The sequence below is a fragment of the Oncorhynchus nerka genome, linkage group LG28, assembly GCF_034236695.1.
Source record: "Oncorhynchus nerka isolate Pitt River linkage group LG28, Oner_Uvic_2.0, whole genome shotgun sequence".
In the NCBI taxonomy this organism is placed as follows: domain Eukaryota; kingdom Metazoa; phylum Chordata; class Actinopteri; order Salmoniformes; family Salmonidae; genus Oncorhynchus; species Oncorhynchus nerka.
Window position 1 is genome coordinate 51,259,299 of NC_088423.1, and position 60,972 is coordinate 51,320,270.

Genomic DNA, 60,972 nt, shown 5'->3' on the forward strand with positions numbered 1-60,972 from the left:
TCCATGCTTCACGTTGGGAACCACACATGCAGAGATCATCCGCTCACCTACTCCGCGTCTCACAAAAACAAGGCGGTTGGAACCAAAAACCTCAAATTTGGACTCATCAGACGAAACGACAGATTTCCACCGGTGTAATGTCCATTGCTCGTGTTTCTTGACCCAAGAAAGTCTCTTGTTCTTATTGGTGTCCTTCAGTAGTGTTTTCTTTGCAGCAAATCGCCCATGAAGGCCTGATTCACACAGTCTCCTCTGAATAGTTGATGTTGAGATGTGTCTGTTATTTGAACTCTGTGAAGCATTTATTTGAGCTGCAATTTCTGAGGCTGGTAACTCTAATGAATATTTCCAATGCTGCAGAGGTAACTGGGTCTTCCTTTCCTGTGATTGTCCTCGTGAGAGCCAGTTTCATCATAGCGCTTGATGGTTTTTGAGACTGCACTTGAAGTACTTTTCAAAGTTCTTGACATTTTCCGGATTAACTGACCTTCATGTCTTAATAAGTAATGATTGACTGTTGTTTCTCTTTGCTTATTTGAGCTGTTCTTGCCTTAATATAGACTTGGTCTTTTACCAAATAGGGCTATCTTCTGTATACAGTACCAACCCTACCTTGTCCTAACACAACCGACTGGCTCAGAAGAAATTCCACAAATAAACTTTTAGGCACACCTGTTAATTGAAATGCATTCCAGGTAACTACCTCTTGACTGTGTTCCGGAGTTCCAAATTGAGCAGCTGCTGAAAAATGAGCTCCTGTATATATTGAGATTTAAATGTTTTTTTAGAGTGAAGTACATCGAAAAAATCAAGAGAAAACTGCAAGACTCAATAGAAGACAAAACAAGGAACAAACAAAAAGACAGGCTTTTGAAGAAGTAACTATTTTTCATAAAATTGTACAGTTATCTTAGCTAGCTGAATTGCTAGCTGAATTGTTTACTTGTTGCTAAGCAGTTGCTAGGGACTCTCCTGGAAGAAGCTAGCTAGCTTACAAAGAATAACAACAAAAAATATCTAGTTAACAGAAGAAAGGAAGACAAAATAAGGACAGAAGAAAAAGGAAAAGAAAAAGGACAACAAAGTGAAACCTCTAAAGAAACAAGAGACCATAATACAAGAAACAGCACTATAGAGAGATAGAACAACAACAACGCAGCCACTGCCAGCTAGCCTACTTCAGCAGTACTGTATCATTTGAATTATTTTAGTCAATAAGATTCCTGCTACGTAAGCTTAACTTTCTGAACATTCGAGACGTGTAGTCCACTTGTCATTCCAATCTCCTTTGCATTAGCGTAGCCTCTTCTGTAGCCTGTCAACTATGTGTCTGTCTATCCCTGTTCTCTCCTCTCTGCACAGACCATACAAACGCTCCACACCGCGTGGCCGCGGCCACTCTAATCTGGTGGTCCCAGCGCGCACGACCCACGTGGAGTTCCAGGTCTCCGGTAGCCTCTGGAACTGCCGATCTGCGGCCAACAAGGCAGAGTTCATCTCAGCCTATGCCTCCCTCCAGTCCCTCGACTTCTTGGCACTGACGGAAACATGGATCACCACAGATAACACTGCTACTCCTACTGCTCTCTCTTCGTCCGCCCACGTGTTCTCGCACACCCCGAGAGCTTCTGGTCAGCGGGGTGGTGGCACCGGGATCCTCATCTCTCCCAAGTGGTCATTCTCTCTTTCTCCCCTTACCCATCTGTCTATCGCCTCCTTTGAATTCCATTATGTCACAGTTACCAGCCCTTTCAAGCTTAACATCCTTATCATTTATCGCCCTCCAGGTTCCCTCGGAGAGTTCATCAATGAGCTTGATGCCTTGATAAGCTCCTTTCCTGAGGACGGCTCACCTCTCACAGTTCTGGGTGACTTTAACCTCCCCACGTCTACCTTTGACTCATTCCTCTCTGCCTCCTTCTTTCCACTCCTCTCCTCTTTTGACCTCACCCTCTCACCTTCCCCCTTTACTCACAAGACAGGCAATACGCTCGACCTCATCTTTACTAGATGCTGTTCTTCCACTAACCTCACTGCAACTCCCCTCCAAGTCTCCGACCACTACCTTGTATCCTTTTCCCTCTTGCTCTCATCCAACACTTCCCACACTGCCCCTGCTCGGATGGTATCGCGCCGTCCCAATCTTCGCTCTCTCCCCCGCTACTCTCTCCTCTTCCATCCTATCATCTCTTCCCTCTGCTCAAACCTTCTCCAACCTATCTCCTGATTCTGCCTCCTCAACCCTCCTCTCCTCCCTTTCTGCATCCCTTGATTCTCTATGTCCCCTATCCTCCAGGCCGGCTCGGTCCTTCCCTCCTGCTCCGTGGCTCGACGACTCATTGCGAGCTCACAGAACAGGGCTCCGGGCAGCCGAGCGGAAATGGAGGAAAACTCGCCTCCCTGCGGACCTGGCATCCTTTCACTCCCTCCTCTCTACATTTTCCTCTTCTGTCTCTGCTGCTAAAGCCACTTTCTACCACTCTAAAGTCCAAGCATCTGCCTCTAACCCTAGGAAGCTCTTTGCCACCTTCTCCTCCCTCCTGAATCCTCCTCCCCCCCCCCCTCCCTCTCTGCAGATGACTTCGTCAACCATTTTGAAAAGAAGGTCGACGACATCCGATCCTCGTTTGCTAAGTCAAACGACACCGCTGGTTCTGCTCACACTGCCCTACCCTGTGCTCTGACCTCTTTCTCCCCTCTCTCTCCAGATGAAATCTCGCGTCTTGTGACGGCCGGCCGCCCAACAACCTGCCCGCTTGACCCTATTCCCTCCTCTCTTCTCCAGACCATTTCCGGAGACCTTCTCCCTTACCTCACCTCGCTCATCAACTCATCCCTGACCGCTGGCTACGTCCCTTCTGTCTTCAAGAGAGTGAGAGTTGCACCCCTTCTGAAAAAACCTACACTCGATCCCTCCGATGTCAACAACTACAGACCAGTATCCCTTCTTTCTTTTCTCTCCAAAACTCTTGAACGTGCCGTCCCTGGCCAGCTATCCCGCTATCTCTCTCAGAATGACCTTCTTGATCCAAATCAGTCAGGTTTCAAGACTAGTCATTCAACTGAGACTGCTCTTCTCTGTATCACGGAGGCCCTCCGCACTGCTAAAGCTAACTCTCTCTCCTCTGCTCTCATCCTTCTAGACCTATCGGCTGCCTTCGATACTGTGAACCATCAGATCCTCCTCTCCACCCTCTCCGAGTTGGGCATCTCCGGCGCGGCCCACGCTTGGATTGCGTCCTACCTGACAGGTCGCTCCTACCAGGTGGCGTGGCGAGAATCTGTCTCCTCACCACGCGCTCTCACCACTGGCGTCCCCCAGGGCTCTGTTCTAGGCCCTCTCCTATTCTCGCTATACACCAAGTCACTTGGCTCTGTCATAACCTCACATGGTCTCTCCTATCATTGCTATGCAGACGACACACAATTAATCTTCTCCTTTCCCCCTTCTGATGACCAGGTGGCGAATCGCATCTCTGCATGTCTGGCAGACATATCAGTGTGGATGACGGATCACCACCTCAAGCTGAACCTCGGCAAGACGGAGCTGCTCTTCCTCCCGGGGAAGGACTGCCCGTTCCATGATCTCGCCATCACGGTTGACAACTCCATTGTGTCCTCCTCCCAGAGCGCTAAGAACCTTGGCGTGATCCTGGACAACACCCTGTCGTTCTCAACTAACATCAAGGCGGTGGCCCGTTCTTGTAGGTTCATGCTCTACAACATCCGCAGAGTACGACCCTGTCTCACACAGGAAGCAGCGCAGGTCCTAATCCAGGCACTTGTCATCTCCCGTCTGGATTACTGCAACTCGCTGTTGGCTGGGCTCCCTGCCTGTGCCATTAAACCCTACAACTCATCCAGAACGCCGCAGCCCGTCTGGTGTTCAACCTTCCCAAGTTCTCTCACGTCACCCCGCTCCTCCGCTCTCTCCACTGGCTTCCAGTTGAAGCTCGCATCCGCTACAAGACCATGGTGCTTGCCTACGGAGCTGTGAGGGGAACGGCACCTCAGTACCTCCAGGCTCTGATCAGGCCCTACACCCAAACAAGGGCACTGCGTTCATCCACCTCTGGCCTGCTCGCCTCCCTACCACTGAGGAAGTACAGTTCCGCGCAGCCCAGTCAAAACTGTTCGCTGCTCTGGCCCCCAATGGTGGAACAAACTCCCTCACGACGCCAGGACAGCGGAGTCAATCACCACCTTCCGGAGACACCTGAAACCCCACCTCTTTCAGGAATACCTAGGATAGGATAAAGTAATCCTTCTCACCCCCCTTAAAAGATTTAGATGCACTATTGTAAAGTGGCTGTTCCACTGGATGTCTTAAGGTGAACGCACCAATTTGTAAGTCGCTCTGGATAAGAGCGTCTGCTAAATGACTTAAATGTAAATGTAAATGTTGACGCGGGTTGAGAGAATGCCAAGAGTGTGCAAAGCTGTCATTAAGGTGAAGGGTAGCTACTTTGAAGAATCTCAAATATAAAATATATTTTGATTTGTTTAACACTTTTTTTGGTTACTACATGATTCCAAATGTGTTATTTCATTGTTTTGATGTCTTCACTATTATTCTACAATGTAGAACATAGTAAAAATAAAGAAAACCCCTGGAATGAGTAGGTGTGTCCAAACTTTTGACTGGTACTGTACATCTGAAATGTTTATGGATTATGCTTGATATGCCTTGAAATTGACTGAGCTGTAGGCCTACCAAATCAAACTAGGAGTAAGGGCGACTGTGAAAATGAATCATTATGACTGTAAAATCCAAACTTTTGTTGCTTTTGTAACCAAATCCTGCAAATTCAAATAACCAGGAAAAAAAATGCAAATAGATTTAATTGAGTATATTTTTATTGCTAATGATTTGTTATGGAATCAATAGCCTGTACTTCTCTTCGTCTCTAGCAATATGGCCTGGCTTGGTTGTTTACTCTCATGGGAGACTATTTACTATCAAGTTGCTGTAATGGTGTTAGTAAGGCCAGTAGGTGGCATTATTGTTGTTCCTCTTGAACATGGCTCAGATAGGATATCAACGTCAGAGAACAGTGGCAGATAGCCTACATTGGGACGGCACACATTGAAAGGTCATGTAGGCCTCTATAGTGTCATATAAATGCTCCTATCAGGCCAATACTATTCTGGGAATAGTATAACTCCCCATGTTATGAAACCCAGCATAGTTTAACATAACACCAGCAGCAAAAACAATTGATGTGCTGTGAGCATTCCCACAAAATCAATTGGCTACTGCATTATTCCAGCAGGCAGCCGCACATTGGCAGTAAATTAAGTGAATTACTGTGCCCCAGGACAATTGAAAGTCCACAGCTTCCTGCGACAGTTCCCAGCCCAGAGCTCCCGGCGACAGTTCCCAGTCCGGAGCTTCCGGCGACATTTCACAGTCCGGAACCTCCAACGATGGTCCACAGTCCGGAACCTCCTGAGACGGTCCACGGTCCGGAACCTCCTGAGACTGTCCACGGGTCCGGAACCTCCAGAGACGGTCGGTGGTCCGGAGCCTCCAGTCCAGCGAAGGTTCCCGGTCCGGAGCCTCCGGCGACGGTCTGCGGTCCAGAGCCTCCGGCGAAGGTTCCCGGTCCGGAGCCTCCGGCGACGATCTACAGTCCGGAGTCCCCGGCGACGATCTACAGTCCGGAGTCCCCGGCGACGATCGACGGTTCAGAGTCCCCGGCAACGATCTACGATTCGGAGTCCCCGGCGACGATCCACGTTCCGGTGCCTCCAGCGACGATCCATGGGCCGGTGCCTCTGGCGACAATCCATGGTCCGGAGCCCCTGGCGACGATCCCCACACCAGAGCCGCCATTGAAGATGAGGTATTCGCGAGCAGAGTGGGTACTTCGCCCTGCACCGGAGCCGCCCCCGACGGTAGATGCCCACCGGACCCTCCCCTATTGAGTCAGGTTTTGCGGTCGGAGTCCGCACCTTTGGGGGGTCACACCCTGACTGTCACACCCTGACCATAGAGAGCTTTTTATTCTCTATGTTGGTTAGGTCGGGTTGTGACTAGGGTGGGTCATCTAGGTAATTATATTTCTATGTTGGCCTGGTATAGTTCCCAATCAGAGGCAGCTGTTTATCATTGTCTCTGATTGGAGGTCATATTTAGGAAGCCATTTCCCCTTTGTGCTTTGTGGGATCATGTTTTTGTGTAGTTCATGTGAGCACTGCATTTTCGTCACGTTTCGTTTATTGTTTTGCTTTGAGTTTCACATAGCAATAGAAGATGTGAAACCCAGATCACGCTGTGCTTTGGTCCAGTTATTATGACGATCGTGACACCGTAGTGTATGTGTAGGTATGTACAGCAGGACCAAATCTGACAGACAGGTAGGAGCATGCCCATGTAATGCTTTGTAGGTTAGCAGTAAAACTTTGAAATCACCCTAGCCTTAACAGGAAGCCAGTGTAGAGAGGCTAGCACTGGAGTAATATGATCACATTTTTTGGTTCTAGTCAAGATTCTAGCAGCCATGTTTAGCACTAACTGAAGTTTATTTAGTGCTTTATCCGGGTAACCGGAAAGTAGGGCAATGCAGTAGTCTAATCTAGAAGTGACAAAAGCATGGATTAACTTTTCTGCATCATTTTTGGACAGAAGGTTTCTGATTTTTGCAATGTTACAAAGTTTCCTCCTTCATACCGCTTAGGAAGCGGAGAGATGAACATACTTTGGTACGAAAAGTGCAAATTAATCCCAGAACAACTGCAAAGGACCTTGTGAAGATGCTGGAGGAAACAGTCCTATATCAACATAACCTGAAAGGCCGCTCAGCAAGGAAGAAGCCACTGCTCCAAAACCCCCATAAAAAAGCCAGACTGTGGTTTGCAGCTGCACATGGGGACAAAGATTGTACTTTTTGGAGAAATGTCCTCTGGTCTGATGAAACAAAAATAGAACTGTTTGGCCATAATGACCATCGTTATGTTTGGAGGATAAAAGGGGATGCTTGCAAGCCGAAGAACACCATCCCAACTCGTGAAGCACGGGGGTGGCAGCATCATGTTGTGGGGGTGCTTTGCTGCAGGAGGGACTGGTGGACTTCACAAAATAGATGGCAGCATGAGGTAGGAAAATTATAGTGGATATATTGAAGCAACATCTCAAGACATCAGTCAGGAAGTTAAAGCTTGGTCGCAAATGAGTCTTCCAAATGGACAATGACCCCAAGCATACTTCCAAAGTTGTGGCAAAATGGTTTAAGGACAACAAAGTCAAGGTATTGGAGTGTCCATCACAAAGCCCTGACCTCAATCCTATACAAAATTTGTGGGCAGTACTGATAAATCATGTGCGAGCAAGGAGGCCTACAAACCTGACTCAGTTACACCAGCTCTGTCAGGAGGAATGGGCCAAAAATCACACAATGTATTTTGGGAAGCTTGTGGAAGGCTACCCGAAATGTTTGACCCAAGTTAAACAATTTAAAGGCAATGCTAGCAAATACTAATTGAGTGTATGTAAACTTCTGACCCACTGGGAATGTGATGAAAGAAATCAAATCTGAAAGAAATCATTCTCTCTACTATTATTCTGACATTTCACATTCTTAAAATAAAGTGGTGATCCTAACTGAACTAAGACAGGGCATTTTTCCTAGGATTGAATGTCATGAATTGGGAAAAACTGAGTTTAAATGTATTTGGCTAAGGTGTATGTAAACTTCCGACTTCAACTGTATAAAGGGGAGGAAATGATGAAGGTAATGAAGACCAGGTGTGAAACATAATGATTAACAGGTGCACGTAATGATGAGTGCCAGTTATGCATAATGATGAATCCCAGGAACGGTGGATAGTATTCCTGCGACATCTCCCCCAACACATTAGTTGTGTGCCCTCAGGCCCCTATTCTACTACCACATATCTACAACACAAACCATGTGTACGTGTATGCATAGTGCGTATGTTATCGTGTGTTTGTATGCATATGTCTGTACCTATGTTTGTGTTGCTTCACAGTCCCCGCTGTTACATTAAGGTGTATTTTTCTCAGTTTTTGTTCCCTAATTTTATTGCTTGCATGAGTTACTTGATGTGGAATAGATTCCATGTAGTCATGGCTTTATGTAGTACAGTGTTTTGAACATGTACATCAAGTTCTGTTATGATTTGAATAAACGTGTCTGATTTACATGCATTTGTGTGCCAGACTACACCCATGCAAATGTTTATTGGTCAATAGCTGCCATATTGTTGGAGAAGCCAGCCTGGAAAATGTTGCCTTGGTCCATAGATGCTATATATCAAGTTTCCTGCAGATCGGTCATTCAGTGCCAGAGGAGTAGCGTTTTAAGTGTTTTTCACAAAATTAAAAATGTTTGAAACTCCATCATGGCAGACTTTAAAGTCCCTTAGGCAAATATTTTTCATGTGAAGCCTAGACCTATGTACCGAATTTCATGACTCTAGGTCACGCAGGGTGAGTTTGCATTTACAATTGATTGTAATATCACCACCATGTGGCTAATTTGCATGGCATGGGTATTTGGGTATTTAACATCATGCCTAGTTACATCCTCTTAAACGTTACCATCTCAGAGGAATTTGCATGTTAATTTTCCATGATTGAAGAACAGGAACAATAGTAAATATAGCTGCCAGCAGCAATGTTGGGGTTCAAGCTGTGGGCCCACTGTATCACCATCAGGACAAATTGGACACATCGCCCTAGGAGGAGCTACTTCTGTACTCCTTACCAAGTTTGCCAAATATCACAACTCAAAATTAAACAGATCATGCAATATGCGTATTTTGGAAAACATGTTATAACGTTGACTGCTTTAAATATCTTCTTCTCCAGGACCTATCGGCACTACATTTTCCAAGACTCTTGCTCAAGCAATATGGCCACAACATGCAAATGGAATGATTTTTCCTATCCAACAACGCCCCCATGCAGCCAAACTTAACCATATTTTACAGATTAGCTAGAGTCATATCTCTTAGCATGTGAGCCAAATCACTCTGAGTCATACAGATCAAGAGATATAACCATGTTCTCGAAATATGCTTAAATATGTTGAGCCTTTACAGTGTTGGAACATCTGTACCAAGTTTGGTTACAATACAAATATCTGTGTCTGATTTATATGCATTAATGTACCAGACCATGCCCACATGAATGTTTATTGGTCAGTAGCAGCCATGTTGTTTGACATACTAGTCTGGAAGATATTATATTGAGAGACCTTGGACCATAGATGCCATATGTCAATGCTCATCCGGATTGGCCCAGTGGTTCCGGAGATGTCATTTAAAACCTCTACAGGATCGGTGGGTCCCCTGCGGGACGTTTGAGCTAACATAGGCTAATGCGATTAGCATGAGGTTGTAAGTAACAAGAACATTTTCCAGGACATAGACATATCTGATATTGGCAAAAAGCTTAAATTATTGTTAATCTAACTGCACTGTCCAACTTACAGTAGCTATTGCAGTGAAATAATACGATGAGAGTGCATAGTTATGAACTTGAAAATGTATTAATTAACCAATTAGGCACATTTGGGCAGTCTTGATACTAAATTTTGAACAGAAATGCAATGGTTCATTGGATCAGTCTAAAACTTTGCACATACACTGCTGCCCTCTAGTGGCCAACATCTAAATTGTGCCTGGGCTGGAACAATACATTAGGGCCGTTCTCTTGCATTTCAAAGATGATGGTACAATTTGTTTTTATAAATGGATAGTTTTTTCTTTGTATGACCTTTTACCAGATCTAATGTGTTATATTATCCTACATTCATTTGACGTTTCCACAAACTTCAAAGTGTTTCCTTTCAAATGGTATCAAGAATGGGTATATCCTTGCTTCAGGTCCTGAGCTACAGACAGTTAGATTTGGGTATGTCATTTTAAGCGAATCCTTAATTAAGTGTTATTCACAAAATTCTAAATGGTGGAAAATCCAATATGACAGACCTGGGTCCATTAGGCAAATGTATTCCTTGTGAGAAGAGGGACCTATGCGCTGAATTTCAGGACTTTAGGTCATATGGGTTGAGATCTTTCAAAGTTTGCCATTTTGATCATCTTTTATTGCGCCACCTTTTGGCTAATTGGCATGGCATTGCATGAGAGGGTGTGGACTTTCGGCCTTTACCATCATGTCAAGTTCCACCCTCCACGGCCTTACCATCTCACAGGAATTTGCATGTTAATTTTCTTCGCAAGAACTGGTATAATAATAATAATTGAAGCTGCAAACTGCTGGGTTCAGCTGTGTGCCCACTGTGCCACGATCAGGACAAATTGGACACATTGGTCTAGGATGAGCTACTTCTGTACTGTTTACCACGCCTGCCAAATCTCAGAACTCAACATCAAAAAGATACATCAGAACTCAAACTGTTGATGCTCTGGATAAGAGCGTCTGCTAAATGACTTAAATGTAAATGTAAATGTAATATAATATGCGTTTGATGTATGTTGGACCATTTCAATGATGATTAACTACTTCAAACGTCAGCTTCTCCAAAACCGCTGGGCCGATTGGAACAAAATGTGGTATACAGCATCTATGAATCGACATCTTTAAACATGCTATTTTCCAAGATTCTAGCTGAAACAATATGGCTGCTGTGAGCCAATGAGCTTGCATGAATGGTTTTTCCTGTAACGGTTTTCTTGTGGTGAAGGAGAGGAGGACCAAAATGCAGCGTGGTTTCTATTCATGGTAATTTAATAAAGAAAACTATACATTAATAGACTAACAAAACAATAAACGTAAGAAACCCTAAACAGCCCTATCTGGTGCAAACACAGAGACAGGAACAATCACCCACAAACACACAGTGAAACCCAGGCTACCTAAGTATGATTCTCAATCAGAGACAACTAATGACACCTGCCTCTGATTGAGAACCATACTAGGCCGAAACATAGAAATACCCAAATCATAGAAAAACAAACATAGACTGCCCACACCAACTCACGCCCTGACTGTACTAAATAATGACAAAACAAAGGAAATAAAGGTCAGAATGTGACATTTCCTGTCCAACAGCGTCACAATGTAGCCAAACTCAACCATATTTTACAAGTTAGCTTGACTCAAGTTAGCTTCACGCACGTGTGACAAATTGCATCACTCTAAGTCAAATAGATCAAGATATATAAAAATGTGCCCATTATAGCGCCACTATGTAGTTGATATGAATGTGCTTGAGTGTAGAGTATTCACAGTGTTTGGAACATGTATATCAAGTTTTGTTACAATAGAAATATCCATGACTGTTTTAAATGCATGTATGTGACAGACCATGCCCACGTCAATGTTTATTCATCAGTTGCAGCCATGTTGTTTGACATACTAGTAAGGATTATAGTGTGTTTAGAAAACTTGATCATAGATGCTCTATATGAAGTTCTATGAAGATCGGTCATTTGGTGCCAGAGGAGTAGCGTTTTTAAGTATTTTTACAAAGCTCTAATTGCTGGAAAATCCATCATGGCAGACCTTGTGAGTTCTTGAGGCAAATGTGTTCCTTGTGAGGACAGGGACCTATGTACCAAACTTCATGACTCTATATCACACAGGATGAGGGGCATGAGCTTTCAAAGTTGGCAGCACTTGGATACTTTCAAGAAAATGTGATGGAGTCCTGACTGTTATTGAACTCAACCTGCAGGTGGCTAGTTGTAATTGAGAGGGTGTGTCTGTGGTGGCAAGGACACACCCAAGAAAATGCCCACAACAAAACACACCCCCAAGCCAACTCACATTTGGCTTCTGTCATGGCCACCAGTATTTCTTGAGGAGCAAGCCAAAAAACGATGCCAAATCAAGGGGTGCAGTTCCCAAATACAAAAGACAAAATAACGTTTTTTTTTCTTTGTATTATCTTTTACCAGATCTAATGTGTTATATTCTCCTACATTCCTTTCACATTTCCACAAACTTCAAAGTGTTTCCTTTCAAATGGTACCAAGAATATGCATATCGTTGCTTCAGGGCCTGAGCTACAGGAGGTTAGATTTGGGTATGTCATTTCAGGTGACAATTTTAAAAAAGGGTTCAATCCTTAAGAGGTTTTAAGGTGCATTACCACCACCAACTCGACTGGAGTGTGGAACTCAGTTCATCTTTCAATCACCCATGCGGGTATATGCTCCTAAAAACTGTTGAGGAGATAGGATAGGCAGGACAAGCATGTAAGATCCTTCTACTATAAGGATTATTAACGTTAGGCTACTTTAGTCCATTATTGGGTTAGGTAGAGGTTAGCCCAAGATGTACTCTTATGGAGCCTACAGTTACTCCTTAATGTCCAAGGAACTTCTGTGGTCTTTTCAGAGGCAGACTGGTCTAAATCGATTCTCAATTGCGATACGGTTCTAGAAACGTAAAGCCCTTTACTTTCATGTCACATCAAAATAATTTCACAAATGCAAAATATGCACTTTACTCAGTAGCAGTGTGTGGGTAAAATCCCTGGGGAAGCCATTCATATTACAACCTATGTGTTGTGGTATTTGCATTGTTTGCTCTATAACCTGTTAGTCCAATGATATGCCTTGACACCATGATATATAGGCTTAAGGCTGAGACAATAAGAAGACACAGTGGCAGAATAAATTCAACCACACCTTTGTTTCATCACAAATCCGGAGAGCAACATCTGTCTGGTGAAGTCCACAGAACATTTTGCATGTAATAAACCGTTACATGACCTACAGCATGATCAAGAAAGTTAATGTTTCCAACATTTTTAGACTACTAAATCACTATTGATTTATAACAATGGAGAGTTATCACAAGTCGCAAAGAAAACAAGAGCTGCCTCCACTAATCCAGCATCATTTCAACTTCAAAATGTTAACATAATGTAATCACCTATGCATAGTCTGATACAATGACAACAAAAAACATGTCAAAAACGATTTAGTCCAATAAATGTCAGCTAAATATGATGTCGGTGTCCATGGTACTGATTTCTGTATGTGTGTGTATGCACTTGTGTGCGTGCTTGCAAGTAGAAAAAACATGTTGACTCAACCTATTTGTAGAGAATTGCCAATGCCATCCTCTTTCACATTGCTTAAACGGTTTATGACTCTGTCATACAGTACACATTTAAAGTTTTTATTGTCCTAGGCTACCTGCCTAAAATGATTGCTCACTGGCAAATCAAATCAAATCAAATGTATTTATATAGCCCTTCTTACATCAGCTGATATCTCAAAGTGCTGTACAGAAACCCAGCCTAAAACCCCAAACAGCAAGCAATGCAGGTTTAGAAGCACGGTGGCTAGGAAAAACTCCCTAGAAAGGCCAAAACCTAGGAAGAAACCTAGAGAGGAACCAGGCTATGAGGTGTGGCCAGTCCTCTTCTGGCTGTGCCGGGTGGAGATTATAACAGAACATGGCCAAGATGTTCAAATGTTCATAAATGACCATTTTGGTCAAATAATAATAATCACATTAATTGTCGAGGGTGCAGCAAGTCAGCACCTCAGGAGTAAATGTCAGTTGACTTTTCATAGCCGACCATTAAGAGTATCTCTACCGCTCCTGCTGTCTCTAGAGAGTTGAAAACAGCAGGTCTGGGACAGGTAGCATGTCCGGTGAACAGGTCAGGGTTCCATAGCCGCAGGCAGAACAGTTGAAACTGGAGCAGCAGCACGGCCAGGTGGACTGGGGACAGCAATGTGTCATCATGCCAGGTAGTCCTGAGGCATGGTCCTAGGGCTCAGGTCCTCCTCCGAGAGAGAGAGAGATTAGAGAGAGCATACTTAAATTCACACAGGACACTGGATAAGACAGGAGAAGTACTCCAGATATAACAGACTGACCCTAGCCCCCCGACACATAAATTACTGCAGCATAAATACTGGAGGCTGAGACAGGAGGGGTCAGGAGACACTGTGGCCCCATCCGATGATACCCCCGGACAGGGCCAAACAGGCAGGATATAACCCCACCCACTTTGCTAAAGTACAGCCCCCACACCACTAGAGGGATATCTTCAACCACCAACTTCCTCTTCCTTTCATGGGCAATGATGCACCAGGCCAGCTAGTTAATATTAGCCTACTATATCTAGCTACATGTTAAACTTCCTCCCTCTCAGGCCAGGGGCACAATGTATGAATTTATGGAAGGATCAGAATCGCCATTATAACCATTGGTGAGTAAGGTAAATTAAGTAAAACCCAAAGTCCAAATCTCTATCTTCATCCTTGGCTAATTTAGGAAAGGGCCGATCTCAATGCTAATTGGCTATTATTATTATTTATTTTTTTATCAAGGGAGGCCAAATGATCGCTGGCTTCCCTTACATTCAATGCTATACTCTTTTTGACCAGATGATTTTGTATGTTTTTATTTCTCTTCTCCTTCAGGCTTCTTCTTCTTCTTTGGACTTTATATGGCGGTTGGCAACCAACTTTAAGGTGCATTACCACCACCAACTCGACTGAAGTGTGGACCTCAGTTTATCTTTCAATCACCCACGTGGGTATAGGCTCCTAAAAACTGTTGAGGAGCTGGGAGCCACACAGCTCCTGCTGCGGGACAAGCGTCACAAATAGAATCAAGTTCTATTTTAGCGCCTGGCTACGCATACGCTCGTTGACACGCAGGAGCTGTGTGGGTGCAATGATTGAATAACATGTACGTGTACATTTATTTTGCAACGCTCGCGCACGGTGTGGTCAGCATGTTATGTGTAATGGGTTCCTGAGAGGCGCAGCAGTCTAAGGCACTGCATCTCAGTGCAAGAAGCGTCACTACAGTCCCTGGTTCGTAGGGTGGCACACCCAAAGGGTGGCGCACAATTAGCCCAGCGTCGTCCAGGTTTGGCCTGGGTAGGCCATCATTGTAAATAAGAATTTGTTCGTAACTGACTTGCCTAGTTAAATAACGGTTAAATAAAAATTGTTAAATGTTTAAAAAAATGTTTAAATGGAACTGGGTTATTATCAAGGGCTATGTAGAGGTAGACACATTGGTAGACATATTTTCATAATGCATTGTAGTCAACGGCAAGTGATAACTTAGCACAATGTGTCTGCCAATTTTCTCTGTAATGAAACAAAATATTTAAAAAAAAAACGGTTTTAGTGATCAACTACAATCACAGAAGGAGTGAAAATAAGTCTACATATTCCAATTGGTGAACTTCCCCTTTAAGACGGGACACGGTTGTTTCCTTGCTTGCTTGTCGCTTCCTGAATTTAGGTTACGATTGTCTGTGATATAAGTGCCATGTAAATCAGATCCTCGATCACAAAGCACGCTATACAAAGATATTGGAGTGACTTTCGCTACCACTAAAAAGTGCTGACAACAATTTGCTGAAGGCTTGCCTTGACACTAACTATGGACTATTGGGTAAGTAAATAATATACCCAGATGCATGTTCTTTCTCTAAGTAGCCTACATGGTATTGAATACATGTACAATTAACGTTAGCTTGAGCCATGTTGCTACCTCCGTGTGTCAAAAAGAATACGAGCAGTAGGTCTTGCTGACAAATGATTTACATTATAATCATGATGTTTACAGTATTGCTGCAACCTATAGCCTAGTAAAGTGTCTAGAACAGTGGAGTGAGAGAAGTTTGTCTACACAATCATATTGCTTGCCCTGGAGCGCTACAATGTTGCCATTGCTCGCGCATTGTTACAGTGACTATAGCACGTTTTTATTGACTTACTAGTTGAATAACACCCCCGGCATTTTATAATTATTTCGAGGTTGAACCTTTTTCAAGTGTGAGGATAATTTTCTTTAGGGTAGTTTTTATTTTGTATATATTCAGAGAGAATAATGTGGCATAACAACCAATATAAATGAATCTGATATGGAAACCTCAAGCATCTTCCAGAGGTGTTGATTCTTGTGAACAACATTTGGTTTTAACTGCCTCAACAACCATTCATGCTTGTAGGCATAGCCTTCTAGTTGTAGGTTTTATTTGTATTTTATAACCCCTGCGTTTGCAGTATAATGCAGGGTGTTAATTACATTTGTTCAAGTGAATAATTGGCCAAATACATTATAGAAATGGGGCAAAATTGTCATAAAATTCAGTGTTCTTATTATGGAGTATAGCCATCACTAATGCTGTAGCTTGACAGGTTCTGCCCCACAAAACTTGCAGGCAATCTCATTTGCAGTAATTGAAGACAAATGAAGGGAGGTTTACACTGAGATTTCCACACTGAGCCTCATTGTATTGTACTGTACCGTACTACACTGCCTATCATTAGACTTCCTGTTTAGCACCAACATACTATGTGGCTATAGGCTTATATACTGTAATACGGTGGATACAGATATCAGCAGCCACATGTTTGTCTTTGGACATCAGTACCTTCAACACTTTTTTTTTTTTGCTATGGAACTTTGCTTTTTTAAATAATTTAAATCACTTGTACAGCACTGTATTATCTAGGTCATAGTGAATGCAGCCTCCAAACCCAGGCACTAAAGGCAAAGAAATCCCCCCCATTCTGAATTTCATGGATTTGCTCAGTTTTGTAAATTCCCAGAAACCACTCTTCATGTGGTGTGTTGTACTCTACTCTAGGTAAAACCCCGACTGTATTACGGTCATACAATGAATCCAGTCGGCATTAAATGAAAAGAAAAGGAAATGCGCCAAAACCACTAAAGTGAGGTGGTGGAAAAACACGTGTAAATTTAAATGACTAAAATCAGATTAAAAAGATAATGGGCATCTGTATGTTTTTATAATATCATTTTTGAGAACTAACAATCACCAAAATAAAAGCTAGACAGTCGTGGAGAAGAGAACAATTCCAAAAACAATTAATTTAGGAGTATTGATTTTATTATGTTTGAGCAAAAAAACAGCATTTAGCCTTGACAAAATGCATTGATCTGCAAGAAATTGGCTTAAAAATGTCTCTACACCGCCAAGATGGGGGGCCTCTAAAAAATATATCCTAAGTTCAGCCGTGCTTACGGGCCAGCCGCAGACATTTCTGCGCCCACCCCCTAAGCCTCTTTTTGATCCAGGATAAACTCTGAGTGTGTGTATGTTATCACACCATTTTCTCCTTGATGTCTTCCATAGCAGTAGCCTCCTCCTCACACCCAGCACATTCCCAGGAGAAATATGACCTCCCTTTGGACACAACAAAGGTCTCCTTACAGAATACGGCTGGCCTGGGAAACCAGGGGCATGGGTGTTTACGCAACAATAGGGAGAACAAAATAGGCGTGAAGGCCGGGCTACAGCACTGCATTGCTCTCCTAATACAAAGATGGCCGGAACAAATGTTTTGTAACAAGGCAAAGTAGGTTATTTGAAAAATGTCAGAAAGAAATGTGTTGGATAACTTGGAGCATGTACACTGAGTGTACAAAACATTAGGAACACCTTCCTAATATTGAGTTGCACCCCCTTTTGCCCTCGGAAAAGCCTAAATTAATCGGGGCATGGAATCTAAATGGTGTCAAGCGTTCCACTGGGATGCTCGCCCATGTTGACTCCAATGATTCCCACAGTTGTGTCAAGTTGGCTGGATGTCCTGTGGGTGGTGGACCATTCTTGATTCAGATCAGAAACGGTTGAGCATGAAAAACCCTGGCACCTATTACCATACCCCTTTCAAAGGCACTTAAATCTTTTGTCTTGCCCATTCACCCTCTGAATGGCACACATACTCCAATCCATATCTCAATTGTCTCAAGGCTTAAAAGTTATTCTTTAACCTGTCTCCCCTTCATCTACACTGATAGAAGTGGATTTAACAAGTCACATCAATCAGGGATCATAGCTTTCACCTGGATTCACAAGTCTATGTCAAGGAAAGAGCAGGTTTTCCTAATGTTTCGTACACTCCATATATGTGGTGAATGGTTCATGTACCTGTTGCATCAGGACTTGCCTTTTGCCCTTAAGCATGATGACAAAATGTAATCTCTCCAGTTTATGAAAGATGAAAACTGAGATTTGGCACTGGATGCTCAGCTCTGTCGTCTGTACTACAGAAGCACTGAACTCAAAGGGTACTACAGCTTTTGCATACATATTTCAGAGTCCTGAGTGTTCAGAGTCCAAAATGTTTTTTTCATTTTTTTTTTACACTATTTAAGATGGACAGTGAAGCCTAATCTTATGATAAGGCATTCAGATAAGCTGCCCATCTGAAACATAGCTGGTCACATGGTATGGTTCTTTCGTTGCTCTACTTGTCTAACCTTGGCAAACCTGTCGTAGAGCATGTTACACAGACAAGTAGACTGAGTAACTGTCGTCAGGGGGTGTAATTGTCATTGAAAGGCAAAGCTTCTATTCAGGTTCATTCATTGTCGAATTTGGGTTTGTCGTTATGCAAAGACACAAAGGCTCCGTCTGTAAAATGTCAGTACTCTTTATTACGTAAACCTTTTGTTAATGTCATACTGTTGCTATTTTGTTTTCTGTGACTTTACTAGACCTGGAATGATGTGCTTCCACTTAAGCAATGAGTCATGAAGTCAATTAAAGCCTACATTTCAAACAAAGTACCTCAGTGTTTGCATTGCAAACAAATACTTTTGAGTTTAGCATGGTTAGTTTGCATGATGTCATGGGAATGCATCACCAGTACGTTATATATCCCCACCAAAGCATTATGTGATGTTAGTTCCAGTGGTTATGAATAGTGGTTGTGTAAGCTTACGGTCCTATGGACCTTAAGCTTTTCTCTATTTGATTATGTGAACCTTTTTATGGATGCAATCTTTTTTTTGTTGTTATCAAGCAGACAAGCATAGTGTTGTAAAAACCAGTGATCGAGAGAGAAGTGAAGAGAGAATAGATGTGCTCATCTTTACTGCTTCATAAAATTAATGACATTATGCCTATTTCCTGTTTATTTGTCAAATGCAAATATGATGCGAGCAGTTAGTCAATAGTCCACACCTAAAACAGTGTGTTTCTCTTTCATGTTGTGCTTTGTATTTGGAATACATTAGTGACACTTCTTTCAATGTTCACAGATAGCGATGAGCATTTAAGTCGATTGATAACTTTTGCAGTCGCATGTTATTGCACTTTCTCTGTACTATAATTTGTTTGGAGACGAAAGGTTTCTCCTATCCATTGGCTACATATGTTATGTCGAATGGTTGATAGGGGCAGAGTTTAGTCAGCTGACTCTTATTCCTCCTCCTCACCTGGTCCTGGTTCAGGAATATTAGCTATATGTCAGTCCTAGTCACGTGTTCTCTCTCTCTCTCTCTCTCTCTCTCTGACCAAATTTCACAACTGCAATTGTGTCACGTTTCCACAGCAATTGAAATCTAATCAGAAGTAGACTTGTTATTGCTTGTTGGGCATTGTATTCCCACTTTCACAAATGTTTAGTTGACAGATGGTGTGTGGAACTGTATATGATGGAAAGTGTGGTGAACATGTCAATTGATTACAAGGTAGGCAAATTGCATTGTAATATGTGTGTTGTGACTCTTCCATTAACATTTTGTGCATGGGATGTGAAGCTGCTATGAGTACTCATGTGAATAATTGACTATGATGTGCAGGGGACAGTCAGTGTCTCTGATGTCCATGTTGGGACATTACATTTACATTTAAGTCATTTAGCAGACGCTCTTATCCAGAGCGACTTACAAATTGGTGCATTCACCTTATGACATCCAGTGGAGCAGCCACTTTACAATAGTGCATCTAAATCTTTTAAGGGGGGGGGGGTGAGAAGGATTACTTTATCCTATCCTAGGTATTCCTTAAAGAGGTGGGGTTTCAGGTGTCTCCGGAAGGTGGTGATTGACTCCGCTGTCCTGGCGTCGTGAGGGAGTTTGTTCCACCATTGGGGGGCCAGAGCAGCGAACAGTTTTGACTGGGCTGAGCGGGAACTGTACTTCCTCAGTGATAGGGAGGCGAGCAGGCCAGAGGTGGATGAACGCAGTGCCCTTGTTAGTGTGTAGGGCCTGATCAGAGCCTGGAGGTACTGAGGTGCCGTTCCCTTCACAGCTCCGTAGGCAAGCACCATGGTCTTGTAGCGGATGCGAGCTTCAACTGGAAGCCAGTGGAGAGAGCGGAGGAGCGGGGTGACGTGAGAGAACTTGGGAAGGTTGAACACCAGACGGGCTGCGGCGTTCTGGATGAGTTGTAGGGGTTTAATGGCACAGGCAGGGAGCCCAGCCAACAGCGAGTTGCAGTAATCCAGACGGGAGATGACAAGTGCCTGGATTAGGACCTGCGCCGCTTCCTGTGTGAGGCAGGGTCTTACTCTGCGGATGTTGTAGAGCATGAACCTACAAGAACGGGCCACCGCCTTGATGTTAGTTGAGAACGACAGGGTGTTGTCCAGGATCACGCCAAGGTTCTTAGCGCTCTGGGAGGAGGACACAGTGGAGTTGTCAACCGTGATGGCGAGATCATGGAACGGGCAGTCCTTCCCCGGGAGGAAGAGCAGCTCCGTCTTGCCGAGGTTCAGCTTGAGGTGGTGATCCGTCATCCACACTGATATGTCTGCCAGACATGCAGAGATGCGGTTCGCCACCTGGTCATCAGAAGGGGGAAAGGAGAAGATTAATTGTGTGTCGTCTGCATAGCAATGATAGGAGAGACCATGTGAGGTTATGACAGAGCCAAGTGACTTGGTGTATAGCGAGAATAGGAGAGGGCCTAGAACAGAGCCCTGGGGAGACGGATTCTCGCCACGCCACCTGGTAGGAGCGACCGGTCAGGTAGGACGCAATCCAAGCGTGGGCGGCGCCGGAGATGCCCAACTCGGAGAGGGTGGAGAGGAGGATCTGATGGTTCACAGTATCGAAGGCAGCCGATAGGTCTAGAAGGATGAGAGCAGAGGAGAGAGAGTTAGCTTTAGCAGTGCGGAGCGCCTCCGTGATACAGAGAAGAGCAGTCTCAGTTGAATGACTAGTCTTGAAACCTGACTGATTTGGATCAAGAAGGTCATTCTGAGAGAGATAGCGGGAGAGCTGGCCAAGGACGGCACGTTCAAGGGTTTTGGAGAGAAAAGAAAGAAGGGATACTGGTCTGTAGTTGTTGACATCGGAGGGATCGAGTGTAGGTTTTTTCAGAAGGGGTGCAACTCTCGCTCTCTTGAAGACGGAAGGGACGTAGCCAGCGGTCAGGGATGAGTTGATGAGCGAGGTGAGGTAAGGGAGAAGGTCTCCGGAAATGGTCTGGAGAAGAGAGGAGGGGATAGGGTCAAGCGGGCAGGTTGTTGGGCGGCCGGCCGTCACAAGACGCGAGATTTCATCTGGAGAGAGAGGGGAGAAAGAGGTCAGAGCACAGGGTAGGGCAGTGTGAGCAGAACCAGCGGTGTCGTTTGACTTAGCAAACGAGGATCGGATGTCGTCGACCTTCTTTTCAAAATGGTTGACGAAGTCATCTGCAGAGAGGGAGGAGGGGAGGGGATTCAGGAGGGAGGAGAAGGTGGCAAAGAGCTTCCTAGGGTTAGAGGCAGATGCTTGGAATTTAGAGTGGTAGAAAGTGGCTTTATCAGCAGCGACAGAAGAGGAAAATGTAGAGAGGAGGGAGTGAAAGGATGCCAGGTCCGCAGGGAGGCGAGTTTTCCTCCATTTCCGCTCGGCTGCCCGGAGCCCTGTTCTGTGAGCTCGCAATGAGTCGTCGAGCCACGGAGCGGGAGGGAGGACCGAGCCGGCCTGGAGGATAGGGGACATAGAGAGTCAAAGTATGCAGAAAGGGAGGAGAGGAGGGTTGAGGAGGCAGAATCAGGAGATAGGTTGGAGAAGGTTTGAGCAGAGGGAAGAGATGATAGGATGGAAGAGGAGAGAGTAGCGGGGAGAGAGAGCGAAGGTTGGGACGGCGCGATACCATCCGAGTAGGGGCAGTGTGGGAAGTGTTGGATGAGAGCGAGAGGGAAAAGGATACAATGTAGTGGTCGGAGACTTGGAGGGGAGTTGCAATGAGGTTAGTGGAAGAACAGCATCTAGTAAAGATGAGGTCGAGCGTATTGCCTGCCTTGTGAGTAGGGGGGAAGGTGAGAGGGAGAGGTCAAAAGAGGAGAGGAGTGGAAAGAAGGAGGCAGAGAGGAATGAGTCAAAGGTAGACGTGGGGAGGTTAAAGTCGCCCAGAACTGTGAGAGGTGAGCCGTCCTCAGGAAAGGAGCTTATCAAGGCATCAAGCTCATTGATGAACTCTCCGAGGGAACCTGGAGGGCGATAAATGATAAGGATGTTAAGCTTGAAAGGGCTGGTAACTGTGACAGCATGGAATTCAAAGGAGGCGATAGACAGATGGGTAAGGGGAGAAAGAGAGAATGACCACTTGGGAGAGATGAGGATCCCGGTGCCACCACCCCGCTGACCAGAAGCTCTCGGGGTGTGCGAGAACACGTGGGCGGACGAAGAGAGAGCAGTAGGAGTAGCAGTGTTATCTGTGGTGATCCATGTTTCCGTCAGTGCCAAGAAGTCGAGGGACTGGAGGGAGGCATAGGCTGAGATGAACTCTGCCTTGTTGGCCGCAGATCGGCAGTTCCAGAGGCTACCGGAGACCTGGAACTCCACGTGGGTCGTGCGCGCTGGGACCACCAGATTAGGGTGGCCGCGGCCACGCGGTGTGGAGCGTTTGTATGGTCTGTGCAGAGAGGAGAGAACAGGGATAGACAGACACATAGTTGACAGGCTACAGAAGAGGCTACGCTAATGCAAAGGAGATTGGAATGACAAGTGGACTACACGTCTCGAATGTTCAGAAAGTTGAGCTTACGTAGCAAGAATCTTATTGACTAAAATGATTAAAAATGATACAGTACTGCTGAAGTAGGCTAGCTGGCAGTGGCTGCGTTGTTGACTTTGTAGGCTAGCTGGCAGTGGCTGCGTTGTTGATTCGGGGCTAGCTGGCTAGCTAGCAGTGTTGATTACGTTACGTTGCGTTAAAAGAAAGACAATAGCTGGCTAGGTAACCTAGAAAATCGCTCTAGACTACACAATTATCTTTGATACAGAGACGGCTATGTAGCTAGCTATGTAGCTAGCTACGATCAAACAAATCAAACCGTTGTACTGTAATGAAATTAAATGAAAATGTGATACTACCTGTGGAGCGAGGCGGAATGCGACCGGGTTGTTGAGTTCTAATCGGTAGACGTTGGCTAGCTGTTGGCTAGCTAGCAGTGTCTCTTACGTTAAGGACGACAAATAGCTGGCTGCGTTGTTGATTCAGGGGCTAGTTGGCTAGCTAGCTAGCAGTGTTGATTCACGTTGCTAAAAGAACGACAATAGCTGGCTAGGTAACCTAGAAAATCGCTCTAGACTACACAATTATCTACACAATTATCTTTGATACAGAGACGGCTATGTCGCTAGCTATGTAGACGGTGGGCGTTAAGCTAGCTGGCTAGCTGCTGGGCAGATACGTTAGGATGACGAAATACGATAATTACGCAATTATCTTTGATACAAAGACGGCTATGTAGCTAGCTAAGAAGAAATTGCTAAGATTAGACAAATCAAACCGTTGTACTATAATGAAATGTAATGAAAAGTTATACTACCTGCAGACCGAAGTGCAGACCGAAGTGCGGTTGCGACTGCTCGCTCCAACCCGGAAGAGGTTATAAGAGGACATGTTTCTGTCTCGCACTATTTTGATCACATAAGGGGAAAATATTCAACCCAAAGCAAGACACTGTAGGATGAAAGCTTTACTTTTGTATGATCTTTAAAACAAAATCTATTTTTTGTTTGTTGCCGTGACCATATTTTCCTTTTCTCAGCAGTTTTATCTATATGCATGTGTAGTCCTTGGAATCCTCCATGAAATCCTTACACGTTGCATAGCAGTGCAGATGGATCTGCAATTGTTAGACCATTGTTAATTTGCAATGTAATCTCTCTCTGTTTCTAGAGTGCCTTGGAGGTGTACAAGGAGATGCTGTTGCTCTACCTGGAGGAAGGCAGGCGGCTTGTGAACACCAACTGTGAGGCGTTGGAACCATGGCAGATCATTGGAGCCACTCTCATAGCTACCTTAGGAGCAGTCTGGGTCAAAGGCTTCCTGTTTCAGCAAGAAAGTACGTTTTCAGATTCAGTAATGAGGCATGTGTTTATTATATGCATGGATAAAAAGTGACGTGGGTGTTTTTGTGTTCTACATTATGGAGAGTTGTTTTGTTTGTTGGTTTATTCAGACAATGCTGCTTCATGATTCTTTACCAGTCTGAGTTAAGTGTGCACTTGTTCACTTCCTCTCATGGATTTAAAAGGACTGGCACAATAATATGGTATAAACTCTCTCTAGCTCATGCTTACGTCAATCCAATGCTTGAACATGTGTTGGGTGAAGTGCTCAAGTGTAGGCTGGTAGAGAATTTAGACGCAGGGAAAGGTGTCAGCATTAAAACACCCCAGAGTTGAATTTGAAGTATGGCAGGGATTGACATTAAGGTCCGAAAGGCACAGGAGTATTTTGGGGTTGCCTGAAGATTCTGGTTACTTGTTTGAAGTAGCTATTTTTGGCTACTCACAGAGGAGGAATCAGAAAAACCAGATTTTGAGAATTCATTCCTTTTTGGTTGTTATCAGTCAAAATCCCCTGCTCAATGGGAGCAGGCTCAACTTGTACAACTGCTCAGATCACTGATCCAGGGCAATAGGGCAACCCTTCTTGTCAATCCCCAACCTCAGAGCAGGCTCAACTTGTACAACTGCTCAGATCACTGATCCAGGGCAATAGGGCAACCCTTCTTGTCAATCCCCAACCTCAGAGCAGGCTCAACTTGTACAACTGCTCAGATCACTGATCCAGGGCAATAGGGCAACCCTTCTTGTCAATCCCCAACCTCAGAGCAGGCTCAACTTGTACAACTCAGATCACTGATCCAGGGATCACAACCTCAGAGCAGGATACAACTGCTCAGATCACTGATCCAGGGCAATCCCCAACCTAGGGCAACAACTGCTCAGATCACTGATCCAGGGCAATAGGGCAACCCTTATTGTCAATCCCCAACCTCAGAGCAGGCTCAACTTGTACAACTGCTCAGATCACTGATCCAGGGCAATAGGGCAACCCTTATTGTCAATCCCCAACCTCAGAGCAGGCTCAACTTGTACAACTGCTCAGATCACTGATCCAGGGCAGTAGGGCAACCCTTCTTGTCAATCCCCAACCTCAGAGCAGGCTCAACTTGTACAACTGCTCAGATCACTGATCCAGGGCAATAGGGCAACCCTTATTGTCAATCCCCAACCTCAGAGCAGGCTCAAACCCTGCTATCCAGGGCAATGTCATTCAGAGCAGGCTCAACAATCCCTGTATGGCCTTGAATACTTATTCCTGATACAATTGTGAGCAAAGATCAGCTGACAAAACAATCTCTGTGATCAGTTAAAGCACTTTAAGGAGAGTGGTTTTTGGTTTAATCAGAGGTGTGCTGGCCAGCAATTTTAAATACGTTTGAACTTTAGTTGCTATTTTTCTTTTTGCTCCAAACTTCAGTTTGGCTCTCTTTGTACAGTACATGTGTTTTACAGCTATTACAAGTGACATAGCCATGTCAGACATGTTGTGTTCCCACTGATGTTTTGTGAGTTTTCTAGAATTCCACAGATTAGTGATATTCATATTCCAAATCAGGGGAAATTACAATTCGTTTTTTTGTTGTTGATTGCATTAACTGGCTGTCAATCTAATTTGGCAGGATTGTTGTCGAGAAACGGTGTTCCAGTATTAGCTTGTGGGCCAGCTGTTGGCCTTTTTGATTTGTCTGCCATCTCCAATCAGCTGTTTTTATTCATCAAAAAGTCCCCATTGAATTCAGCTTGTGGTTTTCTCCCGTGCTCATCTAGCATTCTTTCAACACAATCGTCTCTTTCTTTGTTGCTTAATAGCCCTGACATCCCGAATCAAGAAGCAGTGCTTTCGACTCATCAGAAAAATACCCTTTGTTGGCGCGGCAGTAAGTTTCAAGCGGTTATTTTGTTCCTCTATTCTACAGATGTGCTCGTACTCTTCCTTGTCTAGTGTGGGATGAGTCACTCACTAATGACTGAGTGTCAGCATTGGGGTGAGACCTTTGACACGGTTTACATCATGGATTTGTGATAATGCTGGGTTACTATTGGTCATTACTGTCTAACCTAACGGAATGACTAAACTGTATTTGGATTCAACTGAAGAGTGTGAATAGGCTACACTTTAATCAAATGGGTATATTCACATAACTGATTTTGCATATCTTATTTTAAATGCTCTCTTGCCACAAATACTAGCCCAGATCTTCCTGGTATGCTATCACCCAGTGTTGTAGTACTCGAGACCACATTTTGAGTGTCTTGGTCTTGTGTCGGATACATTTGTACTCGGCCTTGACTCTGTCTCGGGCAGTGAGGACTATTTCTTCCCAAGACCAGCGGAGTTAAAAATTAAAAAAACTCATAATTATCAGATTCCATTCAGTAAACGCATAAATGCGTGTAATCCGAAATTGTAAATAATAATTTATTCTTAACTGACTTGCCTAGTCAGGTCAAATAAAGGTTAAATAAAAACGATAATAAAGAAACTTTTTTGCCAGGTCAAATGTATTCACTCCTTTCTTTAAACATGAATACCTACAGTCGCCGTATACCCACTTTTTTTACGGGCATTGCGTATACTCCTTAATCCCCATTGATACGTTTCAAAGTGGTGTAGTGGAAGTATACGATTTATCAATTATGTAGTACAATCGAGAAATCATGTGCAAAGTAGCCTACACAATCGCACAGCAAATGAAATATATTCACATGCGTGCCGCACTCAGCCTTGTTTCAACAGAATATAATCTGCAGGCAGAGAGCGCACTGGTTTTAGCATGGAGCAGCTCACAGAAGAATGATTTTGGTAGCCGGTAGGTAGGAAAAACGTTTCAATTCATGATATCTACCACTAAATGTTAACTAAGGCAACAATGGATATGCAAACCAGGTATTGAGAAAGTTTGATCAGTAGTCTTGGTTAGTGGGCTATTTGTGTTGCGCAATTCAGTCATCATGTCCTGTTTGCATCAGGGGTGTAGGCTTGAGCAAAAAAAAGACTACTTTATTATTTTCCCAGTCCTCGAAAAATAGTCTCTTGATGTGGTTTAAGAATTGTTGTGGATGTCACATAAAAAAGGTGGGGTTTTGAGAGTGCAACTCTGAAAAAAAATATGTGAAAACGAATTTGTAAAAAAAAACTGGAAAAAAAACTGGAAAACACACAGGGTGCCTTTCCTTCGCTGGGCAGTCCGTTTGGGATTTTTTTTAATGTACAATTTGAATATACCTACTTCTCCAGGCACCACTACCCTGCATAGGGCTGATGGAAAGACAGCAGTCACACACAGCATGATGTTAAATGATAAACTGTCCATTCACTCGGACATAATAAGCCAGTGGGTCCCAATCATAAGAATACAAAACACACAACCATTAGGCTAAACGTTTCCTAATCTAAATGTGCAACTATTACTTCCCATAGCAAAAAAATATTTCATGTTTAGCACACAGTGACCTAAAGTTTAAATGCAACAGTGTTTCACACAAGTTATTTTCAAAGATATGACTAACGGCAAGCGAGCTCCAATACAAAAACAGAGGAATGTCCTTGTCCTTCAACATATATTTTTTTTCACCATTCTGAATGTCTTCACCATTCTGAATGTCTTCACCATTCTGAATTTTGAACACAGGAATACTGGACATTTTAGACTATTATGGTGTTGCTTTGACAATTACAATCATGGTCTTGAATTATACTTTTTCTGGTCTCTGAACCCTTGCCCCCCTCCCGGTCTTGACTCTGTCTCGCCTACCCCTCCGGTCTTGGTCTTGATTTACACCGATCTTGGTCTGGAACTGGTCTTGCTTTAGTTGGTCTCGAACACAACACTGCTATCACCTCTACTTTCACAAAAACAAACAAGCCAGTTTTGATTGCTTTCATTGATTTTTCCATATTTTAGATAAGTTGTCAATTCCAGAGTGTTGTAGCCTAGACATTCTCAATGCCATAATGGGTCACTGCTTCTAGGAAATGGTTTGTGTTGTCTGAGCAGTGATGTGTGTAATGCGACTGACTCAGTGTGTCTTTGTGACAGATCCAGACCCAGCTGAACAAGGCCCTGGATGACATGTCTGTCAGTCTTTGCACACTGAAGGAGGGCATGAACTACACCAAACAGCTGCCTGAACAAGGGCTAACGCAAGCTGAAGTTCTAGACAGGATCAGCGAGTACGAAACACTGAGTAAGTGGCTGAGGGTTATCCCAGGGCATGTTCTGGAGTGCTTTGTTTCTTTGTAGTAAAATGGGGCCGATGACCTACAGTGCCCTACTGCCCTAATATGTTTTGTATTGACTAGATCCTAGAAAATGAAGAAAATGAAGTTTCCATCCAATTGGTGACATATTTTCATGCAATAATTCAACAATCTTTTCCCACCAGAGATGTTTCCATCAAATTCCCTGTTTGCAGATAAAAGGCTGTGTGTGATGACATAGTGCACTTAAAAATACCTTTTGCGGTTATAGTCCCATGTACCAAATAAATTTAGTTTTTTAATGAAAAATGGATTTCCATTGCATTTTCAACTCTACTGATGGTTTTCTCACAATTGTTGTGTAATATAGCAAGTGTGCCCATTCTGGTATTGTTCACGCTGTTGGCTAGAGCGCACATATAGCCTAAATGATCACATTATTATGTCTGTAGCCTAATAAACTGCATGCTTTCCCAACGAGTGGTAGTGGGAGGACCACACAACATGTCATAATGTGAATCCAAGTTTACTTCGATATGATGGTTATTATATCAATATATGCGCATAAAAGCATTTTCACCTACATTTTTCGCATAATGCATTTTACAGACTAATAGATCCCACCTTGTCTATAGCGTGTTTTGTCAACATTTTTCAGGCCTGTCATTAAAACATTTTTGTTATACCACATGTACTTTACTCGGATAAAGAGTTTGGATGGTTAATTAATAAGTTGCTTTGGCAAGTTCTAGACTGCTTTTTTTTCTTCTTCTGTGGAGCCATAATGCAATTTAATGACAATATTATGGAGCCAATGACCTACAGTGCCTTTTTGTATTGACTACTTTTATCCTAGAATATGTGACATGTGTGCCAGGGTGTTTTTAGCATATTTTATTTTTTAAATTTGTAGTTGAGTTACAGTATATAATTGTTTCCTGAGGCATTGCTGTTGTCTGCTCTTCATAGATGAAGTGGATTGGGAGAATGGACGAGTGTCCGGTGCAGTGTATTGGGGAGATCAGACACTTACCAAACTTTTGGTGAAGGTATGTCTAGTCCACAAACCAACCGTTTTTGTCTCGTTAAACTTCTGTGTGTAGTATTCTGAGTAATACGTTTTCCCCGAAATACGTGGAATTTAGAGCTCATACTACAGTCAGAATATGCCTTGTTGTTTGTATAACAAATCCCATATCTTACTGATTCCCTTTGATATTCTTCCTCTTGTCGCTAGGTGTATGGAGACTTTGCATGGAGCAACCCACTTCACCCAGACATCTTTCCTGGTGTGAGGAAGATGGAGGCAGAGGTTGTAAGAATGACGTGTACCCTCTTCCACGGTGGGCCCAACACTTGTGGCACAGTGAGTTTACCTTCATTACTCCCACAAGACTCACTGACACAGGGCTTGGGAAATATTCTACTTGAGAGAATAATCAAAACCTATGCACTGGCACATTCTGAACACTGATGGTTCCTTGTTGTTTCTACTTTGTTCAGGTCACCTCTGGGGGAACTGAAAGCATATTGATGGCATGCAAGGCGTACAGAGACATGGCCTATGAGCGCGGTGTGAAACATCCTGAAATGTAAGTTCACTGTCAATGTAGCCTCCAGATTCTTTTTCTTTGAACTGGCACACTAGATGACCTCAGAACAAGCTTGATTTGCATTGTTGAGATGTTGTCTGTCTCATAAATGGTCATATCACCTGTGAAATACATTTTATATAGTACTGGGAATCATTTGTGTTGTATTTCCTCCCCTAATTTTGCAGCATTGCACCAATCAGTGTCCATGCTGCCTTTGACAAAGCAGCAAACTACTTTGGAATGAAGCTTGTTCACATCCCCCTGGACAAGAATACAATGAAAGTGGATGTTAAGGTGTGTATATTTATTAGTTACTGTACAAATGGTTATTCTAAAGAATAAATTCAATCAGTGCTCAACATGCGCTGAAAAGGTCAGAGTAAATGTAAGTTTGTTGGTGTACAAATTCCCAATTGAACTGTAGCCTAGACCCCAGCCTACTCTAGGTAACGAGAGTATGGTGTGATGTATATGGCACCTCTGTTACTGACTGGGGATCACATCCTCAGTTTGGACTGTTCAAGATGAACATTTCAGACATGACCGCAGTAGTTACAAAAAACATGGTGGCAACAACTAGAATTACTCGTTCTTAGTGAGTGTAGATGAGACTTATCATCACCATAATAATTTGTCTTAAAGCAATATTGTGACACCTTCAACTCCTTGTAACTCCAACTTGTTTTGTATAGGCGATGAGGAGAGCTATCAGCAAGAACACAGCCATGCTTGTATGTTCCGCACCCCAGTTCCCGCATGGAATCATTGATCCTATTGAGGAAGTAGGAAAGGTAAATTGTCTCATTGTTATGTACTTGTAAAAGGAAAGTCATGGTAAGTAAAGTTTCTTTATTTTGGTAATGCTTAAAGGTCCAGTGCAGTAATGTTCCTGTGTTTGTATATATATATTTTCACACTAGGAGGTCGGAATAATACTGTGAAATTGTGAAAATAATGACAAGGGCCTTTTTGTGTCGAGGCTGTTTTGAAAAGGCCGCCTGAAATTTCAGCCTATTTTGGTGGGAGGGAGTTTTGGCCTTTCATGGCAACATCCCCATATGGTAAATTAGTTAAGTTCCCAACCTCTCTGCCGATAACAGCAAATTTTCAGTTTTCCACTTCCCACTCAGACTACTCCCACATAGTTGTAGCAAAATTATCGCTTGAGAAATTACTCTTTGCTAAAAAAAAAAAAAAAAGATTGTAACAAAAATTGTAACAATTTTTCTTGAAAAGAATCACAGTAAGGTATTTAATGTTACCCAGAAATGATTTGATATTGAACCAAAAATGTGTGCATTGAATCTTTAACATTAAGTTGCTTGTATACCTGAGTACTGTAGTAACACTGTAATAACATTGTTGTGGCATAGTACTTTACATGAAATTACCTAATCCATCCCACATGGTGTTTTTCAGCTGGCTTTAAAGTACAACATCCCTCTGCATGTGGATGCTTGTTTGGGAGGGTTTCTCATCGTGTTCATGGCCAAAGCCAATTATCCACTGGCTCCCTTTGACTTCAGGGTAAAGGGTGTGACCAGTATATCTGCAGACACACACAAGGTAAGAGGGTGTGGATCCCAGGCTGTCTTACCAAACATTTTGTCCCTCTTGATTTTCGATCATAAGAGGCTCATTGTTCCATAGACTTGTCGTTTAACCAGTTATGGTGTTGACTAAGAATAGTTTTTTTGATCTACCTCTACTCTCCAGTATGGCTACGCCCCTAAAGGTTCATCAGTGATCCTGTATAGTGACAAGAAGTACAGGCACTACCAGTACTTTGTGGCTCCAGACTGGCAAGGGGGCATCTATGCGTCCCCATCAGTGGCAGGATCTCGGCCAGGCGGTATCATCGCAGCGTGCTGGGCTACCATGATGCACATGGGAGAGGATGGCTACATAAAGGCCACCAAGAAGATAATTGACACTGCACGTACCATCAAGACAGAGTAAGAGACCCATCTTTTACTGCAGTCTTTATCGGCAGAACCTTGATTTCTGGCTTTCTCACTGAACAAGACTTGGATGTATGGTAAAGCGAGACTATTATAGGTACAATCTGAAACATTATGGTAGTTTTTCTCATCAAGATATTAACATTTTAGTAATTTAGCAGACGCTCTAATCCAGAGCGATTTTACAGGAGCAATTAGGGTTAATTGCCTTGCACAAGGGCACATTGACAGATTTTTTTTTTCTTCGCCTAGTTGGGCAGGGATTTGAAATGGGGACCTTTCAGTTTGCTGGCCCAACACTCTTAACTGCTAGGCTACCTGTGTTGATATTCTTTGTGTTGATTCCTAAACCGTCTGTCAACCTATATATATAAAAAGGTTGTTAAATTTGACTGTTTATAAGAGCTCTTGGCAAGCACATTGTGATCTCACTATTTTTGGATGAGATAAACATGTTTTTGTTTATTTCCGGACAGAATCCGAAAGATAAATGGGGTGTTTGTGTTTGGAGACCCTGAAGTGTCCGTGGTGGCAATAGGCTCTGACGTCTTCGACATTTTTCGTTTATCCAACGCACTGACTTCAAAGGGTTGGAATCTCAACATGCTACAGTATCCATCCAGGTATGTTTTCCTCGCCTTTTTCTCATCTTTGAAATTCAGTCATACTTATCAGTTATAATGTATACATTTCATAGAATATTGACTATGCACTTTATTTTGAAGTAATACCAGCAAGCAAAGACATCACCATGTTGATTTTTTTTTTTAAGTACTTTTGTGTTTTTAAACAAAATTCTCTTTCCCATCACAGCATCCATATCTGTTGTACTGTACTGCACACACATGAAGGTGTGGCCAAACAGTTAATCAGTGACATCAAAGAGCAGGTGGCTCTCATTTTGAAAAACCCCAATGAGAAGACCACTGGAATGGTGATTGTTAATGCTGACTCCGTTACCTGGAATACACTACACAGCAGTGCACCATATTAATCCATTCATTTTATGTCGTATAAATTGGATAAATGGCTCTACATTCATGTGTTCATGTTCTAGGGAGCAATCTATGGCATGGCCCAGTCCATCCCTGACAGATCCATGGTGACCGAGATCTCCCGAGGCTTCTTGGACTGCCTCTACAGCACAGAGGAGCCCAAGTCGTCTCAGCCTCAGAAGACCCATATGAATGGCAACGGCAAGGCCCACTGAGTCAGGAGTAGGCTGGCTGTGGCCTGGACACACACCTGGGTCATGTTCATTAGGGAACATAATGGTAAGCGTTGTGAAACGTTTTGCAACGGAAAATGAAAAGGAGCGTTTACTGGATAAGCTCAAGTAGTCCCATTTTCTTCAGGTCGGTGACTAATGAACACGGCCCTGGTTACCAGCCTGCCTCACCTCTGGTCCACCCACTACATCACTCAACATTTGCCTTATCCTGCCCACCTTTTATCTACCTACTCACCTTTTTTCAGATATGTTCTGAAGCACAAGCCATTGTTTTTAGCTATCGTGAGGAGAATTCTTCAAATATGTCGAAAGTGAAAGCACCTATTGTACAAAAATATATAGAATAGTTGCTCAAACCATTGAGGGGTTTTGGTCTGGTTGTATTAATTGTCCCCCACGATGAAATCAGGGATGGGACTATTGATCTGTCTCCGTACGTTCATACGTTAGTCACACGCGATATCTCAGACAGCACTGGCCCGATTTTGACGAAACTTGTGTGAATGAAGCGTCTGCCGTGATAAAAAAAAACACTTAATGCTACTCATCTGACACCAAATGAGCGATCTGCATGAAACATCTATGAACAAAGGTCTCTCGGCGCAATATTTTCCAGACTAGTACCTAAAACAACATGGCCACTATTGAGTCTAGCTAACCCTCGCAATATTTTGATGGAACTTGGGGGAATTATCTGTCTTTTAGAAAAGTTTGTGGTCATACGCACACCCTTAACAACGTAGGGGCTGGGCTAATAAAGAATATGTGTAAAGAACAGGAAAGCCTGCACCCTGTTAAAGCGCCCAATTCGCAGCATTATTCACAATGTTTCGATCCAAAACAGATCTTCATCCAGTCAGACAGACTGAGTGCTCACATCCCAAAATATACACAATCACCTCACATGACGCATGGTGGGTGTGGAAACAATTCAATTAACTTTTGCGCATAGTCAATCATATAATTAATCCCAGAGGTACTCGTGGTCATAAAGGATTAAATGCATACAAATTAAAACATGGGTAACAGTAAAAAGATTTGGAAACTGTTGGAATACCCAACCATATGACCATTACGCGCAGGTCGTGCAGTGGCCGTAGATGTAATTACAATTACCTATTTAAAAAAAAAAAAAACTTGCCTACCTCTAATAATTTGATATCAATGAGATGGGCACATGTAGTAGTTACAGAAAATCAAATGTACAAAATGACCAAGTGGAGACCTGGATGGCAAGACGAATTGAACGTAGCATATTCATGTAAGAAATGGTCTGTTATCAAACTCTTGGTTCAAACCTTTAGGAGACATGGTGGGCAAACGGTGAATCCAATACAATTCTCTTCTCGGTAATAGATTCAGTATCTCCCCTGCTCCTAGTAACCTTAACATGTTCAATACCAATGTATCTCAGAGATCTGATGTTGTGACGAACCTCCATGAAATGCACAGCCACGGGGTTTCTCTGATCAAGAGATCTAATATTATTCCTGTGTTCTGCTATCCTTGTTTTCAGAGAACATTTCATTTTTCCCTACATACCATACACCACGAATACACTTTTATCAGATATACCACATTTGTAGAACACGTAATGATACCCTTCATCTCAATGGCCTTGTCTGTGATGGGGTAATTGAACGTTGTGCATTTGTTTGTCTATATAACCTGGTTCAAACATTCATGACATTACCCTGAAGAAGGCACAGTGATGCCAAAACATTGGTGTTTTTTTTTTACCCAATAAATTACTGGGAGTGTGAGACTTTGTTTTGATAGTGACGAGCCTCGGTGAAATGCGCAGCCACTGTGTTTCTCTGATCAAGGGTCCTGATATTACTCCTGTGTTCTGCTATCCTTGTTTTCAGAGATCGTTTTGTTTTTTTCTACATAGCATAGACCACAAATACACTTTCTCAGGTATACCACATTAGTAGAACAGGTAATGATACCGTTAATCTTAATGAGGTGATTGAAAATTGTGCATTTGTTAGTGAAATTACACGGGATACATCGGCCACATCTTTAATTACCATCCAGCACATTGTCTAGGAAAGTACTACGTGACACACGGTGGAAGATCAGACCTCACTACCATTTGGCTGATTTTTTTTTTTTTTTTTTGAGACTCGTCCGAAGACTACCCGGGAGGGTTTTTTAAATGTCTTTTCCAATCGTGGGTCAGTGCTCAAGATGTGGATTTTTTTTTTTCATTTTACATTTAAGATATTGTTGAACTGTTTGTCTAGTGGGGAGTAATTTGAAGGAACAATTGGACTCGTTAGTCGGGGGCGGGATGGTTTGGGAGTGAGTGTCATCCTGGGTCATATTTTTGTAACGGTCCCATGCAGCATGCAGCCATTCCTCTGGGTTACCTTGCTGTCTGAAGAGTGCTCATCCAGACCATGTGCTTGTTTGTCATAATCACTCTGTGTACTACAGATCCTGTGTATGCGACTGTACAGGCTTGCGAAAATATTCACCCCCCTTGGCATTTTTCCTGTTTTGTTGCCTTTTTCAACCTGGAATTAAAATAGATTTTTATTTTTGGGGGGGTGTTTGTATCATTTGATTTACACATGCCTACCATTTTGAAGATGAAAAATATTTTTTGTGAAACGAAGCAGAAAGAAGACACACAAAAAATATTTAGCGTGCGTAACCCCCCCCCAAAGTCAATACTTTGTAGAGCTACCTTTTGCAGCAATTACAGCTGCAAGTCTCTTGGGGTGTCTCTATTAGCTTGGCACATCTAGTTACTGGGATTTTTGCCCATTCTTCAAGGCATAACCTTTTTTATTTCACTTCAACAATATAGACTATTTTGTATATGTCCATTATATGTAATCCAACTAAAAAAATCCACTTAAATTACAGGTTGTAATGCAACAAAATGGGAAAAATGCCAAGGGGGATGAACACTTTTACAAGGCACTGTTTTGGCTGATAGGGGGGCTCATAAGTGTGTAAGCTATCTCTGCGTAACAGGGAATTCCTGTTCCGCCGGCTCCCTATAGGTCGGTGCTAAAGCCAACTCCCTCTTTATCAAAATGTCTTGCCCTAGAGATCTAGCATTTACAGAATTACTCATTGGCCCAAGTAATCAACTGTATGTACATTAGTCACATGCGATATCTCAGACAACTGCACTGCATCATTTGTGGAGGATGACATGTTCATTGTTGCCTTGTTTAACACCTGATTTACTTAACAAAAAGCACATCTCAATAGGTGGTTCAGGTAAATCATGATATCGCTAAAGGGGGACTTTCCTATTTTTCTCTATTGCGCCTCTACTTTTCCTCAAGCAAGGGAGAGGCTGACTTTTCATTTTTTTACCCTTTAGTGTGTGTACTTTGGGATATCGCTTTAACAGTAAAAAAAAAAATCGCCAGAGGACATCTTTCATACTCAATGTTCCAGGTACAAACAACCGTGTTTGTCAGTCTCTGATTCATCTACAACAAATAATAGTTTTAACTGAAAAGCACTAATGTCCTAGTGAAATAAATACTTACCCAGTGAACAGGAGGGAGCAATGTTCTCTGCATGTATTTGTAAGGACAACATACTTGAATCATTTAAGACTTGAGCCCATTTTGAATTTAACATTACCTACCTAGGCTCTTGTACTATATTGCATATATACATGTATGACTAATTGCAGTCTGTTTGTGGCTAATTGCATCTTTCAGTAATAATTTAGACTGCAAGAAACCCTGGCTGCTGTAACAAATTACCTAGTATACTGTACACCGCCACTATGTTATTAAGAATCTGAGACTGCAATCCACTGATTTGACAACATATTCATTACCCCCTCTATTCTTTGAGACAATGGTTTAGCCCTTAATTGAATGGTTTAGACCTGAAATGATCTCAAAGAACAGAATACACACTGAAATATCTTTAGAAGTTGTAAAGTCTCCATCTCAATTATGTGTTCTTGTAGCTAATTAATTGATTTGGCTTCTAATTTTATCTACCTCAGTTTCTGTTCAATGCAATTGTGTCTCTTGTTCAGTCATAGGTCTAAAGAATAACGGAAAAGCCTGCCTCAGTTTTTCATGTAACATTTAAACGTATGGCATTTGAGAAACTGCAGTGTTCTTAAAAAAGCAATACTGGTATAAAACTGTTTGCAAAAAAACAAAAACTACTGGATGTACACTTGGTATGCCCCCAAAACACACTTCAAATTATCTTTCCATCAAAATGTTCCATGTGCTTTCACATTTGTGTTTGCAGTCAAACTTAAGTGAATATCCACTTTTCTTTCCATGTCTGTAGCTAGGTTTCTATCCAATTGACAACAGATATATTAAAAAAATTAACAAAGAAAATATTGCATGCTCACTTTCCCACCAAACAGACCTGTTGCGGATAAAACTCATTGCGTGATGACGTAGGGCACAAAACCTTTTATTTTTCGCTGAAGTTTATGTACGGACAAAAAAGAATCTAAAGTTCAATGTGTTTCCATCGCATTCTTCAACTCTACTGATAATTTTGTCACAAACTGTTGCGTTAATTAGCAAATGTGCCGGCTCTGGTCTTGACACTTCCGCTATAGCCAACAGCTCACAGATAAAGTGCGGGTAGGCTAGTCTACATGACGATATTATGCATATGAATGTTTTATTTGTCAAGCATCGATTATCATGTTACCAGACTATAACCATCGATATTTAATGGAAAGGAGCATCATGCTCACCGTGCACTTTCACCACGCTGTGATGTTCATCACCATTTATCTAATCTGTAATTTAATAAACGGTATGGTTTTCCAAGTCGTAGTGGGAGGACCACACACTATCATCGAGTGACTCAAGTTACTTCGATATGATGGTTATTATATTTCTATTTGGCGCATAAAGGCGTTTCCACCGCCATTTCTCTCATCATACATTTTACAGACACAAAAAGATCACACCATGCCGAACAAACAAATGATCTGTCGTAATATATAAAATTGTACCGAAACTTCCATAAAAATTTTTTTAAAAACTTTTACTTTACTCACAACTGTGGAGGGAAATGTGGTTTGTGTCGTAGATGTTTTACCTTCTGGAGTCATAAAAAGGGAAATAATCTGACAATGTTATGATGATGCGATGGCTTTTTAATCATACCATTTTACTTTTAGCCCAGTCCTGTTGTATAATTCTTAAGCATTGTCTGTGTGACCACTTTTTTTTTATTCTTATTAATCATTGATTTTTCTTATCTGCAACGATTGTGTTTTGGGGTAAATACTAATTTGTGGGTCAATCCTGGTCCTTGAAGGCTGCGGTGTCTAGTTTGTTCTTTTGATTGGTTTTCTAGCTCAAAATCAATGCTTGATTATATTGCAACTATGAAAACCAATAGACAGGGTGGCCCTCAGACGAGTTGAGGACACTAGCTGGATTACCTGAAAATATACAGTAAATATAGTACCACTGAACAAAAGGGTCAAAGATCTGACAATGGGTAGTTTCTATTTTTTAGGTGGAGCCATCAATGGAGAAATAACCACTAATATGTTGACATTTTTAATAGCCAGGAGTATATTAAATTCCGAAAGAAACAAAGGTAATTTAATGTAAATTGTGATAGTACCTGAATTGCTGCTTAGTGCTTACCCCACTATAGTCTAAATTGTACAGTGTAAATCTTAAAGCGCCTTGCCCTCAAGGAGGTAGGGTTAAGATCATGCCTTCTGTTATTGTCTAAGGGAATAATCTTCACAGCAATAAATCACATTCACCTGTATGCCTTCAGAGGCCAGATTAATGAGGGCTGTTGGGTAATACCAATGTATAGAATCTCAATGTAGATTCTATTTATATGTATCGGATCAGCCTTAGGGATTTGGCTTCGCAACATCAAGTTCAGTAAGGTCCAGTTCATTTATACTGTACATGTCAATTTTAATATCATTAAATGTTTTTGAAAATCTAAAAATGTAGTAGCATGAATTTGTAGCTATTTGTAGTTTCTTGCTACCCTTCATTATTCCAGAGAACCCCTTTGGAAAGCATTTGTTGGCCATGGTTACACTCCTTTCAGCACAACAATTGATTCCAAAATACTTTCAGCACACAGGAAGCTGAGCACCATAACAATTACAATAAACCTACAACAGCTGTTCCATTTGTTGTTTTTAGAGATTCATTCAATGTGATAACCTTGTTTTGTAATATGATTTCTAGGAGGGGTGAAATATTGAGGCTGACCCCATTTGTCTGTAGGCTACACTTTGGACAAATGAATAAACACACTTACTGGTTATTCAAACAACTATTTGTCACTTACAAAACATTACACAGGAAAACCATTTCAGACACACAGACTAGACAGACCGACAAAGTCAGTGTTTTATATAGCAAATATGTTGGAATGATCAAATCGATTTTCCCCAGATTTCAAAGGTTTAGAGTCCGAGCTAGAGTTATATGTACATTAGACACTTGATTTTACATGACCTGATTCTGCTCAGTTGGGGACAGAGGAATGTTTGATATACAGTATCTATGGTATTTTTACTGGCTAATCACTGGTTGCTAATAAATCCACTTTCCACCAAAGCAATTTTTTAAAAGGTATATTTGGCTTCATCAGTCAAGCAACAAACACCACACCAGCAAAATGTTTGAATTAAAAGTGACCTGTAAACATTAAATATTAATTGGGATTCTGATGTAATTTCCTGTTTGATAATTTCCTGTTCCTGTTAAAGGTTAGTCATCTGAATGAATGTATGGAGAGCGATTAATAGGCAGGCTCTGCTCTGGGTTCCACCACTGAAATGGCAGCAGGCCATGAGTTGTTTAGAGGACCGATGCTTGGTCAACGAAGGTAGCCAAAGTGATGTCTCTCTGAGAGAGGCCCCCACAGTCGTGTGTGCTGAGTGTGATTTGGACCTGGGGGAAAGGGGAAGATGGAGTGAGGATAAGGATGAGAGACTGCAGGCAAGACATGGTAAATGGAAACCAGAATGACAGGAATGGGTGAGAATGAGACATACAGAGGGACATTTAAATTTAAAAAATGTCAAGTCACAACATACCTTTACAACGAGTGATGCTAACAGGTTTGTCTATACCTATTTTACCCCAGGCAGTGGGCCTTGGGCAGGGGCTTATTGAAATACCTTGTTGTACACGTTAAACCACTCAGGGTGATGGTCCATCTTCTCAGCTTGTAGTGCCACCCTGGACATGAAACCAAAGGCCTGTGATAAAGTAGCAGATTATACTTCCAAGGTCTTATTGTCACAGTCGAGTAATATGCATTGTATAGCCTACAGCCATTTATTAGCATGTTTCTTATTTTGTTTGACGTCACATTGTCAGAAAATAATCTGTGCCTGTATTCAAAAAGTATCTCAGAGTAGGAGTGCTGATCTAGCTAGGATCAGTGTTGACTTTTAGAACATAATGAATAATATAGCATGGACATAGAGCACCTGATCTTAGATAAAAACAGACACTTTATAAATAATGGGCCCTGAGCTCTAGTTTGAGTATATTGTCCAAGCCTTTCTGACCTGGTTAAAGTCTTTGAAGATGAACTCTTTGTAGATGGCATCCCTGCCCACAACCTCCACCCATTGGGCGTTCCGTAGCAGGGGGAGTAAGTGGTCCCTCTCCTCCTCACTCAAACCCTGGATTTTACTGGCCTGGAAGAGCAAAGCAAACATTCACCGGATTCCAATGTAAAGGGGGCAGTTGCACAAATGCAAACTGTGATTGGTTACAAAGAAGCCCATCTGGAATCAATAGAGTGTTGCATAGCATTCCCAAGGCCTGTTCATAAGGGTGCAATGTTACAGAACGTTCAGATAGAAATGTGTTTTGTAGAACAAGACATGTACAATTACCTGTTATGTAGAATTGGGAATTGTGTCAGCTTTATTAATAAAAAGACAAATTCACCCTAACTGCAAACACCCTGGTTTTCAAAAAGGGGGAGGCTTCATTGCTTTCTCCATATCGCTTCAATAGAATTCCCATAGAGATAGAGGACTCAAGTGCCCAAAAGCCCGTTTTAGGATGGGTCGAGGACTTTCACCATTTGGAAGTAGTCAACTGGGTGGGACTTCCTATGGGATAAGGAAGGATCACACAATTCCATCCTGGTCACCAGGAGGGCTCAGCCAATTAATTCTACTTGTGATGAAACATTCCATAACTGCAGATGGCAGTAAATCGCCAACCTTGTCTTTATACCTGTTCAAACAACACACTCTAGCTGGCAGTGTGCACACTTTCAGTTTGTTTACCAACTCATAGAAGTAGTGGAAGAAGAAAATGGGCCATTTCAAAATGGAGATGGCATCAAAGGCGCTGCCCATGCTCTCAGACACCATAACGGGACAGATATAATGATGCAATGTCTAAGTCTATGGGAATCCCACAGCGCTTCACACATGATGTGGTATCACATGAGCTTAAAACTCAGTTCATTCTGAAAGGTATAAATCAAAAAAGGAGGCTTATGTCAGCTGCAGTTGTGAACGGAAAAGGCACAGACTATGGAGTGCAATAATAAGCAAATTACTCATCAACTAATTTGTGTTATAGATTAAAAGGCATGCAACTGAATGAATGAATGAAGGGGATATTTTTAGAGGATTTGTCAATGCCCCCATATGAACGTAATGGTGTTATGCCAACATAGACACAAAGCAAACATGTCACAATGAAGTAGTCGATACTGCTGATAAAGTGGAACGAAGTCAACAGGTATTTTAGCAACAGGCTAATCTGTTCTATCTGAGAAACGCTGACAGATTTTGGGGACAGCACATTGAGCACAGGCATACAATAACCTGAGGCTTCAACCTCATCTCATCCAATGATTGGCTGCATAGAGACAGTTCCTGTCAGGACAATAATATGTTTTATTGCAAAACAACTTATACACTTTAGGTGCCATCTCATGTTATAATATTGAGTTAGTATTCTGCTCGTCAAATATTCTATTTGGCACGATCAAATTATCAATCAACAGTAAAAACTCATATTGCTTCATCTTCAGTATCTATTGAAGACAACGCAGCAACATAACAATACAGTTGGCACTTGGCTATGAGCAGCGCCCTCTGATAAGATTGAAGCAATTCACTCACCATGGTTTTTGTCTGTTCTCAGAGAGACAGAGGGCTCGGCTTCTGCTCGTTTCACTTGCAGTGAGTCAATCTGCTATTGCAGTTAGCAGCTGGAATGCAAGCGGGGGTCCTGTTTCAGCTGTCCATGCAGAAGCCTGAAGAGAAATGCCCTCTTCTGGTTATACTGCCCAGCTTGTCTTCAGCATGGCAATAATCATAAATCCTCTGCCGTTGCCCATAACAACGCCATTTCTCTAGCCAGTCTTTATGAGGGAAAATTGAAAAGGGCATCCATGTAGGATTATGTTTTCTTCGTGAAAGGATGATCACACATTATGTTCTCATATACAACAGCACTCACTGTAAACAAAAATCACTGATTGATGTCATTCACATGAGTGCAGGATAATAATGTTCAATGGTTTACTGCGATGGAGACGTAGACTTAGCTAAATGATGTCTGAGCGAGTACATGTCTCTGAGCGAGTCGGCGGTTACCTCTGTCCCACTGTCATGGTCCAATGCAGGTCAAAGTTTAATGAGTTGCCCTACTGTGAGATGACCCCTGTGAACTCAGCCCTCACGGGGAGCGCTCATGGAAATTAACTATTTAATGAAATGAACCGAGGGAGAGGATGTGACAAGGGATAATGTTAAATGGCTGAATGAGTGTGGGAAATGAATATGCTGCTTCAGTGGTTTGGTTTGATTTGCACTGCAAAGGATTTGTTAATGTGCATATATTGAGTGGCTAGAACTTGAGGTAGATGGGTAATGGGGGTTGTTGTACTGATAGAGGGTTGTTTGAGCTCTCTTCTTTCCCCCAAATGATATCACCTTAGAATATGGCTCCCTCTCGTCTGTATATCCCTTGGTGTAAGACAGACCCTGGGATGGTACACCAATAGAGTCTTAGTACCAACATATCAATGTACACATTCATGTTCATTTTGCAATGGGTTTCAAAATGTGTGGGTAAAACTTTTAGGTAACATGTACTATGAATACCCCCTTCATAATACATTATAAGCACATGTATAACTCCTTATGTGACTGTTTATGTTGTCTTATCTTCTCAATCCAAACCCAAAGACACTCCAAGCCAAACGAGGGGAACTACTCTGCACGCATGCATACTGCCCTTTAAACACTATTTGTAACTGTCTGTCATAAAGATGAGTGGCAGTGGAATTGTTTTGTAGTAGGAAATGGAGCTCAGAAGAATTCCAACACAGACTCCTTTTTGCTCCTTCTTATACAACCAAGCTAAATGAAGGAAAGCATAATGCAAAGTTGTATTCAGGTGAGTGTTCTCATTCAGGGGTAAGGGCAAAAGAGGTGTTCTTATTTTGATGTCCAACAGAGAATGTGTAAGACTGTGTTTGCATAGTTAGAACAGCAAAGTTCAATCCACGTGGCTGTATATACAGTACCGTGGCTTCACTTTATCAACTGTAACCAAAATGAGCAACGTTTTTACATATTAGATCATTTTCTTCAAGGCAGCATAAAATGATGTGTCAGTTTACTTTTCTGTATTTACTGTTACCACTTTTTAACCAACTTTTTAAAAGTATTGTCACAGCTTTGCCATATCTTAAAGTACAATGAAATGTGTATATTTTACATGGAATATAATTTAAAAGAGGAAAGAGAATTTGCAAACTGTCATTTGTTGTCAGTTGTGACTCATTTCACTTAATTTACTGCGCGGTCATCTTCGTTATATAGGCATGCTATTTACAGTGTTTTAAGCCTGCTTTATCGTTATGATTCAGATAAAGCTTTTTCATGGAATTGTAAATGACTGTATTCATATTTTTAAGAATCCATTGTTTTTAGGACTGCCTGCATTGAAAATGGGCCAGACATGGCTTTACGCTCCATAGCCTTCTACCAACCAAAGTTGATGTCCTCGACATCTCTGACTACTGTTACAAGGTACAGTGTTTGTCTATAAATTCTACAAGGTTGAAAAGGGGTACAAATGTCAACTAGAGATTTACAGAGAGGTAACAATATTGTTAGATAAAAATGCAAAAAGACAGTTTCATATTTTAGCTTCGTTCACAGGTGTAACAATGCTCAGTAAATCTGGTTCTGAGTGCACATGCTTGCATATTTGTATAACACAAAGAACTTCATGCATACAGTGTTTGACGGTGACATCATGCCCAAACATCACAAACCAGTGCATTTTTAGAATCTACTTAACCTGTTTTCTCTTCCATGCAGGGTCTGTACCAGCCCTTTGTTAGTGTTTGTCACAGCTTTGCTGTCACAACCAATGGGGGGGGGGGGGGGGGGTGACACAACTCTCTGCAGGTAATGTATTCACAGATATTGAGCACATAATTTAACATAAGACATAACATCTACACAAGCAAAACATATCAACTGCCGTAGGCATTGTTGCCATCAATGAGCAACATACATGACTTAAAACATGATATACATAGACTTGAATTAGTATACTGAACATTCCACATAACATCATGATTTGTAAGTAAATCACTACACATTCTAGTTCCTTGTGTTTTTGATAATAAGAGTCCTCTCTCAGTGGATTGGCTGCAGGTCTGTAACCTTCCCAGGTCCTGACACAGAGCAGAATATACTGCTTTGGCATTCTGATGATTGCATTTGCAATCTATGAGATTATTTCCTGGGGTGGGAGTGTAATCCTGACCTGCTTTCTGAGCCTGACAGATGCTTCTGCTGAAACTACCTCGCCACGTATTGATCAGAGGCCCTTTGTGGGGTTAATAGGAGCTGACACGCCAATAATGATGGAAAGAGACATTAAGCCTGCGAAGATACCGGTGGAAACCTCAGAAGGCATGTTACTGCAGTGGCCGTATTTATAAACAATCAGAGCGTTACAAGACATCAGGGTAGAGCATTGACATTTGGGGGTCACCTTAAACGTGCTCCAAGGGATCTGGTTTCACAGGACAAGGCAGGTTTATCTTCTCCTCTTCAGTATGGGTCTAGTCTTGGACTTCCTATAGATCAATGCCGAGGTCCCTAACCAGAGTGAGCCACTATCGAATTCCTTTCCCCCTTAAGAAAAACACTCCAAGTGATAGCTAGTATGTCATCCCCCAGTCGATCAATAGGAGCTTGTAATGTACATTTTTGGGGGAGGGGGTGAAACTGGAGACATATAGGATACAGCTGAAGGCTGCACTACTGGCTTATGGACACTAGGTGTCCCCCACGAGCTACATTGGTTCCTGTGAGGACCCTTCAGAGGGGAGGGTGTGGAAAGGACCATTTACCACTATGGGAAATTCATACAAATGTGTACTGCAGCAATGTCGAGTGAATGTGTGACAGATACAAAGGACAATCAAATGCATGCTTTTTGATGATCACTGAAAAAAACGTAATGATGAGCTGGTCGTTCGTTGCCTTTGTGTCTTCCCCCTATGGAGTGCATTGTTGTTGATACAGGCGTAGTCTCCCATCAATGTCACCTGCTACCATACTGTGCATGTCAGTCCAAGTAACACTAATTTGCTTGTGTAAACAAAAACAATTTCCTGTCATTTTGAAAACAAAATATTTAGAACAGCATCCGTAAACATTTTTTTTACTTTGGATACGTTTTTTTAACTATAGATAAATAATTTTACTGACAATGTCCAATCAACTGGACAAGATGATTTAAGATATGGACTTTTATTTACGTTTTATGTACTTTTTGTGACATCACACAATTACTTAGTACAGTGGATGATAACTGTTAATAATGGCAAATGCCAACAAAAGGGAAAGTAGACAGTACTAAAGTACTTGTGAATCCTTCTAGGAGTAAGGCTAAGCCTGAGACTTTGATCCTCACAGTTCCTAATTGAGTCAGCAAAGAGGAGCCGTGTTGTACACTCCTATTGAGAAGTAATTCTCTCTCCTCTCATGGGACAAGATGTGTATCGATTAGATAAGACAGTCTTTCTTGAAGCGGATAAAAGAAAAGCTTTTCTGTTTGTTTTGGATGGTGCTCTGCACAGGAAAGGGATTGTGGGTTATACATTAGGGAGCATGGAGGGATTAAGCCGTAATGGGATTTTGAAAGCGTCTCTCCTTAATGTACACTCTACTTAACAATATTTCAGATTATGTTGTAGATCAGACTTTTAAGGCCAAGTAGCCATTATCTGACAGATATATGGCTAGTGTGACAGCACCCCCCGCAGTATTATGAGCTTCCATTAGCTTCACTGTCTGGTGATTATAGTCAGGCCCCATAGGGCTCTCACAGCATTAAGTAATGGGCTGGTCATCAGCAGAAGCTAAAGGCAGAGGAGCAGGTTAGAGTTAGCCTTTGCAATTTAAAAGTTAACTTTAACCCTATCAGTCTCGAGACCCCAGCAAAAAAAGAATTTCCTTTCATATCACATTTCTATCAGGAGGATAAGAAACTAGGGCCAACGCACCATACCCACATTTACCCCAGCATGTATTGAGAGTAATATGGCTTTTTAATGAGTGACCGACAGAGAGGTTGGACTTTTTCAGAAGTGTGTATTCTTTGTTCAGAGTGGATGTCATACGGTCTATTCAAACAAGTATTAAATGGCCTCTCATTGTTTGTTTTCCAACTCTATGACAGACAGGGAGCACTGTGTTTCCTGTCCCCTCTGCTTTGAGGCCTCTATTTTCATAGCTGTTTTCAAATTCTATAAACAACACATTACACACAAATGAAGATACTCTCCCAATGTTCAGAATGTTCCTTCCTCCTTTCCAAGTGCTCATTTACTTTTGTGTTTGTTTGTCTGAAAGCTTGTTTCACTATCACGGCCTGAACTATCGTTCAGAGATCCCTCAGGAATCCTTCCTCTTTCTCCCTCTGTTGGTTTTGTGTTTGTTTATCTATGTCCTAATTCTTATTGTTGTCCTTGTTGGGTTTACAGTCCCCCAATCCCATTCCTTCCTTGTGTTGCCTGATGATTCAGTAGATGAGCCTTGCAAGAACCAAGTCGATCAATCTCTCAAAATCTCTCCAAACTGTTTCCACAAAATAAAAGTTTCTTCCAATTCCTCTAGATGTGCAGAACATAGCAATGCACTAACATGACTCAACTGTTCAAATATAATATGTTTTTTACAACAAAAAAATGCAATTTAAGGAGGAGCTCATGGAATTTGTTGCTAGGAGACTTGTGTTGCACATACAGTACCTCAGACCACAAGTCACCTGCCAGGTTAACGTAAGCCACAATGCTTCCAGAGTGGTTTGTGATATAGTGACGATTATTCAGTATTAATTAAACTAATATACATGACAAAGTCATTTTAGGATCTAATTTCCATATCCAATACCATTTTTTGAGTTTAAATGTATCCAGACTCCGTAAGCTATTTAGCTGACAATAAAGATGACTCTACTGTACATATATCAAGGGTTTAAATTACTTTAGCAAAGACACAATTTCCTTTCATATCAGGATAAGGAACTAGGGCCAACGCACCATACCCACATTTACCTCCCATGTTTTGAGAGTAATATGGCTTTTTAATGAGTGACTGACAGAGAGGTTGGACTTTTTCAGAAGTGATCTAGTGCGTATTCTTTGTTCAGAGTGGATGTCATAGGGTCTATTCAACCGAAGATGAAATGTCCACTCATTGTTTTTCCACTCTACGACAGACAGGGAGCACCTTGTTTACTTTCCCCTCTGCTTTGAGGCCTCTAATAACATAGCTGTTTTCAAATTCTATAGGTCAATGACACTTGTTTGGCCAATTTATTGTAGTTGACCTTTTATATTATATGGCTATTATCTTTCAATATAGCTGTAACGAGTGCTCTGAGAGTCGGGAAGCAAGTTCAGGGAGTGAGTGTTTTAATAAATAAAATGAACACGAAACACAAACAACTCACCGACATGAAAACAGAGACAATAACACCTGAGGAAAGAACCAACGGGAGTGACAGATATAGGGAAGATGATCAAGGAGGTGATTGAGTCCAGGCGAGTGTCATGGGGCGCAGGTACGCGACACGACGGTGACAGGTGTGTGGGATAATCAGAAGCCTGACCTAGAGGCCGGAGAGGGAGTATATGTGACAACAGCACATTAAGGTGTTAATGCAGTGGTTTAAACTTCACTGTTTCTTACTAAACAAGACAGCAGTCATAATAAACCAGTGTAGTAATTGCAGATTTTTGTTGCTGATACAAAGGTATCTGTAGGTGATTCATAGGATTTCACAGATGACATTATTAAGATTTGAAACCTATCCAAAAAAGCAGTATCGCTATTCTGTCTGTGCCCTGCCGCTGACACACATTAGTCTACTGCGCATACGTATAGTAATCCCCAAAAGCATTCTGTATCATTGATGACAGTCCACTACACTCAATCCATCTTTGTTTCCTTGTTCTGTTACAAAGTAGCCTAAGAGAATGTTCATTTTTGGATACCTTAAGGCTCAGATGACCTAGATTGACTGCTCTGGTATGGATTGGTCTAGTGTTTCATATTAGGGCTGTTTCTCTCCCTCGAGGGACCCCCTGTGACACTGGTTGGGTGACAGAACGCCACTGGGGAGCCTAGAAACAGACGATAGGGAGAAAATCATTTGAGCTGGCCTGGAAGTGGTAGTCAGCTCTAGTCAGATCCTGGTTTGATAGAGAGGTATATAACACTCCTGACATGGACATCCAGACAGGGCTGTGATGTAACCTAGGAAGTTGTTGTCTGGTTTCTCTGTTCAGTTCAGTCGGAAAGGCTTTGGGTCTTTTAAACTTTATGTATTCATCGTTCATCGTTTTTTTTTTTTTAGAATGATTTAAAAATATAGGTTTATTTTTATTTTTTATATCTTCCAAATTTACAAGGGAGGTCCATTCTCCGCCTCCCATCTGCACAGGCAGACGCTTACCTTTTTGATTGTGCTGCTGACACATTGCTCGCCTATGTGTCATTGCTCCCTACCTGTACAGGTACTGTATTTGATTAATTCTACAGAAGACTTTGTAAATGCTCCTTGTTTTCTGTTTACAGGAGGTGCTGTATGACAAAGCGTATCGAGACCGTTTGCTGCAAAGGCCCACAGTATGCAATGGATGTTGGTAATAATATTCATATTCACTTATTGCAATGCAAATCTCAAGTTAGGATTTAAAGGGAAAGTGCAGTCAAAAACGTGATTTTCCTGTGTTTAGACATTGAGATAAAAAAAAAAGTTGCATTGGATCTTTCACCCTACTATGTTCTCTATACAATATATTATGTTTATACATCCAAAACATCACTCGTCTTAAAGAATGCATTGTCCTTTGGAATCAAAACTCAACGAGCTTAGATTTACCAAATCCAAACTTATTCTATGACATTTGAGAGGCATTTGAAATTACTGAAAGCCTCCAGACTCCAGTCAAAGTCATTTGTGAGATGCTAATATGATAATTGATTAAAAAATGCTAGCGGAGTCAGCAGACCTACATTAGAGTGATAGATCAAGCATTGTGTCTATCCTCTTGTTTTAGTCCATAACGTGACAGCCTGACAGGTTCATGTGTATTTTTGGAGAGCATGAATAGCTCCTCTCATCTTCTGGAGGAAGAGGCCTTCATCTCCCATATGCTCTCATGATGGCAGTCAGATCCATCATACAGAATTAGTGCTAGTGTCTTCCTGCTCTGGCCCTACAAACTGCAGCATGGAGGCCAACAGGCCAGGGTAATCAAACTGGGAGAGCAGAGGGCCAGAGTAATCCAAGCCTGCTCATCAAAAAACAAGGAAGTAGTGGCCAACTACTACTCACCACAGCTAGAAGGAAGGATAGAGACATACAAGTCCAACTCGATCCATCTGACTCATTTTGGTACTCTGTAACTGCAAATTCAAGTTTTGTTTGAATTTGTTACACATTAGCAGAGGCAATACTATCAAGTAAGCATGATTTGACGATTGTAAAATAAACAGAATCATGTTTTTGGCAACACTGAACATTACATGCTGTTTACATTATTACAGGGTATTTATTTACTAGGGCCTAACTTATGTAATGTGTTAAGTCATGGCATGTACTTACAAGCTTGTTACATGGTTATAACTGGTTGTTACTTTGATATAAGGCCTAAGTATCATAAAGAAGTACCCAAAAATGAAACTTTGTTGACTGAAATGTTTTTGTTCAGGATGAAACCCAAGGTTGTGTGGAACACTGCCAAACCAAAATCAACACGACTGCACTCCCTTGATACTTTCTGAGGGTATGTACATGGATAATTGTTTCTCTCTAGCGCCACATACGACTTGTTTACAAGCTAATTGATTTCAGGCTAATCATAAAAGCATGCTGAAGTTGTACAGAACACAAAACATAGTGTGTATTGTATAAGTGTGTATTGTATAATGAAAGATCATTGGGGTCACTGTCTGGTTACATAGTCACTTAAGCCTTTGTTTTCAGCCAATCGCTTTGGGCATGATTTGTAATATCTCTTGTTGTCTATCTACCGTGGAGACGAGTGTATTTCTGTTGGACAGGAGTGATGTGATTTAATCTCGGATCCCTGCTCTTCTCTCTGGAAACAGGAAGCTGGTGTGGGTTTTACCTCCCCCTTGCCAAATAATTGATGTAATAATACCGTCAACATATCAGCACACATTCACTGAACCATAGATCTACAGCTGAGATAGAAAGGAAAGAGCTTCCCAGAGCAAGGTTTTTAGTATCGCGCAGACTGCTCCATGTCTGCTCCCTTCACTTTAATGTGGGGAAATGATTTGTCAGCTGTAAGAATATATTGGACAGATTATTTTGGAAATGTTGAAATCTCATTCACTGTGTCCGCTCAATCTGACTTAATATTGTTTTGGTCATAGAAAAAAATAAGAAAGGGAGCGCTGCTAGGATAAAAAAATAAAAATAAATTGGGCTTTACAATCATTTAACAAAAAGACTTAGAAATAGAAAGACTTAGACTATTTAAAATGAAAAAAAGAACAATGACAGTAAGGATCTTTAAAAAGAACTTGCAGTGTTTTGTGTTGGCGGTTGTCCTATCTGTTTTGGTAAAGGGTTTAATTGGTCATCAACAAAAACGAGGACCAAGGGTTTCATGTACTTAAAATGCCTTTATTGTTACAGCATGTTCAATGGAACAAAGATTTTAAAACTCAGAAAGATTTCAGTATAGGCTTTCATCAGAAAGTACAAAAAGGCAACATTGTATATCTTCAAATCAACATACCAAGCCTTCCTCAACTGGGGAAATTAAATTGCTCAACATCACGTTGTTTCAAAATGCTTTTAGGTACCAGGAAATGACCGTGATGTAGATACCGTATAATACATCTCAATGAATCACATTTTCAAATGCTCTAGAGAAGACAAGCACAAGTTAAAAGCCAAATTAGAAGCTTGTGAAAACAAGTGTTCTAACTGCTGTTCCCTGATACGAACCAGTAGCCTAACTTTTCTCTGGGCTTTTCACATATAGTCAACAACAGACCTCTCATTAGAAATATGTCAGAATGTTGAAATGTGTTGGATGTGCTCTAACAATGCAATTGTTATTTGTCCAAAACTGTTTACTTTCCCTGAATATATAATAAAAAATACATTTTATCAAAACAATTAAAGAATGTTCAAATGTTGAAAGATTAAAAAGTAGCCACCCTTTGCCTTGAGGACAGCTTTAAGCCAATCAGTTGTATTGTGACAAGGGAGGGCTGGTATACAGAAAATAGCCCTATTTGGTAAAAGACTAAGTCCATATTATGGCAAGAACTGCTCAAATAAGCGAAGAGAAACGAAAGTACATCACTACTGACATGAAGGTCAGTCAATACAGAACATTTCATGGACTTTTAAAGTTTCTTCAACTGCAGTCGCAAAAACCATCAAGTGCTGTGATGAAACTGGCTCTCGTGAGGACCGCCACAGGAAAGGAAGACCCAGAGTTACTTCTGCTGCAGAGGATAAGTTCATTAGTTACCAGCCTCAGAAATTTCAGTCCAAATAAATGCTTCACAGATTTAAAGTAACAGACACATCTCAATATCAACTGTTCAGAGGAGACTGTGAATCAGGCCTTCATGGTCAACTTGCTGCAAAGAAACCACTTCTAAATGACATCAATAAGAAGAAGAGACTTGCTTGGGCCAAGAAACACAAACAATGAACATTAGACCAGTAGAAATCTGTCCTTTGGTCTGATGAGTCCAAATTTGACATTTTTAGTTCCAACCTCCATGGCTTTGTGAGACGCAGAGTAGGTGAACGGATATTCTCTGCATGTGTGGATCCCACCGTGAAGCATGAAGGAGGAGGTATGATGGCGTGGGGGTGCTTTTCTGGTGACACTGTCTGATTTCTTTAGAATTCGAGGCACACTTAACCAGCATGGCTACCACAGCATTCTGCAGCTATACTCCATCCCATCTGGTTTGGGCTTAGTGGGACTATCATTTGTTTTTCACCAGGACAATGACCCAACACACCTCAAAGGTGTGTAAGGGCTATTTGACCAAGAAGGAAAAAGATGGAGTGCTGCATCAGATGACCTGGCCTCCACAATCACCCGCCCTCAACCCAAATTGAGATGGTTTGGGATGAGTTGGACCGCAGAGTGAAGGAAAAGCAGTTAACAAGGCGTAGGGGTTAGTAATCTTCTCTAGTTGCGCCATGATTGGCTCAGTGTTCTGTCACTCATGAGGACACTACTTCACCGCAAAATCTACAGGGAGAGCGAGAAAGTTCAAGCCAACTTGGGTACTGCCATAGATTTACATTAGAAGTGCCCATCCAAGAAGGCTCAAGGTCATTGGCCACAGGTATAACGCAATTTGAATTAATTTGATCTACCGTAGCTTTGCTTGGACTGATCATCAAGTCAACATCATACTTTAAAAATCTTAGCTAGCAAGCTAGAAAATCAACATGGATCACGTCGACAATCTACTGGCAAATCCTTTTCAATCCTAGTCATATGAAGAAAAAAATATAGACAACATTTATTGGTGGTCATTGGCCATTTGACAAACATTACACAACAAGTTGGAAATCACAAATTCAACAATGAGTGGTTTGGAAGGAATCAGTGGCTAACGGCAAGCGTTGCAAAGCAATGACTATTTTTCTTCCCCTGCTATTCATTGGAGAGGGTGTGTAGTCCAAGTCTGGGTTTAAGAGTCTCTTTTCAAAGCTTAAAAGGATAAACATTCACCAGAAACAACATGGGCCAGAATAGGATGGAAGAAAAACTAGCTCCGACTGGAAAAATACGTTTTGAATGGTCATCCAACTCGAAATTCCAAGTCGGGAACTCTGGTCTCTTTCTAAAGCTCCGACCTGAAGATCACTGACGTCATGATTCGACCTTGTTTTTTTCCCCAGAGTTCCCAGTTGTCTTGAAAGCATCATAAATCCAGAGAATGCCAGACTTTGATGACAATTTGCCCACAAGAAGGACCGCCGCGCCACCTTCCTGTTCAAGTGAGCACAGTCCAAAAAAGTCCAAAAATGTATTGTAATGCTGCTTCATAAATTATGTTATATGCCAGGGAAATATGTATACTGTATCTAAGAAAGTAATATTAAGTGTACAGTATGTTGTGTGGTAATCTGTTAGTAGTCCATGTGCGGCACCCAATAATTTGGTCCCTATCCCCCTCATCACTTAGCCTACTGTTCTGACTTGGTGATGCACACGTAGCCTATAGCCTGTTTTAAAGAAATTTCATCTAATATTTTAAGAGCTTTCATTGTATGCTCATATGCCCCCTTTATTTATCCTACGGTCCTGACTTGGTGTGCTGGTAGAATACTGTAAGAACGGCCCATGTTCTGAATTCTGTTGCTGTACATTTTGAAAGTGCTCAAGAAACAGTTATATAGGCTACGTCCATCGTAGCTCGCTCATTAATTTCTTAATCAAAATTACGGATTGCCTCTTATCCGCTCGTCATCCCCTTATGCCATAGTTTGTACATCTCAATTGTCAGTAGAAACCACATGTGTTTAAGCAAGTCAGCCATATCAGTTATGCTTTTTTTTATAAAGGGAGTAAAATTACTCTGAATAACTGTTTTGCTGCCAGACAAGGCTCTGCTGATAGCCAGGTGCATCAGTGGTAAGGATTCACTCCACGGTGCTGAAAAGAAAGCTCTGTTGTTGGGACAGCTTTATGTAGGGCTTAACAGTTTGTGGGCACCATTTGTCACCACTATAGTGCAACTAATGTATTGTTTAGTGTTGTGATGTGGCTTTGCTGGCATGCATCTAAAAAAAAAACATGTTGAGTTTGCCCCACCAAGATTCAAATGCTATAATCGGCAATGTGAATGAATGATACTACAACACGTGTTATGACGGGTTTCATAAAGGTGTTATGAATGCCTTATGTATACCCCCTTCAAGTAAAGTGTTACTGTATTTTCTCATATCCTATGTAATACAAATGTAAAGATGTCAAAGGATATACTGCTGAGACAACCTGTAAAATATTGATGTGCTCATGCTTAATCAAAACCTGACTCAGGGCTCAAAATTCATATTCCAATGCACCTCAACAGGCTGAGTTATGATCCAGATGCCAGTAACAACTTTCCATTGAGGAGAGGAGGCATCAGTCATCTGTCATGAAGCTACATTTTTTGAAGCCAAAAGGGTTTCGTCTCCTCTGAAAGACTTTTCAGCTCATTCCTCAGACTCCACTGACATGAGTTATAGAGAACAGCTAGACTGCGTAAAAACAATTCTAAAAGGACCTTGATTTTTATCTTGTGTCCACTGCTAAAAGCCTGCAGCAATTTCACGTATTTTGAAGAATACGTACCTAAATATTATTGTAATATATTAGGAGACGCGGCAATACAGCAAAACAGGATGGTGTCAATTACAAAAGGTACCAAGGGACTGAAATATAAACATGGTCTCATTAGAATGTCAAAGTAGTGACATTTAACCCTTGCAGTTATACAGTATGTCACCTAAGATGACATGTCACAGTGTGGTTGGGGACAGGTTAATGGATAGGGTTAGGGACATGTTAATGGATAGGGTTAGGGAATACAACCACTATGTTTAAATGTTACGCTCGTCGTTGGAAGGAGTAGACCAAGGTGCAGCGTGGTAGGCGTACATATTTCATTTATCGATGACACAGAAAAAACAACAAATACAAAACGCACAATTCTGTTGGTCTGGAAAGCAACAGTACAAAAACAATATCCCACAAACTAAGGTGGATAAAAGGCTGCCTAAGTATGATCCCCAATTAGAGACAACGATAGACAGCTGCCTCTGTTTGGGACCCATACCCGGCCGACAACGAAATAGACAACAGATTGCCCACCCTAGTCACACCCTGACCTAACCAAATAGAGAATAAATATCTCTAAGGTCAGGGCATGAAATTCAATGTTAACATTCTGACGTATTTCGAATGAGGTACAGTATGTGTGGAGTCAACCCTGTCAATAAAGTACTTCTTAATTGTTACAAAATATGAACAACTTAGCACATTGTGTGCGCCAATGTTATTGATAGAATCGGAAAGGGCGATGTTAATTGAGAGGACAATCTATACTTTTCATTCTGATATGCATCCATGTTTGGCCACTGAAATAGGCGGCATGACATTTCGTTTCAAGTCCATGACGTTTGTAACGACTAGGTTGTACTTGATGTGGCTAGCAATAATGTAAGTTACTCAATAGTGATTGAGTGTAGCCATCCATTTGCTTTAAGGATAAAGAGGCAGTGTATTGAACTAAAAACCTAATTGCTGATGCATGTAAAGAGATCAAAATCCAAGAAATGTGATGGCGTTATCGTCCAAAAGCATCTATTAGCCATGACGGTGTGTCTGTGTTTGTATAGAAACGACGTGGTGTTTTGTGGTCATTCGCCTGTATCTGTCTGGTGTTCATAAAACTGTTATTAATCCAAAAGAACGTTATTTGTATGCTGACAGGCTTGATCTATTCAATTTGCTGATAAAGTGGTAAAAATGAGTCATATGATATTTTGGACAACAATCAAGTCTATACAAATAAGGAGCTTTACACTGACAATCTTTTGAATTTGAACTAAGTGTATATTTAGTTTTGTATTGTAACGTATCTTAATAATTACAATCTGTGTCCCTCTATCGGGCCAATTTCATAAGGCAATGGAAGGTTAAAGAATTGATAGTTTAGTCTGACTAAGATGGTTCTCTTACAGAAGTAGGCCAGAGAGTTGACACCAAAAGCATTACATTAAAAAGATTGGCAATAAGGTACTATATTGCAGTAATTTACACAGAGCTCATCTGGAAAATGGCTTAACCTTTGTTTCTGTTTCTATGATGACTAATGGACGTATTCGTTACAATCTGAATGAGAATGCACAGGAGGTGTGTGTGAAAAAGTGTTTGCGTGCATGTGTGTGTGTAAAAGTGCATGCATGTATTCATGTGTCCGTGTGTGTCTGTGTATCTGCACGTGTGAATGCATGTGCATGCATGTGCATGTATGCAGAGTTCGCTTGGCTTTATTAGCCCTTTTGAGATGATAGTGCCAGATTAAAATCTTGAATCAGCAGGTTAGGGCTAAAGAGAGTCGTAATGGCTTCTGGTGTACTTCTTAATTGCATCTGGGCAGAAAAAAACAGAGGCTCAAGCTTAGGTAGACACAGTGCAACTTATCAGACCACATCTACTGGGAGCTTGCTTTAATCTCTTTATGGTCCTTAAAGACAGCCTAATGTTTTATTTCTTCCATTAAAATGACTCGTGAATCAAAAGCAGAAACTGTCTTTTAAGCTGGTGGAAGGAGTCAAGCTGCGATAGAGAAAGCCACTGCACTATACCTGACACTGGGCGTGTTGTGTTTTCCACAAAGCAAATCTGGGCAATGTAATGCAAATACACACTTTCTGACACGTGAAACGAGCACCAATTTCCAGTAGCAGCTGATTCAGTGTAGTATTCCGTCACGCATGCTGTGTTTCAGTAGCCCTCGCGAGCAGTAAGTTGTAAGTGTGTCATAAATTAGAGCCAAAGTCTTAAGTCAGCAGTCCTGCACGAGGAGATCTGGAGGACAAGTGTTCATTTCCTGAGTGATTCATATAATGCTTAGATTGCATTATCTTGTATTGCATTTCCTTGTGTGACAGAATATATGCCCCACCCTTGGCCTTTGGATCTTTGATTTAGAAGTTATGTCTTTATTAAAAAGGTAAACGATGGAAACTGAGTGGTATTCTAAAACCATTATACATTTTCTTTATAATTTCATGTTAGGTGTCAAAGACCAATAGAAACAATGTTAGCCTACAAACTGAATCTATTTTTCCCCACAATATTTTATAGACTTTCCCTGACAATCATGTATTTTGTAAACTATGGAGGTGTAGGGTACTGGATATATGAACATGCACCATGGACTGGTTAGTATACAATTCTATGATACATCACCACACCAAACTCTCTCCACTATCAATGCTAGTGTAAATTCAGGCTGTGATGTAATTTCTTATCTGGGCCATATCAAGGACCCTCCCAATGGATCAATAACACTAACAACCTAAGGGGAGATGAGGAGGGAGGCTTGCATGTTACATTTTAATGAAGACTATTACCAAATACATCTCCAACAGTATTTAATAAAGGTGAACTCAATTTAAGTTGTATAATAGCCCCTTCATCACATCCGCTGAATCGTATTGATTCCAGAGGATAGTTGATGGATTTTGATATTACGACGAGGCTCCTTACTGTCATGGAGGTTCGGACGTTTAGAAATCCCTCAGTCTGAAAATCCAACTATAATAAGAAAAGCTGTATTTTAAAGGGTATTGAATAAATTATTATTAAATCACACGCTCAGGCTGTTTTGGAGTGTTGACAAGTTTGTACATAGCAAGCCCTGATTATCTGGATATAAGACCAATAACTATACTGTATATCTGTAGTAGTATAGTAGGTATACTGTATGTTTTGTTTCTCACAATGAGTATATATAGTCCTGCACTTAAGACAGTATGCATCTGTCTGCCTGTCTGTGTGGTCTATCCATCTGTATTGATACGCATGTCTCGGTGTTCCAAGTCTTACTGTGGCCAATGTTGTGGGTTTGACTGCAATAACTATTCAATAAATCACTGTTGAATTATTTGCAGGCATGAGTAGAGCAAGCTCTTATACATAGCACAAATGAATGCTGCTCCTACAGTGCAGACACAGTAAATCAGTTCACTCAAGTTACTAAAACTACACTAATGGTGTTTCAGTACCTTTTGTTTCAATTCCAGAATTTATTGACAGTGGGTTGTTTGAAGGTTTCTTTGCGAAGACTTTCAGACACTCATTTTTACACGGACAATTATTGAATATTACGCACTAAATAGTTTTGTCCTATGTTTATTTAACACAAAAGGCTCTAAGAGGTCTTAATGATGTGATTAGATGTGGCGCTTCATAGTCAGGAACTTTAAATGGGTGGTGTATCAATGTAACAGAATAGCCAATTTAGCAGACCAATCATTATGTCAGCGCAGTCATTTGGTTAACATTACAAAGAATACATTGAATTATAGATTGACATTTGATATCAGGAAATGCTATTAGACCCTTTAACCAGCAAGAGTATCCTTTATCCTTCGGTATTGTGACTAATTAAAGGGATATTACACTCAAATCAAAGTTTGTCCGATTTTTTTATTTTCCTCAAAATGAGTCTCTTGAGAAGTCCACAGCCTGTCTTCTGTTTAGAAGATTCCTGAGTAGTCTCTCAGTCCCTGCCACTGAAAAACATCCCAATCCTGCCACCACCATTTTAACTTTATTTATTTAACCTTTATTTAACCAGGAAGGGCTCATTGAGATTTAAAATCTCTTTTTCAAGAGTGTCCTGGCCAAGATAGGCAGCACCAAGTCATTACAAAAATTACAGACAAACAACATGAACAACTACAAGTAATCTAGTAAAAACCATAGAATTCACAAGAGTATAACAAAATCAAAAACAGCAAATTAAAAACATTGACAGGTCAGGGAATCAAATCAAAATCAAATCAAATGTATTTATATAGACCTTTGTACATCAGCTGATATCTCAAAGTGCTGTACAGAAACCCAGCCTAAAACCCCAAACTCCCTAGAAAGGCCAAAACCTAGGAAGAAACCTAGAGAGGTACCATGCTATTAGGGGTGGCCAGTACTCTTCTGGCTGTGCCGGGTGGAGATTATAACAGAACATGGCCAAGATGTTCAAATGTTCATAAATGACCAGCATAGTCAAATAATAATAATCACAGTAGTTGTCGAGGGTGCAGCAAGTCAGCACATCCGGAGTAAATGTCTCATGTAAATCAGTCTCAAGATCATTCATCAGTGATTTAAAAACACCAATCGGGACAAGTTCTTCCAGTTTATAAGTATTTTGTAAGGCGTTCCAAGACGATGGCGGAGAGTACATAAAAGCCCTTTTACCAAATTCAGTTCGGACATTTGGAACAGTTAGCAGGATAAAGTCAAGCGAACAAAGAGAGTACCCACCACATTTCTGAACAATAAAAATGCCTAAATAAAAAAGGTAGTAAACCCAAAATGGCTTTGTAAATAAAAGTATATCAGTGCCTGAGCCTACGAGTGACTAGAGAAGGCCAGCCAACCCTGGTATACAAAGTGCAGTGGTGCGTAAGGGTTTTGCAGTTTAAAATAAATCTCAAAGTGCCATGGTAAAGGGTGTCAATTGATCTCAAACACTGAGCGGAAGCATTCATACATAAAATATCCCCATAGTCTAGTAAAGGCATAAATGTAGCTGATATACTAGCCTCCTTCTGGCTTCAAAAGAAAAACCGGCATTATTCCTAAAAATCCCAATTTCAGCTTCAATTTTTTTGTAAGTTGTTAAATATGCAATTTAAAAGAGAGGCCGTCATCAATTAGAATTCCAAGATATTTATATGAGATTACAACCTCAATCTCCTTGCCCTGATAGGTAATAATAGGTGAAAGGTTCAGAGGTCTATTTCTTGCTTTAGAAAACACCATTAGTTTAGTTGTCAGTATTGAGGATAAGCTTCAATTGTATAAAAAGCAGTTTGCAAGTTCTGGAAAGCTTTTGTAAGAGATGAGGCACAACAGTAAATAACAGTATCAACAGCATCAAAAAATGAAGTTGCGCGTTTGACATTTTTGTCTAAATCATTTATATAAATAGTGAATAAGAGAGGACCAAATACAAAGCCTTGGGGCACACCATTAAAGACAGACAATTTAACAGACATAAGCCCATCAAATTGAGTGCACTGAGTTCTATCAGACAGATAGTTAGCAAACCATGCAACTGCATGCTCTGAAAGACCTACACTCGACAACCATGCTTCACCGTGGGGATGGTATTGGCCAGGTAATGAGAAGTGTCTGGTTTCCTCCAGACGTGATACTTGGCATTCAGGCCAGAGAGTTCAATCTTGGATTCGTCAGACCAGAGAATCTTGTTTATCATGGTCTGAGAGTCTTTAAGTGGCTTTTGGCATACTCCAAGCGGGCTGTCATGTGCTTTTTACTGAGGAGTGGCTTCCGTCTGGCCACTCTACCATAAAGGCCTGGATGGCGGAGTGCTGTAGAGATGGTTTTCCTTCTGGAAGATTCTCCAATTTCCACAGTGGATCTCTGGAACTCTGTCAGAGTGACCATCGGGATCTTGGTCACCTCCCTGACCAAGACCCTTCTCGCCCAATTGTTCAGCTCCAGGAAGAGTCTTGGTGGTTCCAAACTTCTTCCATTTAAGTTTATGTTGGAGGCCACTGTGTTCTTGTGGACCTTCAATGCTGCAGAAATGTTTTGGTACCCTTCCCCAGATCTGTGCCTCGACACAACCCTACGGACAATTCCTT

At 41.6% G+C, this 60,972-nt stretch overlaps 2 protein-coding genes across 2 annotated transcripts; one reads left to right on the forward strand and one right to left on the reverse strand.

Annotated features, from left to right (window-relative positions):
- Positions 1 to 15,205: 15,205 nt before the first annotated feature.
- Positions 15,206 to 34,782, forward strand: LOC115113388 (sphingosine-1-phosphate lyase 1-like). The gene is made up of 14 exons (XM_029640959.2): positions 15,206 to 15,370; positions 23,856 to 24,021; positions 25,841 to 25,908; positions 28,072 to 28,219; positions 29,202 to 29,281; positions 29,470 to 29,598; positions 29,736 to 29,824; positions 30,013 to 30,121; positions 30,520 to 30,618; positions 31,247 to 31,393; positions 31,544 to 31,782; positions 32,265 to 32,411; positions 32,602 to 32,722; positions 32,846 to 34,782. Exons 1-14 carry the CDS (start codon positions 15,359 to 15,361, stop codon positions 32,996 to 32,998), a joined length of 1,707 nt encoding a protein of 568 aa, XP_029496819.1. The 5' UTR covers positions 15,206 to 15,358; the 3' UTR covers positions 32,999 to 34,782.
- Positions 34,783 to 39,589: 4,807 nt separating this feature from the next.
- pcbd1 (pterin-4 alpha-carbinolamine dehydratase/dimerization cofactor of hepatocyte nuclear factor 1 alpha) lies at positions 39,590 to 42,242 on the reverse strand. The gene is made up of 4 exons (XM_029640960.2): positions 42,135 to 42,242; positions 40,551 to 40,682; positions 40,155 to 40,235; positions 39,590 to 39,924 (listed from the first exon to the last, which is right to left on the reverse strand). Exons 1-4 carry the CDS (start codon positions 42,135 to 42,137, stop codon positions 39,832 to 39,834), a joined length of 309 nt encoding a protein of 102 aa, XP_029496820.1. The 5' UTR covers positions 42,138 to 42,242; the 3' UTR covers positions 39,590 to 39,831.
- Between the last annotated feature and the right edge of the window lie 18,730 nt (positions 42,243 to 60,972).

Coding starts and splice junctions, on each gene's coding strand:
- LOC115113388 (XM_029640959.2), top strand. Junction 31,394..31,543: donor TATCTGCAGACACACACAAG/GTAAGAGGGTGT, acceptor TCTACTCTCCAG/TATGGCTACGCCCCTAAAGG. Junction 31,783..32,264: donor GCACGTACCATCAAGACAGA/GTAAGAGACCCA, acceptor ATTTCCGGACAG/AATCCGAAAGATAAATGGGG.
- pcbd1 (XM_029640960.2), bottom strand. Junction 40,236..40,550: donor TCTTCAAAGACTTTAACCAG/GTCAGAAAGGCT, acceptor ACTTTATCACAG/GCCTTTGGTTTCATGTCCAG. Junction 39,925..40,154: donor GGTTTAACGTGTACAACAAG/GTATTTCAATAA, acceptor CCTTTCCCCCAG/GTCCAAATCACACTCAGCAC.